Source organism: Myxine glutinosa, chromosome 1, assembly GCF_964187855.1.
Source record: "Myxine glutinosa chromosome 1, kmMyxGlut1.1, whole genome shotgun sequence".
Taxonomy (NCBI): Eukaryota; Metazoa; Chordata; class Myxini; order Myxiniformes; family Myxinidae; genus Myxine; species Myxine glutinosa.
The window spans coordinates 280702698-280774786 of NC_136261.1; the positions used below are offsets into that span (position 1 = coordinate 280702698).

Sequence of the window (72089 nt, forward strand, 5' to 3'; positions counted from 1 at the left end):
TCTCACCCTCTCTCTGTTCTTTTCACCCTCTCTTTTGCTCAAGGTAATCTGCCAGCATCTTGGAAATCAGCAAACATTACCGCTTTACACAAAAAAGGTGCAAAAACAGATCCTTGCAACTACAGACCAATCAGCCTGCTCCCAATTATCAGCAAAGTCATGGAATCCATCATTGCTTCGGATATCAAATCCTTCCTCTTCTCCAATGGCTTGATCTCCGATCATCAATTTGGATTCAGACCAGGTCATTCTACTTTGGACATGTTGCTTCTGCTGTCTCAACAATGGATGGAGGTCCTAAATGCCAAACAGGAAATCAGAGCTGTCTCCATTGACATATCACGTGCCTTTGATAGTCTGGCACCCAGCGCTGCTTACCAAACTCTCCTCCTATTGGTATCCATGGAAATCTCCACGGTTGGCTTGCGGACTTCCTCTCTGGTCGTAGTCAACGTGTGGCCCTGAATGGATTTCTCTCATCACCCCCTTCCTGTTCTGGCTGGAGTTCCCCAAGGTAGTGTTCTGGGCCCCGTGCTTTTTCTGGTCTTCATCAATGATCTCTCCGACTCTCCAGAAAATCCTATCTCTTTGCTGATGACTCCACTCTCTGCCCCTCCATTCCTCATCCCTCAGATCGGCAGTCTGCAGCCTCCTCACTCTCTGCAGACCTGGACAAAATCACAGACTGGTCAAACATGTGGAACATGTCTTTCAATCCTGACAAATCTCACACTCTTACTATGTCTCTCCGAAAAGACCGACTGGAAAACCCTCCCATCTACTTTCTCAACAATCCTCTCCAAGAAGTCCTGTTGCTCAACCTTTTGGGTCTCACTATCTGCCATGATCTTTCTTGGGAAAACCACATTTCCAAGCTGGTCTCCAAAGCCAGTCACCGACTGGGCATCCTCCATCATGCGGTCTTTTCTTGGCACACCTGAGCTCCTCACCACATACAAGGCTTTCATCCGCAGCTCAATGGAATACTGTTCCCCCCTCTGGGCCGGTACTCCTGCCTCGCACCTAGCTCGACTTCACACTGTTGAAACCAAAGCTTTCAGAATCATTGGAATCTCCTGTGATGAAGCTAACTCCGAGGGCCTTTCACTCACTCACCGCAGGCAGGTTGGTGGTCTTTCTGTCTTCTACCGACTCCTCTCTGGCCTTGCTCCCCCAGCTCTCTCTGTGCTGTCCCCCAAATATTCCTACCGGTCGCACAAGATCTGCCAGCAACCCTCTTATGGTTAAACTGCCAAAATCTAGGTTCTCTGCTCACCTTCACGCTTTTATTCCCCTTTTTCCCCGCCTCTGGAACAAACTCCCCCACTCCCTTCAATCGCACTCTCCCCTCCAGGTCTTTAAAACAGCTGTTCACCACCATCTCTTATCTTCCCCCATCCAAAACCTTGATCTTTTCTACCCCTGTTAATTCACCCGATACACTTTTTCGAAATTCCAACTTCTTTCCTGGAAGTCCTTGCAGTGTCCATATGTTTTATACCTCTCCCACCTCCCCCCAAGCCCTCTCTCTCGATGTCCCTGTTCTCAAATGTTGTGTTTGTGTCCTTCGCCCTCTCTCCCCATCTTGTCTACCACTCCCCTTATTTTGTGTTTTATGTGTTGGTTTGTGTCGGTTTGACTTTTTGTGTGATTAATGTTAGCTCTTTCACGAGCCTCGATATTGTATCCAAAAAAAACCAAAAAACTTTGGTAAACAGTTGTTTCCAACCTGCCAGTTTAGTCTCGTTTCCTATTGACTTGGCTAGGATGCAGTAGTGACAGCAAGGACGTTCTTCCGCAACCAATTGGCTCCACAACATTAGCATTAGCCGGTCCGTACTTGGCAGTTTGCTCGACTGCCCCTGATTAAGATAAGGTGAGTACGAACCATGGGCGCGATCGCCAGTTAGGTTGGCCACGTCACCCCCAGGTAAGCTGTATCAGCCATCAACTAGAGGTCCCTGGGAGAGTCGGCAGGCATAAACCAACATGAAGACCAGAGAACTGTCTATGAAAGAAAAGCAAGCAATTTGTAGATGAAAGAACAGAATAATTCAATTAGAACCACAGCAAAGAAAATTTGGGCATATGAAAAACACCAATTTGGAATGTCCTAACAAAGAAACCACAAGTGTACTAAGCAATAGACATCGGCCAGGTCGGCGAAGGAAAACGAGCGTTACGCCTCGGTCCCCCATCGGTGAAGTGATGTGAGTTGACAAAGTGGAAGATGCAAGGCGGCCATCTTGGATTTTGACGTGGCGACCCAATTTTCAATAGCGTTCTTCCTTATGCCTAGATACACCCACAAACCAGATTAGAGGTTGGTACTTCGCTTATTTTTCAAGATATTCCGCTCACAAGGTTCAGGCATACATGGTGACGGCCATCTTGGATTTTGACGTGGCGACCCAATTTTCAATAGCCTTCTTCCTTATGCCTAGATACACCCACAAACCAGATTAGAAGTTGCTACTTCGCTTATTTTTCAAGATATTCCGCTCACAAGGTTCAGACATACATGGCGTCAGACATACATACATGGCGGTGGCCATCTTGGATTTTGACGTGGGTTGCACCCACACACCAAATTAGAATTCGGTCCTTCGCTTACGCACGCACGTTCGCACGCATGGACGGACGCACGCACACACACACGGACGGAGGGGAAAACCATAGTCCCCCTTTCGCTCCGCCGTGCGACGGGGGACAACAACTGCAGTTGATGACAGAAAAATCAGAGCGGTGAATAAAAACCCAAAAACAACTGTCAGTGACAGGACCAACAACCTGTAGAGTGCATTGGTGAAAGTATCGCAATCTACCATTCACAGAAGACTTCAACAACAAAATTACAAAAGCTACACCACATGATGCAAACCTCTCATCAGCACCAAAAATAGAAAGGCCAGATTAGAATTTTCCAATAAGTACAAAGGTGAGCCAGTGAGTTCTGGAACAAAGTTTTATGGACAGATGAGACCAAGATAAACCTTTACGAAAGTGATGGAAAGGTAGTGTTATGGCTTGGGCTTGCATAGCTGCTTCTGAAACGGGCTCACTCATCTTTATTGATGATGTAACTAATGATAGCAGCAGCAGAATGAATTTGGAAGTGTACAGAAACATTTTATCTTCCTATGCACAAGAAAATGCCTCCAAATCCATTCAACGGCGCTTTACCATGCAGCAAGACAACAACCCAAAACATGCTCCCAACACAACCAAGGGGTTAATCAGGGGAAAAGGTAGAAGGTTTTAGACTGGCCAAGTCAATCTCCTCATTTAAATCCAATGGAGCATGCATTTAACTTGCTGAAGAGGAGACAAAAGTCAGAAAACCCCCAAACCAAACACCAACTGAAAATGGCTACAGTAAAGGCTTCACAAAGCATTTATTGCAAAGGTATTGACCGCGGATGAATGTCTGCTGATTTGCCCTGCAAATGTCTGCTGCTCTTCTTCTGCTCCAATCGGCTCATCTGATCATGTGCTTGTTAAAGTGGACATCTCTCTGACCATTCTCAGAGAGCCTCCTCAGCGTCGACGAGTCTGGCATTTCACTCAGGCCAATTGGCACTGTCTTCAAACAGCCATGAATCATCTGGACTGGTCTCCCATCTCTACTGCCTCTGACATCATCTCATCCTGGGAATTCTTCCAAAGTAAATTGCTCTCTCTCATGCACAGATTTATCCCATCTCGCCTTCAGTTGTCATACCCTTCCTCCCGTCCATGGTACACGGGATCTTGTGGTGAGGCAGTTGCCCAGAAGCAACTTGCCTTCGCCTCCTGGAAAGCAAATCCAACGGAAGGAAATCTCATTTCCTTTCACAAAGCCCGAAACAATGTGTCTTGTGAGACAAGACACATGAAAGCCCGCTTGGAGTTTGCAAGAAGCACCTAAAGGACTCTCAGAATGTGAGAAACAAGATTCTGTGGACTTTCATGTGTCTTTCACTGAGGAGAGGCTTCCGTCTGGCCACTCTGCCATAAAGCCCAGATCGGTGGAGTGTTGCAGTGATGGTTGTCCTTCTGGAAGTTTCTCCCATCTCCACACAGGATCTCTGGAGCTCAGCCAGAGTGACCATCGGGTTCTTGATCACCTCTATTACCAAGGCCCTTCTCCCCCGATTGCTCAGTTTGGCCGGGTGGCCAGCTCCAGGAAGAGTCCTAGTTGTTCCGAACTTCTTCCATTTAAGAATTATGGAGGTCACTGTGCTCTTGGGAACCTTCAATGCAGCAGAATTATTTTTGTCAGCTTCCCCAAATCTGTGCCTCGACACAATCCTGTCTCTGAGCTCTGCAGACAGTTCCTTCGACCTCATGGCTTGGTTTTTGCTCTGATATGCATTGTCAGCTGTGAGACCTTGTATGGACAGGTGTGTACCTTTCCAAATCATGTCCAATCAATTGAATTTACCACAGGTGGACTCCAATCAAGGTGTAGAAACATCTCAAAGATGATCAAGAGAAATGGGAGGCACCTGAGCTAAATTTCAAGTGTCATAGCAAAGGGTCTTAATACTGTTATGTCGGAGGGTAAAGGAATATCTTGAGCCAGGTAGATCTGTATAGGTAACATGCTTCGACTGTCGTGATAGGGAATCTACCTGTAATAAGTTCTATGGTTAGTCCGGTTTGTCGGTATAAGCTGTATTGATGTACCCGCTACGAGGGAGCAGGGCGTGCTAAATAGTGCAGGGATATGGATAAGAGTGCTTTGTTCGTCGTCCCCTGTCGTCAAACCTGTGTCCCTCGTGGCAACGCACACATATAAACACTTAGATAGGTCCTTAGTGCACACATTAATTAGTTCCCTTCCCTTGCAATGACCTTGGAAGAAAACGGGCAGGAAGCCAGGCCGGGGCACCGCCGATGGGGCCGCAGCCAGTCACACCACCAGCTGGCCTAGCAACCAGCCTCATGGCAGGCTTGGAACCACGCCCAGGAGGACTGTTGATTGGTCCATAGGAGGAACAGAGAACTGCCCCGTGATTGGAAGGAAGGGAAGGACTGGTGGTTGGCCACGAGGGTGGCGTAACATGGTGGCGGGAAGGACTTGGCCAATGATAAAGCACCAGCACAGCAGAGCATTCGAGAGACGAGGCTCTGATTGGGGGCGAGCAGGACTTGACTCACACGGGAGGTGACAAAAGGACGCGCTGGATGACATTTTGTCTCTTGGCGCTGCACGACATCTTGGCTCTCTAAGCTCTTCGCTCTCTCTCGCCTCTTCGCGCTGGACCCATCGCCCTTCGTGTGAAGATCGACCCTTTGTGCTTGTGCTCTCTGCGCTGGGATTGGAGATCGCGTTCTTCGTGGTGCGTGGTGCTTGGAGCGGTCCTTCTCGGTGCGTTCGGAGCTTGGAGTGGTGCTGGGGCCTCGTGTGCGATCGACTCGGAGCTTGGAGCGGTGCGGGCCGCGCGGGGCCTGGCGAAGCGTGCGAGCAAGGCTGACGGAGGGTTCCTTCGCGCCGGAGCTCGGAGCCGTGTTGGACAGCGGACACTGCACTACTGACAGATAAGGCCGCACTCCACAGAACATTACACGACGAGACATTTCTTTTCGTAATTCAGTCCTTTGTTCGTTTCTGAAGTGAGGTGTGCGGGATCCCGATTTAGGACCGTTATTTATCTTCCGACGCGTTCTCTTGTTCTCGGGTTCCAAAATAAACGTGTTTCTTTTTGTGCATTGAACTCGGGTTTCGTTTGAGTTGCTTTCCTCCAGGGTCGGAGTTGCCGTCGGGGCTAAAGGTAATCGCTTCCGCTTCTTCCCTTCTTTCTCCCGTGCTTTTATAGCAAAATCCGTATTTGGTCGTTGCCTCCATTAAAGCCGTTCGGTCTTCCGCGGTCCCTGGTGTTAACCTTGAGGGATTCGCGCGACAATACTTATGTAAATGTGATATTTCAGTTTTTTCTTTTTCATAAATTTGCAAAACTTTCTAAAATCCTGTTTTCTCTTTGTCATTTTGGGGGTATTGAGTGTGGATTGATGAGGGAAAAAATGAATTTAAACGATTTCAGCATAAGGCTGCAACATAACATAATGTGAAAAAAGTGAAGGGGTCTGAATACTTTCTGAATGCACTGTATATAATAAAAATTTCCCCAATACAACAATGTAAAATGAAAAATTCAATGATCAGAATCTCGAATTGTTTTTTGTTTTTTTCCTTCTTTTCAAATTTTCATTCACACTAGCAATTCAAAAGCAAATAAACTATTTTGAAATGTCCTGCATTGTTATATGGAGAGATATAATTGTGCATGAAAATTGTTGGGCAAAGTAACAGGTTGTTATGGACCCAGTATGTATGTGTTGGTTTAAAATAATGGTATTTTTATCAACATAAAAAGGCAAAACATTCAGAAATATTTAATGTTGCAATAATCAGATATTCTGGTGAAATTCTTCGCACTTTTATTGATATTTTGCACTGATCCCCAGTGAAAAAAAAACAAGCAGTTCAGAAGTTGGTGGGAGTAAATTGAGAAGATAAGAGGCAAAAATAGTGAGATGAAAGAAGAATTTAGAGAAAGAAGGGTAAACATGAGAAGAATAGTGAGACTCGCAAATGGAAGATGTGATCTGGAATTGGTATTGCATGCTGAATGAACTACAAAAAAGTATGCTGTATATTTTATGTGGAAAGAGAACAGACAGAGAAAGTGGAAATAAGTTTGGATGTGCATGTTAGTATCACAGACCTTTACTCAAAAGTTCGGTGTGTAATCTTCCAGTGATATTACAAAAGCTCAAATTCCAACCAGGCAAAGATGTTTCAGTTGTAATGTTTCTTTAGAACAAAGTATAATAAGATTGCTGTTGGAAAATTCAAAACAGCACAGACTTGCGATACATCCAACATTACAAAATCAAGTTAAAACTTCCATCTGGAATTAAAAATACTCAAATCAATCGTAGCAATGCCCAGTTATGTTTCACAAATTACAACTGTTAGGGCAAAATGTACGACAGTTTTAGTCCATTTTTGATGCAGTAACTGTCGACCCCCACTGATTTCAAAGGGAAGCTTTGGGCATTCTGCTTGGTCCAATGATTCAATTGCATGAACAAGATGTTGGTTAAAACTAGGTGGTTATTTAAACTAGATGCAGTCTTTCATTGGATTTTAATTTAGAGTCATAATGTCTTTGTGGAGACACTACAAAGACAGTAGAATGTAGATAGAGATAGAGATAGAGATATACCAACATTAAACTGAGACACTGGTGAATGAAATGAAGTTAAAGTTCCTAACATCAGGATCAATAACACTCAGTGAAAATAATCTGGGTCATGTGTTTGTATTTTCAGTGACAGCCATTAAGTCCATAAATTGGGCAAATTATGGTTGCCAGTGGTTTTTGAAACACCTAATCCATCCCAAAAATCCACATCACGTTTTTGGTATATCTGGATGTGCCGATTTGTTTATCGTCGTGTGGTAGAAAATATCTTCATTTTAGTGAGTGTAGAGTGATGCATGTGGTTGACAAAGAGAAACAAAAGCAGAGGAATCACTCTGAATCTCGATGTATCTCAGATGCATCTGCACGGCAGATGGGACATGTGCGGTTTGTCTGGAAGAACAAAAGACAAACAGAACAACAAATAAAGCTACGTATACCAATTATATTCCTTGTATCTCATCACTGCCTCAATCTGTTTATGCAAGTTTAGAGACCAAGCATTTCTATCTCGATCACTCATATCCTGCATCTTTCCTTTAAAATTATTTCACAAATTATTTAATATCAACACCTGCTTACACTCACTTGTGGATGAAAGATCCCATTATACCTCTCACAAAAGCAAGCTTTTAGGCTCGTGCCCTGCCCATATAATCCAATCATAAATGAAAAATGGATATTAAGTGTAAAGGAATCTAAATTGTTAAGTAAAAATGCAAATTCAGATATTGATACAAAATTCTACATCAAGTAAAAATATCATCATATGTGAATACAAAATAAATATAATCAGATGTATATGCAGCAGAGCTGTCTGTGTGTGTGTGTGTGTGTGTGTGTGTGTGTGTGTGTGTGTGTGTGTGTGTGTGTGTGTGTGTGTGTGTGTGTGTGTGTGTGTGTGTGTGTGAGCATATATATATGTGTGTGGATACCAACAGATTTTTTAATTTCAACAATTTTCTGGAAGAAATGGTGCATTATTTGAAAAACGTGTAAGGGTGCCAATATTTTTGGCATGACTATATATATCTGTGCAGTGTCTGTGTTGTGTTGTGTCACTGAACTACTCCCTCAAACGTTTGTGAAATCGTACCAAACTTATGGTATGCCCCTATCTCTCCCGTGTGTATGTCCTCAGTGTATTCTTCTTGAAAATTTTAGAAAAAAAAATTATTTTTGAAAATTGTTTTTTCCAACTTCAGTTGTTTATAAAATGTAATATCACGTATATTACAAATACATTTGTGCAAAATAATTGTTTGTATTTATATGATTGGTGTAAACCATGACAAAACCAACTCAGGTACAGTCATCTATCTATATATCTACATATCTGGCCAGTCTGTGTTGTCACTGAACTACTCCCTCAAACTTTTGTTTCCGTGGTTGTGACGTGTTTTTAAGAACGTGGCTGTGAGGTGTTTTGAATTACGTGGTGGTGAGGTGTTTTGAATTACATGGTGGTGAGGTGTTTTGAATTACGTGGTGGTGAGGTGTTTTGAATTACGTGGTGGTGAGGTGTTTTGAATTGCATGGTGGTGAGGTGTTTTGAATTACGTGGTGGTGAGGTGTTTTGAATTACGTGGTGGTGAGGTGTTTTGAATTGCATGGTGGTGAGGTGTTTTGAATTACTTGGTGGTGAGGTGTTTGGAATTACGTGGTGGTGTGGTGTAATCATCCCAAACTTGCAGTCTGCACCTACCCCTCCCGTATGTATGTGCTGAGAGGTTCTTTATGAATTAAAAAAAAAAAATTCAACTTAAATCGATTATAAAAATGTAATATCACAAACACTACAAATAAATTTGTGCAAATTAATTGTTTGTATTATGATTGGTGTAAATCATGACAACACAGCAACTCAGGTACAGTTATTATCCTCAGCTAAAACAAGCCCGTTCCTCTGCAACGACACTTGGTGAGGCGAGCGTAGTAAACCGAGCCGAGCTAGCATATTGTATAAATACTGGCTTTGTGGTGAGTTTGGAAGCAACGTTGGGGGTAGATACTACTCGCAGTGAGTTGGAGAGAATGGTGGTTGGAAGAGAGACAGGAGGGATGGGAAAGAAAAGAATGCCTTTCACATTCACGTCTGCTAATGCCTTTATCTTGCATGCAATTTATGTAAAGCTCCACGAGTATTCTTAGATCAATCTAAACAAAAACAATGATTAATGTAAAGTCTGTTCACTCTGTCATCCTATCAAAACATTCGACCTTCGTGAGCTCTGTCGGTTGACAAAGTTTCCTTTTATCCAACAGATTTTCCAATAAAGGTTTGTTGTATCTGCACCTAATTTTTAAACCTCATCTGACAACATGGCAAACTGGCAAAATATTTCAGCATTTCAGCCATGAAACACAAGCCTGGTGTTGGCTTAGCGGTCAGGGTGCCGACTTGGGATCCTAGGATCCTGGGTTTGAATCCCGGTCGATCGCTGAATTAACGCCAGGGGGGTTGACTCAGCCTGTCATCCTTCGGAGGTTGGCAAATTGAGTACCAGCTTGCTGGGATGAATGATCCCAGTGTGTACCCCGGTTTAGAATGGGTACACTGTATCCCTGCACATCGTAAGAAGCGACTAAGGGTTGGCGTCAGGAAGGGCATCCAGCCATAAAAGCAGTCTCAAACAGGGAACCATGATTGTCATGGGGCCCGCAAGGCTAACCCCCGCTCTAGCGGGGAAAATGGCCTTAAAACGATCATTCATATTCATTCATTCATTCATTCACATCCAAAATGTCAGCTTTACTTTTCTTTGCTTTCAATGGCCTTTTGCCTCAGTCATCTCTTAGATGATAAAACCAATTGTTCGAACTGTTCATAGGCACAGACTGACAATGGCCTTGACAAAGTCTCGTATTCCTCCGATAGATCATATATCTACGGTATCTATCTTTATCATTATCTTTTTAAGTTATGGATCCTTCATTTGTCCGCTTTGCAATTGTTCATCATTTTATTATCATGTAGCTCTTCAACTTTAACATCTGTTCATATTTATGGCCCGCTCTCGATTTTTTTTCCCCTTCTCACCCTCAGCCACTTGTCCACACATTTAGCGTGGAATTCGTGAGAACAGGGAAGAAGCCGGAGAAGTTGTCTAGCTTCAAAGTCAAACATACACACCACACAGCTGCAAGACATGAATGATGCAATAACGATTAATTAATAACAATATAGCAAAGATTGAATCGCATGCTATTGATAAAGCTAAAAGAGCGCAGCAGTGGTGCAGAGAAAGTTAGAGGAAAATGGCTTAGGGGAATGAAGAGATGTTCAAGATAGATCATATAAAAATGGCTCTTTGATGAAAAAGAGAAGGCTGCACTAAAAATGGAAAGGAATAAAGAAAGCTAGGGGGAGGCATGATGATGGTGAGGTGGAGATATACATATCTATGGCAGGAAGAAAAGAGGGCAGGAGGATGAAGACAACCATTAAAGTAAAGTTAGGAAGAGTCCATTGATGTGAAATCACATGCATAGGGAAAAAAAACAAATATATGGACAGAAAGGGTGTAAAGAGAGTTGGAACATACAGGCTTTGTTCAGACTGCTGGTTCTCTGGATTGTAACGGTACGATGGCAGCTGATCCACATCCTGTTTGCTGAGTCCACGAGGTTTTGCTTCCCCGAGTCGTTCTGCCAAGGTCAACAACGCCTGAGTAAAAGGTGAAGGTAAGTGGTAGTGGAGAGAGGGAGAAGCACATAGTGAGAAAAAGACAGGAAACATTGGGGGTGGTGATGGTTAGTGAAGATATAATGTGCTGGTAGCTAAGACTTTAACGACTCTGCGCAGAACATTCTCAGCAGATTGCTCCAGGCCAGACAATAGGTGTCAAAAAAAAAAAAAAAACCACCTTTAGAGGCCATTTTCCCCCGCAAAGCGGGGGTTGGCCTTTTTCGGGCACCGTGGTTGTTGTTGTTTTTGTTGGTCCCCTTTTTGAAGCAATGTTTTACGGCCGGATGCCCTTCCTGCCGCCAACCCTTTTTGTCGCCTTTTACGACAAACAGGGAATTACCAGTGAACTGGTACTCAATGAGCCGACCTCGGAAGGATGACTGGCTAAGTCAACCCCCCTGGTGTTAATTCAGCGATCGACCGGGATTCGAACCCAGGATCCTGGGATCCTAAGCTGGCACCCTAGCCGCTAGCCCAACACCATTCTCAGCAGATTGCTCCAGGCCAGACAATAGGTGTCAGCTGTATGATATTCTATGCTTGATTGTTTGGGTGCTCATGACTAGGTGCTTAGTGTGATGAATGTGTCTGGTGCTCTTCGGTGGGTGCCCGATTCTTGAGACTGGCTGCCTGATGCTCATGACTGGCTGCCTGGTTCTCGAGACTGTGTGCCTGGTGCTTGTGACTGGGTGCAACCTCATAATTCTCCACCTCGCCGTCATCCACATCCAGGTCAAGACCAAACGGTGGTGCCATCGTTGGAGACATGGGAAGGACCGATCTGAAAGACAACAATAGACAAATATATATTAACTATCAGCAATCTCAGTTCTCTTTCAGACACAAATATGTACTTTTGTACCATTTACATCCACTCCATTCTTAGGCCACACACCAGTTAAGCAAGACAGAGGACTTACCAAGACAAAATAATGTACATAACATGCTTATGAGAATTTAAGAAAAGCAATACTCATGTAGTTTTTTTAATATTTAAAAGTAATAAATAGAAAGCTTAAATTGAGGGTTCAAACCTCGAAGAGATCCATGGTCATTATCATTACATCAGCACCAAATAATATACAAGAAAAGCTTCATTGTTTAACTTTATAAGACAAATTGTGAAACAAAAAGTGGAAATTTGTCAATTAGAGGAAGCCTGGCCTGTTTGCATGGAACTGGAACCTTAGTTCATGCAAAACATTGCAACAATTATTTCATGCAATGACAATCATTGATGAGCAGAAATCATATTATAATTCGAGAAGTGTTTGTTTGTTTCACTTCTATGCACTCCAGAACCGCTGGATGGAAGGAGTTGAAAAGTGGTGGTTGTAGTCGGGAAGAGGTGAAAAATAATCTCAACACTTTGCAAAGAAGGAAGAGGTGAGATAAGTGAAAATTAAGAAGCTACTGTAAAAGGATGCTGAGAACTGATTAGGCTAAAAGAGGAGTCGAGCCAGCACCCTGGCGAAATTCCAGCTCTAACCTACAGGGGGCACTGCATTAGCGGCCCACAGCTGTGCCCCCAGGAAATGATTCCACCCGCAGCCATGTGTTGCATACGAAAGAAGAGGAAGATGAGGGTGTGCATATTTTAAAAGCCATTGAGTTCCACATATGAGGAGCATACAGTGTATGAAGAGTGCTTGACGGGCAAAAGTCTTCGGCCTAATCACCAGGTGGGAATGGGTCAAATCTGTTCCCCTCTTCCACCCTTCATTTTCCGGCAAAAGTCTTCTGCCTAATCACCAGGTTTGAATGGGTAAAATCTGTCCCCTCTTCCACCCTTAATTTTCCCACCTGAATTTGGCTGAGCTTTGCCAAAGGGCAGTTTGGTTTTAAATCATGGTGCCTTAATTTGCAGATTCCAAATTTTCCATGATTCCCAGTTTCCTGCATACCAGTTTATATGCCAATTAAACTATGCGCAGTGGAGCCCCCGTACTCCCCAATGTCCATATAAGAGGATCTCATTAACAAAGGAATTTAATAAACAAAAATGGGGTGGTGGAGTGGGGGGGAAGAAGTAGGGAAAAGAACACAATCGCACACGCGGCGAACCAAACTGTGTGACCATTGAATAAAAGTAAATTAAATTGATATGTGGGAGAAGTACATGCCCAGACCAGGAATCAAATCCAGGTCCTCTGGAAAACCATACCAGTGCTCTGCCATCTGAGCTATCTGGGCAACCCTGACTGAGCATGCAATTTTCCCACACATATGATTGACACTATCTTTTCCGTCAATGGAGACGAGAGATCTCGCGAGATCTTGGAGACGGCGGCAGGGATTTTCGAAGCTCCACACGGTCTCCACGTTTTTCGAAGTTAAGTCTGTTCACAATTGTATTTTGTCGAAACTGTATTTATCTTTCGGTGTGTGAAGTTATTGTGTGCAACTTTGGTTGTTTCTCGGTGTTTATCTTTCATAAATTGATCGTCTGTTTGCCGTGTCGCGAGCAAGGCCTTGTACAGTGTGCACTGTACAACCTTGAGGCTTTGTTTTTCTCTCAGTGGTCCGTCGTTTGTGATCCAATAACTTTCGTTCTCTGTATTCCCAGTCTTTTCACCCATAGCCTACTTCCTTGTGTAAATCTCAACTAAAAAACAAACAAACAAAAAAAAAACATTTTCCTTCTCTGTTCTCATTCGTTTATTCATTCTTATTCGTTCGTTCGTTCTTCGACCACGTGTTTCTCCCCCATTTCCCCAGATAGTTTTCACTCATTAACCTTCAATGTTTACACTTTCCCCTCAAGTTATGTATTCCGTCATATTTTATAACACCTTTTTCTTCTTCTTCTTTAAAAGGCTGCTTTCGACTTGCTCACCAAATCAATTCATCCCAAAAAAAATATCCATCTCCTATAGTGCCTTTTTTCTACATTCCCTAAACTCTCCTGCACTCCATCCTCCATCCAGCGTCCTTAAACGTATTTTTAACTCGAAGGTCACAAGAAACTCATTTTGCAATAAATGTTCGTTTCCCATAAATCGTACACTTTCAAAAATCCAATCTCACCCCTCCCCTCCAAATCTTCCCCATAACCCCTCCCCTCCAAATCTTCCCCATCACCCCTCCCCTCCAAATCTTCCCCATCACCCATCCCTTTCAAATCTCCCCCCTTGCCCCCTCCCTCCTAAACTACCCCCTCACCCCTCCCCGCCAAGACGCCCCCTCGCCCCTCCCCTCCAAATCTCCCCCATATCCCATCCCTTTCAAATCCCTCCCCTTGTCCCTTCCCTCCCAAACTCCCCCCTCACCCCTCCCCTTCAAATCTCCCCACCCTCATTGCTTCTCAATTTCCCCCCTCTCACTCCCCCTCCTCAAAGCGTCCTCCCCGCTTCTTCCCCCTTCAAACTCTCACCTCCATCTCCCCCAACCTTCTGCCTCGCTCTTCCCCCTCCTCAAATAACACCTCATTGTGGCTCACCCAATCACCATCAAACCTTTTGTCCGCCCCATCCTTCCCTTTCTCCGAGCTATTCTGAAATCTCTGACACACCTTCAACAGCTCTCCCTACCTCTTCCACCTCTTCCACATCTTACCCTACCCCTCCTCCCCCCTGTTCTGTATCTGATGCTCCCCCTTCCTCTTCATTAACGGTATGGACGTCAAACATCCGGGGCCTTCGTTCAAACTTAACTGATCTCTCCATACAGGTTGCTTCTGTCAAACCAGACGTGATCTGCTTAACAGAAACTTTCCTCCTTTATGATGTCTCTGATTCCATAGTATCTCTCCCGGGCTACTCCCTCCTCCGGTATGATAGACCTGAGCCTCGTCCTGGAGGCGGGGTTGCTATCTTTATCAAAAACTCTCTTCCTCACTCGCCCTGCACTGCACTCTCTCCACCTCACCCCCAGGAATACCTCTGGCTACGGCTTCCCCTTCGCTCCCACCTCTTGTTCATATGTGTGTTGTACCGTCCACCAAACAGTGATGACTCCATCTACATCTCGCTGTCTGATGATATGGACCAACTTCTATCTACTCATCCCAACTCTCTCTTCCTCATATGTGGTGATTTCAACTGTCATCATGCCAGTTGGCTGGGTGTGGGTACCTCTCTCACCAGCCATGGCTCCTCAGCAAAGGACTTCTGCGACTCACTGGGACTGACGCAATCTGTCAATTTCCCGACCCGGATCTCAGTCAACGGAACATCTTCTCTTCTGGACTTGGTTATGACTAACTTCCCTGAAAATGTCTGCTGCTCTTCTTCTGCTCCGATCGGATCATCTGATCATGTCCTTGTTAAAGTGGACATCTCTCTGACCATCCTCAGGGAGCCTGCTCAGCGTCGACGAGTCTGGCATTTCACTCAGGCCAACTGGCACGGTCTTCAAGCAGCCATCAATCATCTGGACTGGTCTCCCATCTCTACCACCTCTGACATCAACTCATCCTGGGAATTCTTCCAAAGTAAATTGCTCTCTCTCATGCACAGATTTATCCCATCTCGTCTTCAGTTGTCATACCCTTCCTCCCGTCCATGGTACACGGAATCTTGTGGTGAGGCTGTTGCCCAGAAACAACTTGCCTTCGTCTCCTGGAAAGCAAATCCAACGGAAGGAAATCTCATTTCCTTTCACAAAGCCCGAAACAAGTGTGTGTCCACCCTCAGGAGAGCCAGGAAACAATATCTCCGCTCTCAAGACCGAACTCTCTTATCTGTCTCCCTCTTCCAAATCCTGGTGGCGTCTGGTCAAATCCGTTTCTGGTGTTTGTTCCCCCTCCATCCCCTCCCTTACCTCAAACGGCTACACAGCTGACTCCGCACGTGAAAAAGCTGAATGCCTCAACTCTGTGTTTGCCTCTAAATCTTGTGTCCCAAACCCATCCCTCTCTGTACCCACCATACCCAGTCGTACCCTGCTGCTCCTGGACTCCGTGTCCTTTCCTCCTGACAAGGTGGAAAAGTTTCTGTCAACCCTCGACTCTGATTCTGCAACTGGACCCGACGGCATCAGCCCACGGGTCCTAAAATCCTGCTCTGCTGCTCTATCTCACCCTCTCTCTGTTCTCTTCACCCTCTCTTTTGCTCAAGGTCAACTGCCATCTGCTTGGAAATCAGCCAACATCACCGCTTTGCACAAAAAAGGTGCAAAAACAGATCCTAGCAACTACAGACCAATCAGCCTTCTCCCAATTATCAGCAAAGTCATGGAATCCATCATTGCTTCTGATATGAAATCTTTCCTCTTCTCCAATGGCTTGATCTCTGATCATCAATTTGGTTTCAGACCAGGTCACTCTACTCTGGACATGCTGCTTCTGCTGTCTCAACAATGGATGGAGGTCCTCAATGCCAAACAGGAAATTAGAGCTGTCTCCCTCGACATATCACGTGCCTTCGACACGGTCTGGCACCCCGCTCTGCTCACCAAACTCTCCTCCTTTGGTATCCATGGAAATCTCCACGCATGGCTGGCGGACTTCCTCTCTAGTCGTCGTCAACGTGTGGCCCTGAATGGGTTTCTCTCATCTCCTCTTCCTGTTCAGGCTGGAGTTCCCCAAGGCAGTGTTCTGGGCCCCGTGCTTTTTCTGGTCTTCATCAATGATCTCTCTGACTCTCTCGAAAATCCTCTCTATCTCTTTGCTGATGACTCCACTCTCTGCCGCTCCATTCCTCTTCCCTCAGATCGGCAGTCTGCTGCCTCCTCACTCTCTGAAGACCTGGACAAAATCACAGACTGGTCAAACAAGTGGAACATGTCTTTCAATCCTGACAAATCTCACACTCTTACTATGTCTCTCCGAAAAGATCGACTGGACAACCCTCCCATCTACTTTCTCAACAATCCTCTCCAAGAAGTTCTGTCGCTCAAGATTTTGGGTCTCACTATCTGCCATGATCTTTCTTGGGAAAACCACATTTCCAAGCTGGCCTCCAAAGCCAGTCGCCGACTGGGCATCCTCCGTCGTGCGAAGTCCTTCCTCGGCACACCTGAGCTCCTCACCACATACAAGGCTTTCATCCGCAGCTCAATGGAATACTGTTCTCCCCTATGGGCCGGTGCTCCTGCCTCACACCTAGCTCGGCTTCACGCTGTTGAAACCAAAGCTTTCAGAATTATTGGAATCTCCCGCGATGAAGCTATCTCTGAGGGCCTTTCACTCACTCACCGCAGGCAGGTAGGTGGTCTTTCTGTCTTCTACCGACTCCTCTCCGGCCTTGCACCCCCAGCTCTCTCTGTGCTCTGTCCCCCAAATATTCCTACAGGTCGCACAAGATCTGCCAGCAACCCTCTGATGGTTAAACTGCCGAAATCTCGGCTCTCCGCTCACCTTCACTCTTTCATTCCTCTTTTCTCCCGCCTCTGGAACAAACTCCCTCACTCCCTTCAATCCCACTCCTCCCTCCAGGTCTTTAAAACAGCTGTTCACCACCATCTCTTATCTTCCCCCATCCAAAACCTTGATCTTTTCTACCCCCGCTAATTCACCCCAGATCCACCTTGTTTGAAATTCCAACTTCTTTCCTGGAAGTCCTGGCAGTGTCCATATGTTTTATACCTCTCCCACTGCCCCCTTCCCACGCCCCCCCCCCCCCCCCCCCAAAGCCCTCGCCCTCTCTCAGATCTCTCGATGTCTCCATGTCTCTCGGTCCCTGCTCTCAAATGTTGTGTTTGTGTCCTTCCCCCTCTCTCCCCATCTTGTCTACCGCTCCCTATGTTATATGTTTTATGTGTCGGTTTGTCTTTCTGTGTAATTAATGTTCGCTCTTTCACGAGCCTCGATCTTGTATACAAAAAAAAAAATAAAAAAAAAATAAATAAATAAAAAATAAAAAAAATGCTTCTGGGGCACTCGCTGCCAACCATAGGAGCATCAACGGCCTGAACTTGAGTGGGTCTTCCACCAATGGGGGAACAAATCCATGTCCACTATTGTAAACACCACTGGGGGCGTAGTGAAGCAATTCGATTCATGAACAGGATTAAATAATTAAATTGATATAAGTGTGAAAATTACATGCCCAGACCAGAAATCAAGCCTGGACTATGCCCAGACCAAGAATCAAATTTGCCCATCACTGACAGTGAAGGTCATGGGTGGTGAAGTTGATGGCTGTGGTCAAGTTTCATCGAAATTGTGTGTGTAGTTTCTGAACCCCATAGAACCCCTTACGGCCCGATTTTTTTTTTTAATGCCCTGAACCCAAGGTTGTTGTTTTGTATGCAGCCTGTGGCTGCTGGTTACATCATTTCTGGAAGCATGGCTGTGCTGCTGATGCAGTGCCCCTGTTACTAGTAAGCTGGGAATCATTTTGCCGACTTCAGAAGGTTGACAGGCTGAGTCAAACCACCTGGTGTTATTTAATTGTCAAACTCAAGTCCCTAAGATCTCAAGCCAGCCCCCTTAACTATTAGCCAACACCAGGCATCACCCATGGAGACACTGTGCCAAACATGCTAGGCACAATCATTATCTTACAACTACTATGCAGAGGAGCTAGCGGCTAGCTAGCTGGTGTTGGGCTAGCGGCTAGGGTGCCAGCTTAGGATCCTAGGATCCTGGGTTCGAATCCCGGTCGATCGCTGAATTAACGCCAGGGGGGTTGACTCAGCCTGTCATCCTTCCGAGGTCGGCTAATTGAGTACCAGTTTTTTTTTTGTTTTTTGTTTTTTGTATACGAGATCGAGGCTCGTGAAAGAGCGAACATTAATCACACAGAAAGACAAACAGACACATAAAACAAATAACATCGGGAGCGGTAGACAAGATGGGGAGAGAGGGGGCAGGACACAAACACAACATTTGAGAGCAGGGACCGAGAGACATGGAGACATCGAGAGATCTGTGGGAGGGAGAGGGCTTTGGGGGGGAGGCATGTGAAGGGGGGGGGGGGGGGAGAGGTATAAACATATGGACACTGCCAGGACTTCCAGGAAAGAAGTTGGAATTTCAAACAAGGTGGATCTGGGGTGAATTAGTGGGGGTAGAAAAGATCAAGGTTTTGGATGGGGGAAGATAAGAGATGGTGGTGAACAGCTGTTTTAAAGACCTGGAGGGAGGAGTGGGATTGAAGGGAGTGTGGGAGTTTGTTCCAGAGGCGGGAGAAAAGAGGAATGAAAGAGTGAAGGTGAGCAGAAAGCCGAGATTTCGGCAGTTTAACCATCAGAGGGTTGCTGGCAGATCTTGTGCGACCTGTAGGAATATTTGGGGGACAGAGCACAGAGAGAGCTGGGGGAGCAAGGCCGGAGAGGAGTCGGTAGAAGACAGAAAGACCACCTACCTGCCTGCGGTGAGTGAGTGAAAGGCCCTCAGAGGTAGCTTCATCGCGGGAGATTCCAATGATTTTGAAAGCTTTGGATTCAACAGCGTGAAGCCGGGCCAGGTGTGAGGCAGGAGCACCAGCCCATAGGGGAGAACAGTATTCCATTGAGCTGCGGATGAAAGCCTTGTATGTGGTGAGGAGCTCAGGTGTGCCGAGGAAGGACTTCGCACGACGGAGGATGCCCAGTCGGCGACTGGCTTTGGAGGCCAGCTTGGAAATGTGGTTTTCCCAAGAAAGATCATGGCAGATAGTGAGACCCAAAAGCTTGAGCGACAGAACTTCTTGGAGAGGATTGTTGAGAAAGTAGATGGGAGGGTTGTCCAGTCGATCTTTTCGGAGAGACATAGTAAGAGAGTGAGATTTGTCAGGATTGAAAGACATGTTCCACTTGTTTGACCAGACTGTGATTTTGTCCAGGTCTTCAGAGAGTGAGGAGGCTGCAGACTGCCGATCTGAGGGAAGAGGAATGGAGCGGCAGAGAGTGGAGTCATCAGCATAGAGATAGAGAGGATTTTCCAGAGAGTCGGAGAGATCATTGATAAAGACCAGAAAAAGCACAGGGCCCAGCACACTGCCTTGGGGAACTCCCGCCTGAACAGGAAGGGGAGATGAGAGAAATCCATTTAGGGCCACACGTTGACTACGACCAGAGCGGAAGTCCGCAAGCCATGCATGGAGATTTCCATGGATACCATAGGAGGAGAGTTTGGTGAGCAGAGCTGGGTGCCAGACCGTATCAAAGGTACGTGATATGTCAAGGGAGACAGCTCTGATTTCCTGTTTGGCATAGAGGACCTCCATCCATTGTTGAGACAGCAGAAGCAGCATGTCCAGAGTAGAGTGACCTGGTCTGAAACCAAATTGATGATCAGAGATCAAGCCATTGGAGAAGAGGAAAGATTTCATATCCGAAGCAATGATGGATTCCATGACTTTGCTGATAATTGGGAGCAGGCTGATTGGTCTGTAGTTGCAAGGATCTGTTTTAGCACCTTTTTTGTGTAAAGCGGTAGTGTTAGCTGATTTCCAGGATGCTGGGAGATGACCTTGAGCAAACGATAGGGTGAAAAGAACAGAGCGAGGGTGAGATAGAGCGGCAGAGCAGGATTTTAGGACCCGTGGGCTGATGCCGTCTGGTCCAGTTGCAGAATCAGAGTCGAGGTTTGACAAAAACTCCTCCCCCTTGTCAGGAGAGAAGGACACAGAGTTCAGGAGCAGTTTGGTTTGACTGGGAAAGGTGGGAACAGAGAGAGATGGGTTTGGGACTAAGGATTTTGAGGCAAACACAGAGTTGAGGCATTCGGCTTTGTCACGTGCGATGTCAACTGTGTGGCCATTTGAGGTAAGGGAGGGGATGGAGGGGGAGTTCACTGGTAATTCCCTGTTTGTCGTAAAAGGCGACAAAAAGGGTTGGCGGCAGGAAGGGCATCCGGCCGTAAAACATTGCTTCAAAAAGGGGACCAACAAAAACAACAACAACGTTGCCCGAAAAAGGCCAACCCCGTTTTTGCGGGGAAAAATGGCCTCTAAAGGTGTTTTTTTGTTTGTTTGTTTTTTACTATGCAGAGGAGGCATAAGCACTTAAAATCACCCAACTGCTTGTTTCTGCCCTGTATGTCTCCCTGAGTACAACCACCAGTATCAACTCATTATGCCCAGATATTCAGCAGTGTATAGAGGTAGAACAAACACAACCAGACAATTCTCAAATCATAGGTAATAAATAATAGGTAATAAAATTCAACACAAAATCACAGAACTACATATTATCTATTTTTAGCTCACCTGGAATGAAGTTCAGGGAAGCTTATGCGATGACACGTCATCCGTCCGTCTGTCCGTCCTTCCATCCGTCAGTCAGTCCGTCCTTCTGTCAGTCCATCCATAAACGCTTGCAACTGCTTCTCCAAAACCGCTGTTTAATATATAAATACTTTAATATATAAATAGAATACACCATTTAATAATGAAGATTAGTGTAGTATTAATACGTCATTGTGGTACGATTTATTATCTTCAAGGATAAAAGTCCTTCTTGGCCATGGGAGATAACATCGTGGGTTCTGAAATAATACACCGCATTAATAATGAACTAGTACAGTATATTATTGGCCTATAGGTACATAACGCGTTTGCTTTCGATATGATTTTAACAATCACTTTGCTTGTGTTTCACATTAAATGAAAAACTCTAAGGTAGAGCATGGCGATTGTAATATATGATATATTTTAACCTCCAGTAACTTTGCAGTCACTTCGAAGGGATTAGCGTTATGATTAGATTTACAATATTATTAACGTTACGTTATTATTATTATGAAAATGATATCAAGAAACCTGGGCTAATTCCTTACTACGTGGGTATCAGTACCGTACACCGCTCATCAATGATTCATGAACCATACACCGCTTCAATCCATTAACTTTGCATTCACGACATTGGAATTAAAGGGTTATGGATATATTTACCACATAATATATAGATTATTGTTATTATTAATATATAGATTATATAACGTTATTATTATTGTTAACGTTATTACCACGAAAACGATACTACTATATTAAGAAACCTGGGCTAATTTGTCCGAAGCGGCCTGAATGAAGGCATGAAGTCTAAGGCCTATACGTACTGTGTCATTTGGAAGACCCACAGCACTGATACTTTCGATATTTGATGGTCATTTTAAAAATCGGTATGTTTGTGTTTCACACTGAAGGAAAAACGTAAAGGTAGAGCATGCAGATTGTGACATGTGACAGGTTTGACCGCTTCGACGACGTGTTCGGGCTGAACGGCATATAAATTAAAATGGCGGTCGGTGAAGTCAGCCGTCGTACGCCGTAATGACATCATAGACATAATGATGTAGCGAGACAGACGGACAGAAAACTGCCACTACTTTAATATATAGATGTAGTTCTGTGATTTTGTATTGATACTCGTATGTCCTAAATTCAATATTTAAAAGTTTATGGCACATTTTAGCAATTTTGGTGGCCATATTGAAGAAAATGGCCACCATGTTGAATTTCGAGTTGGCTAATTGAATGGATTTAAAGAGTATCTCTGTAAGAGCATCACTGCCAAGTTTCATGCTTATATCACAATGTGAAAATTGATTTTTTTTTTTTGGTTTTAGCCGCTGAGCTAAGTTGTTTACATGAATCTCAAAAATAAATCACATTTTCAGAAAACGCCTGTGAATTGACTCAATCCATGAATTTTCCCACCCGGATCTCTCCCAATGGCAAATCTTCCTTTCTGGATTTGGCAACTTCCCTGACAATGTATGTTGCTCGGCTTCTGCCCCAATTGGCTCATCTGATCATGTGCTTGTGAAGGTCAACATCTCTCTGGCCATTCTCAGAGAACAGCCTCAGTGAGTCTGGCAAGTTCACTCAGGCAAACTAGCACAGACTACAAGCAGCCATCACACTCCACGACTGGTCTCCGATGTCTACAGCCCCTGATATTGATTCAGCCTGGGAATTCTTCCACAGAAACCTGCTCGCTCTTATGCACAGATTCATCCCATCTCGTCTTAAGTTATCTTATCCATCCTCCCGCTCTTGGTACTCTGAATCCTGTGATGAGGCAGTTACTTTAAAACAACCTGCATTCTCCTGATGGAAGGAAAATCAAACCTAAGATCATTCCACAATCCATTCATAAGATCAAAGTGTGTGTGTGTCTACTCTCAGAAGAGCCAGAAAACATCTGTCCAATCTCAAGAATAAGCTTTCACACTTGTCTCCCTCCACTAAAACCTGGTGGCACCTTGACTGCTACTGGATTCTGTGTTTTTTTGCACCTGAGAAGGCGGAAAAGTTTCTGGCAACCCTCGACTCTGATTCTGCAACTAGACCGGACGGCATCAGCTCACGTGGTCTGAAAACCTACTGTGCTGCTCTTGCACTTCCTCTCTCTGCCTTTTTCACCCTGTCATTTACCACAGGTTATCTTCCATCTGCTTGAAAATCAGCAAACATCACAGCATTGCATAAAAAGGTGCAAAAAAGGATCCTCTCAACTCGACCAATTAGCTTACTTCAAATCATCAGCAAGGTCATGGAATCCATCATCACAGTTGACATAAAATCATTATTTTTCTCCAACAGCCTCATCTCAGATCATCAATTCGGATTCAGACCTGGTCACTTTACTTTGGACATGCTACTTCTGCTCTCCCAACAATGGATCAATGGATGGAGGCCCTCAATATCAGACATGAGATCAGGGCGGTCTCTCTTGACATATCTCGAGCTTTTGCTACAGTCTGGCATCCTGCCTTGCTCTTCAAACTGTCTGCCGATAGAAATCAAGGCCAACTCCACTCTTGGATTAGTCTCCCCTCTGGGCTGGCTCCCTGATGCTGTGGAATCTAAGACTTTCAAGATCATTGGAATCTCTTGTGATGAAGCTGAGTCTATGAGCCTATCACTTTGCCATCGTTGACAGGTCGGTGTTTTCTCTATCTTCTTCCATCTCATTCCTGGTCTTGCACCCTCTGTCCTCTCCGTATTCTGTCCCCACCGCCTTCCCCCCTAGGTATCTGCAGGACACTCACGGTCCACCAGCAACCCCTTCCGAGTGAAACTACCTAAATCCAGAACCACTACTCACCTCTACTCATTTATTCCTCTTTTTCCCATCTGTGGAACCACCTTTCACACTCTGTTCAATCTCATTCTTCCCTCCAGGTTTTCAAGACAGCTGTTCTACCACCATCTCAAGTCATCTCCCATCCAAAACCATGATCTTTCTACACCCGCTAAACAACCGCCACCCATCCCAAAACTTTGCTTACGTATCCAAATATCCATCTTGTTCATCTCGCTTTCTCCCATACCACTCATCATTACCTGCATCCCCTGGATGTCCATCTCTGTCGGGTCCTCCCTCTGCCCTGCTGTTGGCATTTCCCATTTCTCCTGCTGTTCCCTTTGTTATGTTGTGTCCTGATATGTTCTGTGTCCTAGCTTTTTCCACAAGCCGAGACCTTGTATAAAATAAAAATGCAGAAATGTATCATGCCTGCATAAATCTCATCTGACATGACAAAAATAATCACAGTAACATCAATACTCTACATTAAGCTTTCAAATGAGTGCCCTATATGGCCATCTTCACCTACTGCCACCTCTCCCTTACAGGAAGTAGGGCAGGAAACTTGTATGGTATGCTGGATGATGAAAAGGCTGCTGTGATCTCGCTCTCCGACCCCCACCCCTCCTCTTCGTCCAACATAATGTGGATATGGCTGCAGACATGGGGTGGGGGAAGGGGAAGAACATGCATGTTAATTCACACCTGCGATTTGTCATCCCAGCCAAACAAATGACATTGCCTTTAAACAGTTGTTTTCTTGTGCTGGAGAAAGGTGCGAGCAAGATTCAAAAGGTTTTCTACCTCCTTGGAGAACGAATCTTCAGGATTTGACATTAATTGACATTACCAGACCATACAACCTGGTCTGGTAATGTCAAATATATAAAGGAACAAGCAACCAAAGGCAGATGCCTAGGTTTTGTTTGCAAAATAAAATGCCTCAACGATTAAAGGTAAAAAGAGTTGAAGCATGGAAAGGGGGAAGACAGACCATTCCAAAAGTAAGTTCTTGGTTGAGAGACTCTGCTGGGAGGTAGGAGACATGGGGGTGGTTTGGTGGTGGCAGGCTGAGCCAGCACCATTGCCACTAGCCCCGTAAGCCAAGCCCGTGACGACATGCTCCGTAAGAAGCTCAACTTCACTTTCGATCCGTTGCAATGGCTGGAATATAGAGGAATGCGGTCAATTCAAAAAAAGAAAAACTCACCAAGTCATGAAGTTGGCAATTACCAATACTCTTTCCTGCTCTTTGTTTCTTTGAAAAGCAAAAATGTTCTAATTTTATCATCTGCCCCTTCCACTGTCGTATCTGTTTTTACCACTTTTTCCCTTAAATCCCCCTCCACCCGCTGCCCCCCAACATCTTTCCCTCTCACCGCTCGCATTGTTTGCTGTTGAAGAGAAAGGAACCGTGCTGGCGACGTAAGATGAGGATGAGGGTGGTGGTGGGGATGTGGGTGGGAATGAGGATGAGGGTGAGGATGGATCACGTGAGGAGGGGGTGGATGCAGCACAAACGGCTCTCCTGGCAGTACAGGGTGGAACCCAGGGTACGAAACTTGAACGTGATGGACGGAACAACTGGGCAGGAGCTGGATAGAAGCATTTTAAAAAGAGAGCAGGAGGTGGGCAGAGGCAGAAGAGGGGCAGGAATAAGAGTGAGATTGAGAGTGTCAAAAATAAAAGCAACAACAAGGTTAAGTAATGTGGAAACAGTGGATGGAAAAAGATTGTAAAGGGAAAAAGGACGAAATAATAGGAACGATGTTAAGAAGAAACACAAAAACAGAAATAACACGCATAAAAATTGTGCGGATAAAGGGAAGGGGGGTGCGAACAGAAGTAAAACATTAGATATTTTCAACACTTCAACCTCCAACAGAAATTCTTAGGTAACGTTTCCTTTCAGTCCAAAACTTAATATTCCATCATCCATTAACCACCAACAGCTTTCTTTCATTGTTGTTCTGTTACATGTGTTCCTCAATTAAGGAATTTATCTTTGTGCATTCAGGCAAAAGTGAGGGCAACCACTTCAGTGTACAGAGTAAGAGAAAGCTAGACTTCCGGGCACATTTGAAAAGTAGGCTCAAGTGAACAATACTGAGACTGTGGATGCAGCTTTTAGATTGCATCAGCCGCATGGTGGACATTAATGAGATGTTCATCTCAAGGCCTGTTGGGAAATAGCCTGTGACCTGAGGGGGAAGAAGTTTTGATTCCAATGCAAAGGAAGCAACAAGAGAATTGAAACAACTGAATGCACAGTTCAAATTTACCGATGAACATTAATGTGCACATTGAAAGGCAAAAAAATGTGGAGTTTATTGCTTTTTTTATGGCCTTTACTGACAAGTAAATGTTCGTACTACATCAGACACTCATCTATATTATAAAAGGAGCCGTCTCTGTCTGTCTGTTTGTCTATCTGTTTGTCATGTTATAACTTGAGAACGGATTAACGGATTTCAATAAATCCAACTTCGGTGGATTCAGGTAACTCCCGAGAATGTTGGTGATCCAAAATAAGATTTTTAAAAAAAACTTTTTTATGGGTACATGGACACACGTATCAAAACTGGAAATGCCAACATGTGACGTTGGTTATCCCTGCATGGAGAGCAGGATCTCCCAGGAATCCTTCTTTGTTAACTTTAGATCGGATTTCAATGAAACCATTCTCAGGAAGTAAACATAACCACTTATCCCCCTCCCTACAAAGATGTTTTATCCACCACGTTGATTCTAAATCTCCACGAATCTCCATGAATCCAAATCATACAAATCATATGCACTTACATTATTTTTCCCCATTAACAAAATACAAATACATTTCCCCAACACAAGTGTATTTTTCTCCATTAACAAATCTGTTTTTTTTTGCAATTACACAAAGATTGGTATTCCCGTGAGCGAAGCGACTGGTCTTATATTCTAGTAATCACATACAAGACCAAAAACCCACTTTCCCTTCACATTATTTAACATTTCCATTTCATTATGTAAGAATGTCTTAAAATTGCATTAGTTCACCTCTTGTAAAGTTTACTCACTGCTACAGGACAAAAATAATGAAAGCAACACCATAATTACTTAATATGTGACTTTCAAAATGACGTATTCCACCCCAGAATGCTCAGTGTGCATGCGCAGAAACCCTAAAGGTGGGTTTTCACGGGACACGCGAACGGTTCGCGTGTCCCGTGAAAACCCACCTTAAGTAATGGCGGTGTCCGGGGCATTATAAAGTCTGTTGTGTGTGAAATATGATTGTCACCTAAAATAGCTCACAAAGCTTCTAAACTAAGCTGAAAACACTTGGAAAAGTACCTGAGAGAAAGGACTGTACCTCAGCTTTGATAACCTTCTCAGCTCACCGAACGGGAAACTACTCGTAGTTCCGGCTATATGGGTCGGTGCAAGGCCCGAGTGGGCGGGCATGTGCTACACAAACCCCAGATGGATCGCTACCAGTGAATGGACTGTATATATGGACTAGGTACTTCTGAACACCGATAGGAAGGAATGTGAATGTACAGGGTAAGTTTAAAATGATACTGTTGCGGCCCCGGGTTTCGGGACTACTAACAGGGGGGTAGCCTCGGTTCCCCTCAAACTTACCATGCCTGAGGATACCGTGCACAAATAACTTCGTGCTGCAGCAGGTTGCTAATCAATCGCGAGTGTTAATCAGTTAAACACGTGCTTCAGTGTCCGCCGTCTAATACGATTTAATGTCACGTGGCCTTCTGGCCGGGAGTCTTATCGGGAATCTTATCTTAATTCGATCTTTAATGAGGGCGGATGAGTTTTACCGCTTGATGCATGCCGGACTGAATGGGCCAATTAGTCGGGGATAGATAATCTCCCTTGCTAAACCAAGTTCAAACAGCACTAGATCAATGGAGGAAAAGACGGGCACGGACAGATTGAAAGGTAACGTCAACAAGAGATTTATTAGAATTATTTACAAAGCATAAGTGGGAACATGCAAAAAAAAAATGGGGGGAGGGATATCAAGGGCTTTACTGTTCAAGGTGGGAGGGGAAGATGCACGCAAAGGGAACAATGGGGGAATACAAGTCAAAACGTACAATGAAGAGTGCAGCAATATTTACAAGTAGGAAAGAAAATGGAGGAGAGCAAAACTTTAAACTATGCCTTATCTACTGACTATTACGCAATACAGGGTGCCCATTAGACCTTCACTGAAACGTAAAACAAGATTAGAAAGACAGACTGCGAGGATCACGGCCTCTCACTTACCAGGCGAAAGCAGTCGTGCTTCTGCGAACCAACACTAAAGGGAGGGGTAAAGGTGGGAGGAATTTATGCGGTGTCTAATGGTACAGGTTGGAGATGATATGAGGCATGGTGCATGTAAGCATGTCAAGGTGCAGGAGAGAAAATGTGAAAATTAGTTTATCAGTCAGTGGCCGCCCCAGAGAAGTTGGGCTGTGGGCTGTTGTTCTGAAAAGACCAGTTGGTGGCATACTGCCTTTTCGTTGAGCTCTTTTGAGTTGTCAGAACACTCTTTATACTACAAAAGCTGAGAAAAGATGTGTAAGATAATAGCCTACTGTGTGAGAACTAAAAGATATATGCAGCGTGGCTTCTGTCATATGGTCTCCTTCCATCCAAGTGCCTTGACCCGCAGCTCGCCCCGCCAACACAGGCACCACAAATCAAGCGTCCTTTCACCAGGGATGAACCTGAACACCGAAGCCAAAACCAACATCCAACCAAAGCCAAGAACCAACAACGGACTCTCTAAGATCCTGCCCTGTGAGTCTTTTATACATGGATAGCATGGGTGGGGCATAAAGCCAGATAAAAACGGGCTCTTTGTGGAAATACAGCTGTTCGTTGGCACACTGTCGCTTTGGCCACGCCCATGCCAGCTTCTGCAATGGCTTTTCTCAGTCACTCGGGAAACTGTGGCATGGGTAAGACATAGCCACACCCAACATTGAGCTTCCCTCGCAGCACTCCACAGGTGTGGGGCTAACTCTGAGAGCCTGCAACGGCTTGTGGGAATGGACAGAGTGATCCACCATCCACAGGACTCTGTCTATTCTGTCTGACAATGCCAAACCTCTGTTTATGTAGAGCTCCTGCCACCGCGTGTATTTCTCGCGCTCTAAGGCCAGCGGTGCCCGTAATGGGCATCATGGTGATGGAGGTTTGTGAAGGAGTTCGGACTGTGCCGAAGGAGGTAACGATGAAGTACGTGGGTAGTTGAAGTGAGGTTTGTTGTGAGTGGGTCGTGAGGCTTTCCGTGTCGGAGAGCATTGAACAACATGTATAACGACTTAATGCAATGAAATTTCATGTGTGCGTAGGAAAAAAAAGTGCAACAAAAAAAATGTATTCAGAACTGTCATTGGATGTACAGTACTTACATATTGTGTATAATGGAAAGATCTGGGGGAAATAGAGTGGGTGACGGTTTGGTTTTAGCGCGTGATTTGAAATGGGTTTTGGCGCAATGAGGAATACACTCGTGGCTCATGCTGCGCACATGAAGCAGTCTTCTAGATTAAAACACGGACTCACATACGGCATGAGAAGCGCTGCTCACATAAAACAATTACCCCCAAGGAAAAACAGGTGAAAAAGCCTCTCTACCCTTCACCAACACATTGTATGACACTAACCCATTACACAAGGGGAAGGAGCTATTCTAATCTTACACGACAGAAATAACTACACTAAGGGACCTGTATGGTGGTTGCCATTGCCTCCGAGCGGTTTACTAAAACTGCAACATTATATATTATTATACATGTTTGGGGGAGGGGGAGGTATTGGGAGATGCAGGAGCTGAAAGGGCTATTATAATATAGATTGTTTTGTTTGGTTCCGGGGCCACAAGATAAATTGTACATTTTGCATCTGTTGCTAAAAGTTGAAGCGTCCTTCCAACCGTGTGTGTGTATTATTTATCCACTGTGGCCGCTAGCTTGTACTAATAGGAAATTATAGGAAATCAACACCTCTTTAGTCTCATTCACGGATATTTCTCATATTTCCTCTCTTTGTGAGTCCGATTTGCATTCAGAGACAAAAATTATGGTTAACCACTTTGAAATAGCCACTCTCTTGTCTAAATGCTGATAATTGTGTTTTTAAAAAACGATTTGAATCACAGATTGCATGCTAGCAATGGCAGGTTAAAAGTGACCGTGGTGCAAAACCAAGTCAGTATAAACACAGCGCATGCGCAAAAGGCCCCGTTTAACATTCATGTCATTTTGAAAGTTCAGTATTAGTATTATCCAAATGTTTAGGTCTTTCTCAAATTGATTTAACTCTCACATTCTGCCGATATTCTCAATCAATTCTATTCTCTCTCTATCTCACTCAAACTTCTTACTCTTGCCTATGCAAGCCTGCACACCTCTTACTCTTGCTCTCACCGAGGGAAAATGTTGGCTGCTGAAGACAAGTGAGCATGGTGGTAGAGGAGAACCACAAGGAGTAGGAAGTGCGTGAGGGAGAGCACATGGAAGGGTTGGTGGTGCTGCAGAGCTTGTTGGAAAGGGAACTCGAACCTTTGAAGGGATGGTTAAAAGAAAATACATAAAACAAAGAGAAAGCAGAAAGACAGACCATAAGGAAGTAGAGAAGAACAAAGCAAATGAAGCACATCACTAAGGAAGTAAAATAAATAAGTAACCACGAGAACAAATGATTCAGGAAGAACATGAACTTAAACTCGATATAAAGTTATTATTCGGAGACAGCAGTTTCACCACCAAGGAATTTGTAAGCAAGACAACTGAAAAAAGTTCAATAATATCCATGGTGCAGCTTTAAATCCTGTAACATAGGCAAAGTAGCCATCTACCCGTACAACATACAAAACGGCAGGAGGATAAACAAAGAAAAACAATAAGGAAAAGCATAAAGGGGATTAAATAAGACCGGGGAGGGAAAGAAGGGAGGCAGATGGGCAGAAAAGTGGGAGGGGTCAACGTTTACCATGCTTGCATATGAAAGACAGTCCCTAATCCTAATGTAATAACCAATCGATTACATTGACAAAATAAAATAGCACATCTGACATAGTATTGCAAATGGGAGAAGTTGCACCATGTGCATTTACTTTTTTTTCTCTACAAGAGTGAGGCTCATGGACGAGCAAGGAGGTATCGGCAGTGGGTTAGTGGGGCAACAGTTTGGCACAACCAGCAAGGGAATGCATAAACAGGCTAGGGGGAGAGCGGCAGGGAGTGCGAGGGAAGGGGTGGGGGGGGGGGGGGGTGGGGAGGGGGCCTTTGAAACCAGCATATAAGAGAGTTGGGCTAGGAAGGATTAATGTGGGTAATAAGTAATCATAATAATCATGGCTCAGGATGGGGTGAGGGAGGAGGAGGGGGGGGGGGGGGAGGGGGCGAGGAAGTTGACATGAGATGGCAGTGCCCTTAACAATATAATATTGTACGAAAGTAAAGAATCATTATCATCAAAGGAAAAAAAACAACCATTAGATCAATACCCACTTGCTCATGAAGGTCCATGAGTAAAGGGGGAGCTTGCCCAGTGCGGGGTGGTGGAGGAGGTGGTTGAGGTGCTCCCCCAGGAGGATATGAAACCCGAGATGTTGGAGGAGGAATGCAGGGGCTGAAGTTAAGGCTCGTTTCATCTGGGTGGTATCCTGGACCACCCATAACTCTACCCCCAGGTCCCCTTGGACCCCGGCCTTCATCCCTTCCAGGAGGAAGGTACCGAAGAGGGCGATCTCTCCGTAACCTTGGCCTTCTAACAGGAGGACTAAAAAAAAGGAAGAAGACCAATCTTGAGGACATGTTTCAAACTTGAAAAAAAACTTCCCTCGGCCGACCCCGCAAGAAGATGGTAATAATTGAGGCTGCTAAATAAGTAGGTTCTGGCTATATGGGTGAATCTACTACTACTACTACGACTACAACTGCTACTTTTTTAACATCCCCAAATATTCCAACCTTCAGGTGGGGTCAACTGGGGAAGGTTTTTGACCCAAGTGTTTCACAAAGCAGCTGGCCAAGCCTGTCGACTTTTAACTGAAGGTTACCAAAATTTGTAATTTGACCAAGGTGCCAGCGATAACTCTCCTACTCTCAGCGAGACACCAAGGTCTTTCACATCCATCAACTAATGCGATCAGATGTATGCCCAGTTTTAACGCCCAACCAAGGAACGAAGCACTTTGTGATGCAACACCATGCCTGAAAAGCACCAATCCAATAGTTTATACTTGTAGTCAGGTCAGGAATCAAACTTCGACTATATGGCTCAAAGGCAAGTGTTCTGCCCTGATCTGTTAAACTATAGATCATACATGTGGTGACATTTTGAGGAGCTAGGGTCTAGCATGTGAAAAGTCATTTCAGTTTTGTACACTTTCACATCGTCATCACGTAACTTGAAAGTGTCCCATCACAATACGAAAAGCTAGTGTAAGATGTACCAGTAGATACAAAACGAGCCCGTACATTTCATGACACTATGTTGCCAATACACCGTTTTACTTGCAGTAAAAACCAAATGTATATTTAAAAACACAATTATTAGATAACCATTCCCTATGGCCTATGCAGTGGGAGAGGGGTTTTGTAAGTGTGTGTGTGTGTGTGTGTGTGTGTGTGTGTGTGTGTGTGTGTGTGTGTGTGTGTTTGTATTGGGTGGACGTATTAGCTTCACACATTCCTGAAGTAAAAAGGGGAAAAAAGCCACTGTAATGGTGCTGTGTGTCAGTCAAGTAGTGAGTGAGTCTGCATTGGTTTAGAGATCAACTATAGTCTATATACCACAGCAAGGCTCTGCATTGTTAATTGCTCTGTATTATTATACTTTTTTTGTTCTACCCCTTTAACCTGTTGTTGGTCCACCAGATTCCACTTTGCTTACCAATTCTTCCATGAATCTTGACCTATGTAGTGATTATTTTCTCGACTTTACATTGTAAGCAACAACCTACCAGTAAGGTAAAATGCAACTTGAAGTGGGTTTTGTTTCTATATAGGTAAAGGGAACAACAGGACAAAGGGGAAACGCCAGCAGCAGGACATTGGGAGAAAGTCGACGGAGAAGGAAAACCAAAGGATGCAGGTAACGATGAGTGGTAGGGAAGGAAGTAAGGAATGGACAAGATGGATTCGTAAGCAAAGTTTTTGGAGGGGTGGGGGTGGTTTAACGGGTGTAGAAAAGATCATGGTTTTGGATGGGGGATGACTGGAGATGGTGGTGAACAGCTGTCTTGAAGACCTGGAGGGAAGAATGAGATTGAAGAGCGTGTGGAAGGTGGTTCCGCAGGCAGGAAAAAGAGGAATAAATGAGTGGAGGTGAGCAGTGGTTCTGGGGAATCAGCAAAGGATGAATCCACATCTGAAATTAGACCGACAGGCATCACCTATTTGTTTTACAGTTAGAACCCAATTGGCCTCTAAAGCCAGCCACTAACTGAGAATCCTCCATTGTGCCAAGTCTTTCATTGGCATCTCAAAATTTCGAACAACTTATAATGCCTTCATCTGCAACTCGATGGATTACTGTTCGCCCCCTTTGGGCCCTGCCTGATCACATTTTGCACTTACTGATGCCATGTAAACCAAGGCCCTCAAAATCATTGGAATCTGTTACTGTTACTCCCGCATTGCAGACAGATCAGTGTCTTCGACTGCCTTCTTCCTGGTCTTGCATCCCTTGCCCTTTCCATGCTCTGTCACCTCCAGGTTTTTCCAGGACACATGTGGTCTGCCAATAAACAACGTCTGGTGAAACTCCCAAAATCCAGGTTCACTGCTCACCTCCACTCATTTGTTTCTGTATTCTCTCACCTGGAGAACGAACTTCCTCAGTCTGTTCAATCCCGTTCTTCCCCCCAACTACCAGGGCTACAAGATGGTTGTTCACCACTTCCTCAGGTCATCTCCCATACATACTGAAGACATTTACAACCCTCAGTAACCCTCCCCTAGCACAAGCTTCCTTTCAGTTGTGTATTTTCTCCTCTCCAACCAACCAGCCAACACCAGGCCATTGTGTTTCGTTCCACTGTTTCATCGTCCTCCCTCCCCCTACCTCTTCATCAAGCCCCCTACTTGCTGATTTTCAGCTCGATGCCATGGGGACTATGTGTGGTCTGTGAGATTCTTGGGGAAATGGGAGGACTTCTGTTCTGAATGAATGAATGAATGATCGTTTTAAGGCCATTTTCCCCGCTAGAGCGGGGGTTAGCCTTGCGGGCCCCATGACAATCATGGTTCCCTGTTTGAGGCAATGTTTTTATGGCCGGATGCCCTTCCTGACGCCAACCCTTAGTTGCCTCTTACGATGCGTAGGGATACAGTGTACCTATTCTAAACCGGGGTACACACCGGGATCATTCATCCCAGCAAGCTGGTACTCAATTTGCCGACCTCGGAAGGATGACAGGCTGAGTCAACCCCCCTGGTGTTAATTTAGCGATCGACCGGGATTCGAACCCAGGATCCTAGGATCCAAAGCCGGCACCCTAACCGCTAAGCCAACACCAGGCTCTGTTCTCTTGCGTCATATTAATCTTTTGATCTCAAATACTTGGATACGTAAGCAAAGTTTTGGGAGGGGTGGGGATGGTTTAACGGGTGTAAAATCAAGTTTATTGAGCTTGTTCACCCAAGTGTCCTTCCCCCCCTCCTCTTGTTTTCATTTTCCCCCATAACACAATCTTTCTCGCTTTCTTCCTTGTTCTGTTATCCTCTGTGTTCCAGTTCTTCCATGGGCCTTGACTTTATATAAAAAAGAAAATAAAAAGATGCATGCATATTGGCAAAAATGTATGTTAATATGAGAGTAAACAGGAAAGAATAGTTTGGTAACAAGCCAAAGCCGAAAAGTAAAGAAGAAGACAGGTCTTTCATTATAAAACCACCTTTAGAGGCCATTTGCGGGGGTTGGCCTTTTTCGGGAACCGTGGTTGTTGTTGTTTTTTGGTCCCCTTTCTGAAGCAATGTTTTACGGCTGGATGCCCTTCCTGACGCCAACCCTTTTTGCCGCCTTTAACGACAAACAGGGAATTACCAGTGAACTGGTACTCAATTAGCCGACCTCGGAAGGATGACAGGCTGAGTCAACCCCCCTGGCGTTAATTCAGCGATCGACCGGGATTCAAACCCAGGATCCATGACAGGCTGAGTCAACCCCCCTGGCGTTAATTCAGCGATCGACCGGGATTCAAACCCAGGATCCTGGGATCCTAAGCCGGCACCCTAGCCGCTAGCCCAACACCAGGGTTAAACGCTTTCATTCAGGGACGCTTTCATTCAGGGAGTGTGTATATATATATATATATATATATATATATATATATATATATATATATATATATATATATATATATATATATATATATATATATATATATATATATATATATATGTATGTATATATATGTATATATATATATATATATATATATATATATATATATATATATATATATATATATATATAAATATATATATATATATATATATAGATATATTGTAACGAATTTGAGAAGTGTAATGGATTTGAGAAGTGTAACGAATTTGAGAAGTGTAACAATTTTGAGAAAGTGTAACGAATGTGAAAAGTATGGTTTTGTTGTGTGTAACTGACCTTCGTAATGTAAAGAATGGTCGCAGCTCGTCCTCTTAGTTAATTTCATAAACCTACACACAGGACACCATATATCCTTTTAAATAGTTAGTCCCTTATTCTCTGTCGGCTAAGGATGTGTTTCCCACTAGTTTGACTCTTCATTGCACCGAATTAAATAAGAGTAGGCCCTCCGACGCCCCATGGCAGCTTCCAAGTGCCAGGTTTGCCACTTTGTTGCAATTGACACTTTAGGCACTTTGCTGCATTTTCATCTGCCGTCCACTTTGCAGCATTTGACTCCATTACGCACGAGGTAACGACGAAGAAGAAAGGCGGGTCTCCACCTCGTCATAGAGGGGAGGAGTAAGTCGGCCCCGCTCATCCAACCCAGAACGAGGGGTTTGGCATGAGAGGGCGGAGCGAGAACGCTTGGGGGAGGTTCGCCAAGGGTGAAGGGCGGGGCCTATATAACCCGCCGCGGGACGCTCCCCAAAAAAGATGAGCTTTTACGGAGATGGGTCCAGGAGATGTGCTGGAGACGAGCAGGTGTGACCGAGCCGCCGTGAGGCGTGCCGCGCAGCAGGAAAAGCGGACCGGGGCAATGCAAGGAGCGCACGAGGCAGCAGTACGGAGAAAGGAACTTCGCCCGCGCACTTTGGGACCAAAGCTCGGCTTCTTGACGGCGGTGCCTTCTGGCCCGACCGTGCCCAGTACCCGCTGAACCTTCCTTGCCTCTAAAAGCCACCCATCTCCAAGCCATTCCTTCCTGCCTGCATTTCCCCATGTAAGTGTGATCGTCCGTCTGTCTTTCACGTTGTCCTGGGGTTTATTAATTAAGCTTGTATAGGTAAGCTAATGATTTCACTGTGTGTCTGCTCCTTCCATTTTCTGTATATAACCAACTGCTCTCTTTGCCTTGGCTTGTGTAAATAATTAATAAAACCTGTTATTCCTCCATACGTCTTCTTCTTCTTCCTCTTTACATTCGGTCACTTCAGAGGTTTCCAAATTGAATAGCTGTGGCGCGATACGGCCAACGTTTGAGTGAATCGGGTGAATCGGGGAAACTGTTAGGTCGCGGTGCCTCCGCTCGGCAAACATTACATCCTTAACCGCGGACCGTAACAATATATATATATATCTATATATATATCTATGTATATATCTATATATATATCTATATATATATCTATATATATATATATATCTATATATATATATATATATATATATATATCTATATATATATATATATATATCTATATATATATATATATCTATATATATATCTATATATATATATATCTATATATATATATCTATATATATATCTATATATCTATATATCTATATATATATCTATATATCTATATATATATATCTATCTATATATATATATATCTCTATATATCTATATATATCTATATATATATCTCTATATATCTATATATATATATATATATATATATATATATATATATATATATATATATATATATATATATATATATATATATATATATATATATATATATATATATATATTTGTATATTTTACATAGTCAAGGACTTTGCACAACAGAGAAAAGTCGGTGGCGGCGTCTGCCTTTGGAGGCCAACTTTAAAATGTGGCTTACCCAAGACTTTGAGTGAATTAACTTCTTCAAGAGGGTTGTTGAGAAAGTAAATGGGAGGGTTTGCAGTACGGTCCTTTTGGAGAGAGAAAGTGGGATTTCTTATGGTTAAAAGACATATTCCAAGTGTTTGACTAGGTTGTGATTTTGTGAAGGTCTGAAGAGAGGGAGAGGCTGCAGACTGCCTGTCAGAAGGATGAGGGATGTCCGACAAAAGGCAGAGCGTGGAGTCATCAGCAAAGACATAAAGAGGATTTTCCAGAGAGTCAGGGAGATCATTGATGAAGATTATGAATAGGATGGGGCCTAGAACACTGAAATGGGCACTCCAGCCTTGACAGGGAGAGAAGAAGAAAGGATTAAATGCATGGAATGGTCTCCCCAGAAAGGCAGTAGTAGCAGGACCAGTGGACAGGTTTAAATTGGAATTAGATATACTAGGGCATGCCCGTACGTGGGTGCCCGTTCCTTGCCAAAAAAAAAAAAAAACGCTACCCGTACGCTCTACCCCGCCCGTACGCCCGTACACAAAAAAAACAACGCTCTTCGCTTCCGCCCTTCGCTCTGACTGAATTGGGAGAAATAATGCGCATAAGAAATCGAGAAATTATTATTTTCTCCGGAAGAAATCGAATTACGAACCGTAATGGCGCACGCGCTCGGCTCGGCTCGCTCTCACAACCGCAACAACGCGTTCTGTGACTGGCTGCCGGAAGTGCAGTCTTCACTGTCCGGAAGGTCGCAAATCGCAGTTACGATGAATCGCAAATTAGTTTTAATTAGTTTTAAAACATAGTTTAACGGCAACATAGTTTTCCAACGTGAAATAAATGAATACGCTCTCAAATGTGCCGTCCGAGGCAGAGTCTGTTCGCCACGTTCGGCACACGTGATAGCTCGCTGCTCTCTGATTGGTTGAATCGTTTTTTGGACATAGCTCGGTAACTACTTCTCCGATTAATATGAAACCTTGAAAAGGCACATCCTCGGGTCCCCAGCAATATACCTGGCAAGTTTAAAGTATATCGGACCCGTGGTTGTCGAGAAACAGCGGTCACAGACATACAGACATACAAACATACAAACATACAAACATACACACAGAGATTACTGGAATTATAGATAGATTATACTATTATAGGTACCTAGAAGCATGAGGGATGGAGGGTTATATGGATTTGTATGTAGCCAAGGCAGGAATGGTATATAGGCAAGGTTTGAATATATTGTTACATTTGTGGGGGTAGGTAATGAAATACCTTAGTGAAGTCAGGATTGTGTAAATTAGCATGGACGAAAGAAGTAGCCCACCTCGATGTAACTAAGTAGGGAATCAGTATAGAATAAGATCCTATATGTGTCTCCATATGAGTGGTGGAGCTATGCTAATTAGGTCGGGCATAAGGTCCCGGTGTGTACCCCGGTGATCCCGGTGAATGATCCCGGTGTGTACCCCGGTTTAGAATAGGTACACCGTGTCCCTGCGCATCGTAAGAGGCGACCAAGGGTTGGCGTCTGGAAGGGCATCCGGCCATAAAAACATTGCCTCAAACAGGGAACCATGATTGTCATGGGGCCCGCAAGGCTAACCCCCGCTCTAGCGGGGAAAATGGCCTTAAAACGATCATTCATTCATTTCATATACAGACTTGGCATTTAATATGGAATATTTTTTTTTCTTGACGGGTTTACTTTCTTAACTCAGTATATCAATCTGGTGAGTTTCTTTTACACTTTGGTGATTTATTTGTTAAAAGAACCATGTCACTGATTGTCTGTCGCAGCAAGAAGTCAACAACAGGATTATATCACAGGGGGCGTGGCAAAATGTACGGACAGGTGCATTTGACTATTGGCTTCACAGTCGGGTATACAAGGGTTGTTGCGTTCTGTATTAGTGGAAAACAACTGCTGCACGTCTCCAAAAGTCATTGCCGCTTCCTCTGGAGATGGTCCGTCAACTCGACAATGCTGTTTGTCATGGAGTGGTGGCTTTACGACATTACAGCATGAAAACCGTGCTATTGCTCGGCAGTATGGCATCACTCAAGGTCAGGTGTCAAAGATCCTGAAACAAAATGCTCAGAGGGGTGTCCCTACTCCAATACCGAGGCCAGGACGTCCCCGCAGAACCACAAGGAGGGATGATCGCCAGCTGCACCGGTTAGCCTGCAATGGCCGTACCAAGTCAGCTAATCGGCTTAGGGCTGAGTGGCAGCAACTGACAAATGTGCCTGTATCCAGAAGGCTAGTCAACCAACGACTGGTTCAAGCAGGCTATCGTGCCAGGTGTCCCCTGAGAAAGCCACGCCTGACCAGACAACACAGCCAGCGCCGATTGCAGTGGGCCAGAGAGCACCGTCAATGGCAGCCAGGACACTGGAATCACGTGACCTTCAGTGACGAGTCTAGATTTCTGGTCTATCGTCAAGATGGCCGCATCCGAGTGCACAGACAAGTGCATGAAGCCCACAACAAAGATTGTATCGTGCCAAGAGTCCAAGCTGGAGGTGGTGGGGTGACCGTTTGGGCTGCTTTTCATGCAGGGGGCAAAACTGACCTGGTTGTTCTGAATGGAAACCTGAACCAGTTCAAGTACAGGGTCATTCTGGAAGAAACATTGCTTCCATTTGCTCGTGCAGCCTTTCGAGGAAACTTTGTCTTCCCAGATGACAATGCACGGCCTCATCGTGCTCACATGATCCAACACTTTCTTGCTGACCGTGGTGTAGAGCATATGGAGTGGCCTGCCATGTCACCGGATATGAATCCCACAGAGAACTTGTGGGCAGAATTAACGCGTCAAATCGACAACTTGGACCAGCAGCCTACCTCTGTGCATGAATTGCAGCAGGCTATTGTCACTGCATGGCAAGCGATTCCTGTCCAAACCTTGGCAAATCTCGTGAACAGCATGCCTCGACGTGTACGTGCCCTCCTGAATGCTCGTGGGGGTTACACGGAGTACTGAACTGTAATTTTACTGTCCGTAATGCCAGTCATAATTTAGCTTTTGTTTTTGTTGAAAAAAAATTTGGCTAATGTGCAAAATAAAGAGATACTTCTGGAAAACGTACAGAAGTTTAACACAGTATTGTCCGTGAATTGACTTCGATATCAGTTTACATCACTTTCAAGGATCAATTTATTTGCTTCGAAATGTCAAATGTGGTTTTTGTTTCTTTTGAAGGTCACATTAACAAAATCTAGAATAATTTCAACATAATTCCAATGAACTTTTGGTTCTAAGTCATCTTGAAAAGTAAGTTCACCCCCACAAAAAAAATATTCCATATTAAATGCCAAGTCTGTATAAGGATAATCCCCAGTGTGTAATTGCCCCTGTGATTTTTCCCTTCTGTTTCATTTCATCAAAACTCGGCCAGCCAAGCAATCGGCCCCATTGTTACAACAACGGCATTCGCACCGTCATGCTGAAAGTATAACCGGACATTACGATCGGGCAAGTAAATTCCGCCCCACGACCGCCGACGTCATCCAAACATTCCCGAAGGGAGATTAGACTCCGACTTGATGACTCATAATGGAGAAACCACGCCCTGAGCTTCGTGAGTGGTTAAGAAGCCATGGAGTGATGAACGGAGCTTGGTGATTGGACAGAGTGTGACGTCAGCGGTGGAATATTCCAGAGTTAAGAGAGTAAAGAAAGAAGCCGTCTCACCATCTTGGTCTCTCTTGTCCTGAAATTGGTTGTGGGCGATCGCATCTATCTTTCTCTTTTTGTCTTGGTCACACTGGCAAACGGCTGCGTCTCGGGCCGTGTCCGTTCGTGAAGCTTTGGATAGTGGAGGGAGGAGGAAGAGGAAGACGTCTCGCCCTTACTAATAATTATCGTGCCTCGGTCACGCGAGCAAACGGTCGGTTTTTTTGGCCTCGTGTGCACCTGCGGAGACGTTCCGGAGCTTTGGTGGAACTTTTGCGATCGTGAGGAGGAGAAATAAGGCAGCGGTTTGCTGAGTGAGCTCTTGGCGCGTCGGTCAGAAGGCGACAAGAGCGGGAGACCGGCCACACAAAATCCCTTCACGTTCGTGGCTATTTTTGATTTATTGATTAATCAAATAATAGATTAATTATTTAATTATTCAATTAATGACTTCATTAATTACTTTTTTTAAAGTTACAGATTCGGATGAAATGGTGGTTTAGGTATTCTATTCGCCAATTGATAAATTATTTCATTATTTTATGATTATTATTTATTTATTTTCATTATTAATCACTTTTTTCTTTTCTTTCTCATCTGGGCAATATCTCAGGCACCTTTTGAGCTAAGAGGCTAATATTTGGACATGACAGTGACCAATTGATGTGGCTATAAGGGATATTTTTGATTTATTGATAAAGCAATTAATTATTTATTGATTAATCAATTAATTATTTTTTTTGATTAATGCCTTATCTATCTATAATTCCAGTAATCTCTGTCTGTCTGTACGTTTGTTTGTCTGTGACCGCTGTTTCTCGACAACCACGGGTCCGATATACTTTTAACTTGCCAGGTATATTGCTGGGGACCCGAGGATGTGCCTTTTCAAGGTTTCATATTAATCGGACAATTACTTACCGAGCTATGTCCAAAAAACGATTCAACCAATCAGAGAGCAGCGAACGATCGCGTGTGCCGGCGCTGCGAATGGACCAAACCATTCCATGTAAATAGAGGGGGGGGGGGGGTTCTGTGGTCGTTGCGAATGGACGAAACCATTTCATGTAAATAGAGGGGGGGGATTGTCACTGTACTCGCAAGCCGTTCGCCGTTCGCTTTGGCGTTGCGAATGGACCAAACCATTTCATGTAAATAGAGGGGGGGGATATAATTTTAGATAGATATATAGTACGGGCATATATATAGTACGGGCATGCCCTAGTCTATCTATAATTCCAGTAATCTCTGTGTGTATGTTTGTATGTTTGTATGTTTGTATGTATGTATGTATGTATGTTTGTCTGTGACCGCTGTTTCTCGACAACTACCGGTCCGATATACTTTAAACTTGCCAGGTATATTGCTGGGGACCCGAGGATGTGCCTTTTCAAGGTTTCATATTAATCGGACAAGTAGTTACCGAGCTATGGCGATTTAGCCGTTCGCCGTTCGCTTTGGCGTTGCGAATGGACCAAACCATTTCATGTAAATAGAGGGGGGGGGTTCTGTGGTCGTTGCGAATGGACCAAACCATTTCATGTAAATAGAGGGGGGGGATTGTCACTGTACTCGCAAGCCGTTCGCCGTTCGCTTTGGCGTTGCGAATGGACCAAAACATTTCATGGACCAAACCATTTCATGTAAATAGAGGGGGGGGGGGGGGATTGTCACCGTACTCGCACCCACGTACCCACGTACGGGCATTGCACCCACGTACGGGCATGCCCTAGTTTAATTAAATTTCAATAAGTTACAGCTTCAGATGAAGCACGAGTGGTTTAGTTATGCTATTAGCTAATTGAGTAAGAAAATATTTTATGATAATCTTTTATTGATTTTAATTATGCAATTAATCAATCAAATACTGTGCACCTCTCCCTCCAAATACAGTTTCTATGAGCTACACGGCGGTATTGCCAGGCGCCGGAGGATATTTAATTATTTGGCATGGGGGCGGTGTACTTTGAATGTATCTGTACTTGTTTGTTTGTTTGTTTGTTTGTTTGTTTGTCTGGGCAATATCTCAGCCATCCTTTGAGCTAGGAAGCCGAAATTTCGGCACAATGGTGAGCAGTTATTTGTCAAAAACGATATTTTTTGTTTTTTGATTAATCAATTAATTGATGAGTTATTTAATTATTAGCGATTAATTAAGTACTTATACATTTCCTTTCTCTTCTGGCCATTATCTCAGGCACCTTTTGAGTTAGGAAGCTGATATTTGGACATGCCAATGACAAGTGATTTGGCTGCAAAGGCTATTTTTAATTTATTGATTAATCAATTACTTAATTAATCGATTAATTATTTAATTATTCGATTAATGACTAAAAAATTATTTTTTTAAAGTTACAGATTCTGATTAAATGGTGGTGGTTTATGTGTTATATTAGCGAATTGATTAATTATTATTATTTTCTATGATTATTATTTATTTATTTTCATTATTAATTATTTATTTATTTTATTGTTCATCTGGGCAATATCTCGGGCACTTTTTGAGCTAGGAAGCTGATATTTGGACATGACAATGGCCAAGTGATTTGGCTGTAAAGGGTATTTTTGATTTATTGATTAATTAATTAATCGCTTAATTATTTAATTATTCGATGAATGACTTAATTTTTTTTTTTAAGTTACAATTTCAGATGAAATGGTGGTGGTTTATGTATTATATTAGCCAATTGATTAACTATTTAATTTTTTTATGATTAATATTTATTTATTTTCATTATTAATCATTTATTTATTTTCTTTCTCATCTGGGCAATATCTCAGGCACCTTTTGAGCTGGGAAGCTAATATTTGACATGAATGATGACAGTGACCAGGTGATGTGGCTATAAAGTATATTTTTGATTTATTGATTAATCATTTAATCGATTAATTATTTAATGATTAATCAATTAATTATTTAATTTTTTTATTAATGACTTATTTAATTACATTTCTAAAAGATACATCTTCGGATGAAGCACTAGTGGTTTAGTTATGCTATTAGCCAATTGATTAAGAAAATATTTTATGATAACCTTTTATTGATTTTAATTATGAAATTAATCAATCAATTATTGTACACCTCTCCCTCCCAACGCACTCTCTATGAGCTGCACTGCGGTATTGCCGGGCGCCAGAGGCGCCCCGGCAATGCCGCGCTGTAGGATATTTAATTATTTGGCATGGGGTGGTGTACTTTGAATGTATCTTTACTTGTTTGCATTTATCTTCATTAAATCGTTTATTGTTGCATTTTATCCTTTTGGTCTTGTCTCGTTTCTTTGTGGGTTGAGGAATACAACCCGGTGTCGGCCGTCCATCTCAGGTAAGGCTTCGATCCCTTCACCACGCGCGCCAGAAATAATCCCGCCAAGTTCGGGCATACGCCTCGGAGTTAAAGCTCGTTTCGGCTATTCGTTATCAGAGATCTTAATCTGATTGTTTACAATATGATTGTTTTGTTTGATTGTTTTGTTGTACAATATGATTGTTTACATGTGTAGTGAATGTGTGGTCTGTGAGAGGGTCTCCACAATATGTGAATAAACCTCCACTTCATCCCCCATCCAGCAATCGCCCTCCTCTCTAAAAACAAAACAAATAAAAAGAAGCACGCAGGTGATATCCCTGTCCCTGCCTCATGTTCTCCTCCCCGATTCTTCTCTTTCCACCCACACCACACCCCAGTAAAATCAATCAATAAACTCATACATTAAATGAATGGGATGTGGATAAAGGTCACACACACACCACACACCACACACCACACACCACACACACACACACACACACACACACACACACACACACACACACACACACACACACACACACACACACACACACACACTGCTTACCTAAAATTGGGGAACTGGAGGGGACGGAATTTGCAAAGCCCTAGTGTTCTACAATGGTTAAACATACGTAGAAAGTATACAGTATGTATAGAAATATGAAGAAATAAAAGTTGACTTTCTGTACTCTTGCCTCATATTCACCATTTGATCTCAAATCCAAATTTCTTGAACACATAGCAATAATAACAAATTTGACTTCACTGTTCCAACACTTATGGAGGGCACTGTATATACGTATGTCCTAGCTGATGAAAAAAAAAAACATCTTGGACTTCTGATTCCCCCTCCTATGCTTTAGTACTTGGAAATTTCACCTGGAAACATGGCATCCTACAAGTGATTTACTGACAGCATGTTTCGCTCTTGGAGGGAGTGGGTGTTACTTCTACTAGTGATACAAATCCATCACAATTAATCATCTGGGGCTGACAGTGTGGCCTAGAGGTACACACACTGGCCTTTAAGCTGTCTAGCCTGGGTTCAAATCCCAAACCAGCTATAAACTGTCATCCTGGTGTTTCACAGGCAGGACGATTCATCAGTGTGTGTGCTGGCCCTCGGATGGCCGCCAAACAGCCACCCCATCTGCCAGCATTCGTTGGTGGCCGTTAAAGATCCCACGGTGTTCTATTGCGAAGAGTAGGCGAGCCATCACCAGTACAATGAACAAATTACAAATTACTGCCGTAACCCTATGCTGCAAATTAATGAATGAATGAATATTATGCTGCAAATTAATGAAGAAGATTAATAATCTCATCGTATTATTATCGATATATTCAACTTTGCTAAACATTTTTACCATCACTGTTAACATGTTTAACTTTGCTAAAAAAAATTACATTACTTTGAATTTTAAAAGTTACAATTTTCCTCACAATGTCCCAATTATCACTGATCGATGAATGGCAAAGACCTCATCGGGACACATTTGAGCTGCTTTCATTTTAAAGTCCACGCTCCACAATGAAGTATGTCTCCAATCTGCATTACCCTCACTTTTTTTTGGTTCCCACTCCCCTCCCCACTTACAGAAGCAAGGCTCCATTCAGTGTGTTTGGTTGTGAGAACAATATAATATAGTGAGGAGACTGGCTTCCGGCATCTCTCTCCATGAAATGGGGTGCATAAAGGCAATATAACAGAGTTATTTCACTGTATTTAGGTTGAAAAATATAACAATAACCACCTGTGACTCAAAGGGACATTATTCCTTTTAGAGCACACATGGTTGTTGTTGTTGTTGTTGGGTCCAGGAAATACGTCACATATTCCATGCATCCTCCAATGTTGAATGCACATACAAAGTTTCATTTAAAAATGTTTGAAAATGTGCCGGCAGTTTCACTTTTTGGAATATGTCCTTTCGACTCCTTTTGAGTACGCTCCCCTCCATTCCTTCCCCCTCTTTAAAGGGCACCACAGCCGACACTACTCGTGAGAAGGCCTAATGCCTTCTGTGTTTGTTTTGTGTTTGCTTAATAATCTTGTCTCCAACCCCTCACTCTCTGCACCCAACCAACTCCGTCGTACCCAACTGCTTCTGGAGTCTGTCTTTTGCACCTGAGAAGGCGGAGAAGTTTCGAGCAACCCTCAACTCTGATTCTGCAACTGGACCAGACGGCATCAGCTCACATGTCCTAAAAACGTGCTCTGCTGCTCTTGCACATTCTCTTTCCTGCTCTTTTCACCCTATAATTTGCACTTGGTTATCTTCCATCTGCTTGTAAATCAGCCAACATCACTGCATTACATAAAAGGGTGCAAAAAACTGATCCCCTTACCAAACGACCTATACGGTTACTTGCAATTATCAGCAAGGTTATATAATCCATGATCACAGTTTCATTGTTCAGGGCCTAGTCCAATTGTTCTCTCTCAGACTCTCTGGAACATCATCTATCTCATCAGATAGATCAAATAGATCATCAGATAGATCATCAGATAGAACAGACTCATCAACAATCTCTCAGACTCTCTGGAAAATCCTCTTTATCTCTTTGCTGTGACTGCACCCTCTGTTGTGACATCCCTTATCCCTCAGATAGGCAGGCAGCAGACTTTCTCTCTTTGTCTCTCTCTCTCTCTCTCTGTCTGTGTGTGTGTCTCTCTGTGTGTGTGTCTCTCTCTGTCTCGTTCTGTCTCTCTGTGAAAGGACCATCTGGCAAACCCTCCTATCTACTTTCTTAACAATCCTCTTAAGGAAGTTCACCATTCAAACTCCTAGGCCTCACTATCACCCATGATCTTTCTTGGGCAAACAACATTTCAAAATTAGCCTCCAAAGCCAGTCGCCAACTGGGCATCCTCCATCATACAAAGTCCTTCCTTAGCACACCTGAACCCCTATTCAAACAAGGCCTTTATCCGCAGCTTGATGGAGTATTGCTCTCCCCTCTGGGCTGGAAGCCCAGCCTCACATGTTGCTCAGCTTGATGCCGTCAAAACCAAGGCCTTCATGATCATTGGAATTTGGAATATCCCACGATGAAGCGAAGACTATAGACCTATCATTTTTCCCATCACAGATAAGTCAGTAGTGGGCTCGCCTTTTCTTGCCTCCTTTCTGGTCTTGCACCTTCTGCTCTTTTCATCCTTTGTTCCCTTCACCTCCTACCAACCGAGAATGAAGGTGTGGAGGTTGAAAGAGGTGACAGTGAGGGAGGCATTAAGAGAGAGGCTGAGTATGGCAGAGGATGATGTGGTTGAGCTCGATAGTGGTTGGATGTCAATGAAAGATAGTCTGTTTGGAGCCGTTGGTGAGGTATGTGGATTGACAAAAGGACCACCGAGGCACTTGGAAACATGGTGGTGGGATGATGACGTTGGAAAGAGGATTGACGAGACGAGGAATAAGTTCAAGGAGTGGCAGAAGGCGAAGGATACGGGGGCAGAAAAGGCAGAGCATGAAAGTTATAAGGCAGCCAGGAAGGCTGCAAAGAAAGAGGTAGCAAAGGCGCAGGAGGCATGCAGGAAAATGTTCGGAGAACGCTTGGATTCAGAAGAGGGTCAGAGAGCGGTATTCAGGATTGCAAAGCAGATAGCGAAAGAGAGGTGTGATGTGATGGGGGTGAGTTGCTTGAAGGATGAAGTGGGACAAATCGTTTTGGACCCAGATGGAATTAAAGGAAGATGGAAGAGATATATGGAAATGCTGTTGAATGCAGAGAATGAATGGGATGGCAAAATAGAGAGCAACCCACTTTTAGGACCGGCAGAGAAGATAACTGAGAAGGAAGTTGAGGAAGCGATAAAAGCAATGAAGAGTAGAAAAGCGGGAGGGCCGACGGGAGTTGTGGGAGATATGTTGAAGGCAGCAGGAAGTTGGGGTGTGAAGAGAATGACAGAGATCTGTAATCTGGTGATGAAAGAAGGCCACATTCCAGTGGATTGCGAACCGAGTACCCTCGTCCCTCTATACAAGGGGAAAGGTGACCCTCTGGACTGTGGCTCGTATCGAGCAATTAAGTTATTGGAGCATGGAATGCAGGTATTGGAAAGGGTGTTGGAGAGGAGGATAAGGAAGAAAGTGAAGATCAACGACATGCAGTTTGGATTCATGCCAGGAAGAGGAACAACAGACACGCTTTTTATTGTAAGGCAGTTGCAGGAGAAGTACATGGAGAAGAGGAAGAAGTTGTTTCTTGGATTTGTTGATCTGGAGAAAGCATTCGATAGGGTTCCACGCGAAGTAGTGACATGGGCATTGACAAAGTTAAGAGTGGAGGAATGGTTGATCAGAGAAGTGATGGCAATGTACGAGAGAGCACGCACAGCTGTAAGGACGAATGATGGGAACAATGGTGAGTTTGAGGTGAAGGTGGAAGTGCATCAGGGGTCGGTACTAAGTCCACTACTATTTGTAGCTGTGATGGAGGTGCTGGCTCAGAACGTAAAGGAGGGTTTACCGTGGGAGTTGTTGTATGCAGATGATCTGGTGTTGATTGCAGAAAGTATGGCTGGACTGACAGAGAAGATGAACAAGAGGAAGGAATGTATTGAGACAAAAGGTCTGAAGGTGAATATAGGAAAGACGAAGGCGATGGCAAGTGGTAAAGCACGTGGTGAGGTGGAGAGAACTGGGAAGTGACCGTGTGCTGTGTGCAGGAAGGTTGTCGGAGTGAACTCCATTCAATGTACAATGTGTGATGAGTGGGTTCATCAAAATGTAGTGGTTTGAGAGGGTCATTAACCAGTGTGGCAGCTACATTCAAGTCTAAGGTGTGCACAGAGGGATCTGCAGATGGAGGAAATGTTGAGTTGGATCTTGGAGACGGCGTGAAGCTGGAAGGTGTGAAAACATTTTGCTACCTCGGAGACATGCTGAATGGAGAAGGTGGATCAGATTCGGCAACGGTTGCTGGAGTGAGATGTGCATGGAAGAAGTTTCGGGAACTGAATGGCGTGCTGATGAGGAGGGGAGTGTCGTTGAAGCTGAAGGGAAAGGTGTATGCTGCATGTGTGAGAAGTGTTATGATTTATGGGAGCAAGACATTGAACGTAGAGCAGCAACAAAGGAAAGGGTGGAAATGCGAATGGTTCGGTGGATGTGCGGAGTATCGTTAAGAGAGAGGAAGAGAAATGATGAATTGCAAAAGATGATGGGAATAGAGCCTGTGATTGATGCTGTGAAGAGAAACAGGTTGAGATGGTTTGGTGATGTGTTGAGGAAGGATGAAAGTGACTGGTTGGGAAGAGTGATGGAAATGAATGTAGAAGGAAGTAGAGGACGGGAAGACCGAGAAATAATTGGCTAAAGATGGTCGAAGAAGAAATGCGGGCAAGGGGAGATGTAGAAAATCGGGCAAAATGGAGAAGATTGTCATGGGGCCCGCAAGGCTAACCCCCGCTTCTAGTAGGGAAAATGGCCTTAAAATACCTGTTGTTGTATTAGATAAACACACTTCGGCGATAGGCGATTCACTTAAACGGGTGATCCTCGCACGATTAGCGATTCTACACACGTATAATTCTTAAACGAGTTTCGTAAATTCGCCCAATCAGTTTCTTCGCCAAAGCGGATGTTCGTTGGTTGCCTCGATTGAATTCAATCGAGTGCAAAACACCTCCAGATTTTTTTTAAATACTTTTTTATTTTGTTAAAATAAACGCTTGGGAAGTTGCTTGTGGCAGACTAGTTGACAACTGCCGGAGATACTAATGAAAACCCAGCATATAAAGCCATGAACAAGATTTTCATATCACGACACATACCTTCGTCGTAAGCGAGGTGGGGTTCCACAGCGAGAGGGGTGGAAATGGCGAGGGGGTCGAACGCCAAGTCCTCTCCTGTGAGGCCCCCCCTCCCAAGGCTGCATGTCCAAATCTGAGGGGTGATGGAAGTTCAGGCAGAGGAAGTGGCAGTGGAGGAAGGAGGGACATATGAAGTCTTTAAGAAATGAATGCAGACAATGGACAAATTGGTGAAGGAGAATAAAACAAGAAGGAATGAAAAAGGGTTGTAAGAGAAGCAAGACATTAGTTGGTACAGTAAGGAAATGACAAGTGCAAATACCATAGTTGTGCATGATGCTCATTTTTAGGAGTCTCAGAGGCCAAGGCTACAAGTGTAGCAGTCGCTGAGATAACTCGACAGTAACGCAGAGATTACGGTCAAGACAAGTTTTTTTTTTGTCCACATGGATAGAAACTTATGGAGGAGTTTGTACAATGAATCACATGAAAGATAAGGGCAGTAAAACACAATGGACAAATTAACAGAATTCAATGGAATGTGTGAGCAGTACCAAGAACGATTCTCCATCTTTGTATCATTTCAAAATAATAGCTTCTCTGTTCAGATGGTACAGACAGGTCAGCATAAAGTCCGAACAACTTTGTGGACTCAGTCTAAATCAAAATAAAAACAGATATGAAATTCAGAACACAAGTCTGCTTCCTCCTTCATTATCTGTCTTTGGTGGGATTAATGGATTGAAATCAGGTAGACAATTGATGTTGGCTGAATTAACATTGAATCATCACTTACTGATCAAGTGACCTGATTAATTGGATTCTGACATTCAGCCAAGGTGATCTTGGTCTTGGATACAATGTCATATTGCATTCAGCTTTCATAAGCAGAAAAACTCACTTCAGCTGTTGAACCTGTCAAACATGGAAGCCAAGAGGAGTGAATAGTAAAACCAAATAAAATCATTTCTATCTCACACAGGTATACAGCAACCAAACCATCCAACGGAAAACATCGTCTTCTTTCTTCTTCCCATCTGTGGGATTTCTTCTTCCCACCTGTGGGATTCTTTCTTCCAATCTGTGGGATTCTTTCCTCCCATCTGTGGGATTCCTTCTTCCAGTCTGTGGGATTTCTTCTTCCAGTCTGTGGGATTCCTTCTTCCAGTCTGTGGGATTCCTTCTTCCAGTCTGTGGGATTCCTTCTTCCAGTCTGTGGGATTCCTTCTTCCAGTCTGTGGGATTCCTTCTTCCAGTCTGTGGGATTCCTTCTTCCAGTCTGTGGGATTCCTTCTTCCAGTCTGTGAGATTTCTTCTTCCAGTCTGTGGGATTTCTTCTTCCAGTCTGTGGGATTTCTTCTTCCAGTCTGTGGGATTTCTTCTTCCAGTCTGTGGGATTTCTTCTTCCAGTCTGTGGGATTTCTTCTTCCAGTCTGTGGGATTTCTTCTTCCAGTCTGTGGGATTTCTTCTTCCAGTCTGTGGGATTTCTTCTTCCAGTCTGTGGGATTTCTTCTTCCAGTCTGTGGGATTTCTTCTTCCAGTCTGTGGGATTTCTTCTTCCAGTCTGTGGGATTTCTTCTTCCAGTCTGTGGGATTTCTTCTTCCAGTCTGTGGGATTTCTTCTTCCAGTCTGTGGGATTTCTTCTTCCAGTCTGTGGGATTTCTTCTTCCAGTCTGTGGGATTTCTTCTTCCAGTCTGTGGGATTTCTTCTTCCAGTCTGTGGGATTTCTTCTTCCAGTCTGTGGGATTTCTTCTTCCAGTCTGTGGGATTTCTTCTTCCAGTCTGTGGGATTTCTTCTTCCAGTCTGTGGGATTTCTTCTTCCAGTCTGTGGGATTTCTTCCTCCAGTCTGTGGGATTTCTTCCTCCAGTCTGTGGGATTTCTTCCTCCAGTCTGTGGGATTTCTTCCTCCAGTCTGTGGGATTTCTTCCTCCAGTCTGTGGGATTTCTTCCTCCAGTCTGTGGGATTTCTTCCTCCAGTCTGTGGGATTTCTTCCTCCAGTCTGTGGGATTTCTTCCTCCAGTCTGTGGGATTTCTTCTTCCAGTCTGTGGGATTTCTTCTTCCAGTCTGTGGGATTTCTTCTTCCAGTCTGTGGGATTTCTTCTTCCAGTCTGTGGGATTTCTTCTTCCAGTCTGTGGGATTTCTTCTTCCAGTCTGTGGGATTTCTTCTTCCAGTCTGTGGGATTTCTTCTTCCAGTCTGTGGGATTTCTTCTTCCAGTCTGTGGGATTTCTTCTTCCCGTCTGTGGGATTTCTTCTTCCAGTCTGTGGGATTTCTTCCTCCAGTCTGTGGGATTTCTTCTTCCAGTCTGTGGGATTTCTTCTTCCAGTCTGTGGGATTTCTTCTTCCAGTCTGTGGGATTTCTTCCTCCAGTCTGTGGGATTTCTTCCTCCAGTCTGTGGGATTTCTTCTTCCAGTCTGTGGGATTTCTTCTTCCAGTCTGTGGGATTTCTTCTTCCCGTCTGTGGGATTTCTTCTTCCAGTCTGTGGGATTTCTTCTTCCAGTCTGTGGGATTTCTTCTTCCAGTCTGTGGGATTTCTTCTTCCAGTCTGTGGGATTTCTTCTTCCAGTCTGTGGGATTTCTTCTTCCAGTCTGTGGGATTTCTTCTTCCAGTCTGTGGGATTTCTTCTTCCAGTCTGTGGGATTTCTTCTTCCAGTCTGTGGGATTTCTTCCTCCAGTCTGTGGGATTTCTTCCTCCAGTCTGTGGGATTTCTTCCTCCAGTCTGTGGGATTTCTTCCTCCAGTCTGTGGGATTTCTTCCTCCAGTCTGTGGGATTTCTTCCTCCAGTCTGTGGGATTTCTTCCTCCAGTCTGTGGGATTTCTTCCTCCAGTCTGTGGGATTTCTTCCTCCAGTCTGTGGGATTTCTTCCTCCAGTCTGTGGGATTTCTTCTTCCAGTCTGTGGGATTTCTTCTTCCAGTCTGTGGGATTTCTTCTTCCAGTCTGTGGGATTTCTTCTTCCAGTCTGTGGGATTCCTTCTTCCCGTCTGTGGGATTCCTTCTTCCCGTCTGTGGGATTCCTTCTTCCAGTCTGTGGGACTCCTTCTTCCAGTCTGTGGGACTCCTTCTTCCAGTCTGTGGGACTCCTTCTTCCAGTCTGTGGGATTCCTTCTTCCCGTCTGTGGGATTCCTTCTTCCCGTCTGTGGGATTTCTTTTTCCAGTCTGTGGGATTTCTTCTTCCAGTCTGTGGGATTTACCTCAGGATATATTAAGACTTGGCACTGACAAAATGAGTACCGTAGTGTCAGAGAATCAGGATCAGTAAAGGAGTTCGAATGGTTACCCAGTGCTCTCTATTTTGATCCCCAGGGGCTTCGGTCCCCACGCATTCGCATTGTTCGTGTGTCGAAGTGCGACAACGACACATAATAATGAATATGTCCTTACCGCATATTACATAATATGTTGACAGACTTGAACGAGGTGACTGTGACCCTAACCGGAAGAACAACAGCGTTTCTCATCCAAGCTGGCGATACACCATGCATGTCTGTTACTGTTTACAGCCCCCGTCCGTGTAGAATGCCGTCTATCTCCCACAGTACGCTGTCTCCGTGATCGGAGTCGTATGTCTCTCTACGGTTTGTCATAAGATGGACAATTACCAGAGCGACGCTTAAATAAGGGCAATTCCGAGACAGCGACACAGACAGAGGTACAGAAGCTGTCGCTATCATTATCAATCCAAAGACAAAGAGTGTGAGAGAAACGAGTGTAAAGAAAAAGGACGGACACCCGGAACGAAGCGAAAAAGAGACAAAAAGAAAACGAAGACGAGCATGAGGAGGGAGAGAGGAGGGGAAAGAACAAAACAAAAACAAACAATCACTCCGAGATGGTCGATTGGCAGCGACGGAAGCACAAGCAATTCGACAAACATGAGTACGAGGCCATGGCGCCAGTTACGCAAAAGCCACCACCACTAGGCCTTTTCTAGCCTCGCCGTTTTGTCTTTCCCCCTTACAATGTCCTCGTCCCGATTACCTCTCCGGCCCGTGTCTGCGTTTGTCCGCCGCTCCGAATCAACGAATGGGCCTCCGGAACAGACAAAGAGCCCCCACCTCTCTGTCTCTCTCACTCGTGTCGATAGCTCCTCCTCCTTCCCCTATTCTTCTTCTTCACTCGATTTCATCTGCTGAACTCTCCTCTTGACACTTCTCTCTCCCTCCTATGCTGGGATGATGAGATATTACTCTCTGTGTTCTTTTTTCTCTTCTTATCCCTCGTAGCGTCACAGAGCGTTGATTCTCCCCGAATAAGTTTCTTGACAAGGGTGGTTTGCCATTGCCGTCATGGCATTAGTTAGGGCAGGGATTTGTAATTTGTTCACGGTGCCGGCGATAGCTCGCCGACTCTTCATGAAGGACGACATGAGATCTTTAACATCCACCAATTAATTCCAGCAGACGTGACGCCAGTTTAACGTCCATCCGAGGGACGTGAGACACACTAATGCATCGCCCTGCCTGTGAAACACCAGGATGGCAGTTTATAGCTGGGTCGGGATTCGAACCCAGTCTAGGCAACTTAGAGGCGAGGGTAATCTGCCTGCCCCATTTGCTCTGGACTACGTATGATATATCCAGATATTGTGCTTGACTGCCAACATCTCCAGGGTAACTTAAGGCTGACACCAAAATACACAACTTACAAAGAGGTGGTGATGCACAAAATCTCCCTAATTTTATTTTTTTAACCTGCTTTAAAACTATATATATACACCACCTGGTAACACCTCAATTTTTCCAGTTTTTATTGAAATTTACGCAGTTTAATATCTCAATGTACTCTGAAATGAAGCACAGAACAAATAAATAATTGGAGATAAAAAAAGAAATCATAGAATCATTTTATTTAACCAAATTTAATTTAAATTTTTGACTCGGCAAAGTAGCCACCTTTTGCAGATATAACCGCTGAACACACTCGTTGTATTCTTTCTGCAATGGAAATCAAATATTGTTCGGGAAGTTCTTCCCAACACTGTTGCAGAAGTTCCCACAAATGTGTTGCACTTGTAGGTTGCTTTGCTTTCACCTTTCTGTCCAGTTCATCCCAAACCAGCTCGATGGGGTTTAAGTCTGGAGACTGTGCTGGCCATTCCATGATTTGAAGCCTACCGTCTTGTTCTTTTCCTCGAACGTAGTTTTGACATAGCCTGGAGGTGTGTTTAGGGTCATTATCTTGCTGTAGGATGAACCCCTGACCAACTAGGCGTATACCAGAGGGTATTGCATGGTGCTGCATAATGCTGTGCTAGCCCCTTTGGTTCAGCGTGCCAGTCACTCTGTGCAAGTCGCCGACTCTGGATCCAGTAAAAGAGCCCCAGACCATCACGCTTCCCCCCTTCATGTTTGACAGTTGGTGTCAAACTCAACGGCATACAAAAACCCTGCGTGATGAACGAAAGATTTCAAATTTTGATTCATCAGTCCATAAGACCTTCTTCCAGTCTTCAGTAGTCCACTGGTGGTGCTTCATGGCCCAGGCAAGCCTCTTTTTCTTATTTTGCCATCTTAGCAATGGCTTTCTTACTGCCACTCGACCGGTCAAACCTGCAGCTCGAAGTCTTCTCTTCACAGTTGAAACTGAGACTTGCTTACTTCGACCAGTGTTAAGCTGTGCTTGAAGCTGTTGTCCTGTGAGCCGCCTATCACGCAAGCTGTTGACTCTCAGAAACTTGTCTTCTGATTCTGTTGTGGCTTTGGGTCTGCCAGACCTCTTCCTGTCAGAGTTTCCTCCAGTTTCCAATATACCACTTCCTGCAGTGCAATATTGTCCAAATAATGCTTCAGAGGGTATAATAACCGTTTGTTCCAATGCTGCTTTTATACAGACCGGAGGTTTGTAATCAGGAAATCAGCAGAGGTTGGGACACCTGTAGGAATTGTTTGCATCAACTTTCAAGGCTTAATTTAATTACATTGCTGCAGAACAGCTGTAAGTTGTTAACCCATTACTTGTTCACTGAAGAAGGCCTTTTTTTTTTTTACAATATAACTGAGCAATTTACATTATTTTCCCGTTTTTGCTAACCTAAACTTTTTTTATTTTAACCTCGAGCAATTTACTGCTTACCTTTGTACCATTTCAGGTTATTCACTGGACTTGAATTGCTTAAATTTACATAAAAACTGGAAAAATTTAGATGTTCTAAAACTTTTGACCGGTAGTGTATATATATATATTGTACACATAAATAGTGTTGTGTCCCCGGGGTTAAGACCCAAGAGGACAAATGACCAAAATGAGCTTTACTCCAAGGCATATACCCAACTTGATGGTATTATCTTTTCACGTGCCCGGGAAGGTTCGAGGCCTTATCTGATCGGAAACACACGCAGGGGTTATCCGATCCCCACAGACACAGAAACAAGACAGCAAAATGCACAATGCAAGAAAAGTAAAATTCGACAAATAATGATATAATGAAAATAAATGCAAGTAACAATGAAAGGTGAGGTAAACTAAAATTCCTAAATGAGGGACCCTCCACTCAGACTCGCATACAAACAAGTGGAAAACGAAAGTAAAATAAAATAAAAAATGCTTTGGTAATCGACCGGCACTCAGCTTTGCGTCCCCAAATGGCTGGTGAGGCTTGCCGGTCACTCATCGCCTCAAAACCACCATGCGGGAAATGCACAAAATGGCAAGGAGTGCGCTCTTCGACGTCCAGAGGAAACACGACGCGGACCCAGTCCACCGCCGACGTCGATCCTGTGCCTTGTAGTTCCGAACCGTTGTTTCTCACCAGCCCTTTCCCAAGAGCACACACGAACCAAAGACCACACGCGGAGTTAAAGTTCCAAGTTAGAATTCCAAGCTGGAACAATGAGGAAATGCGACTGCCTCCAACCAGCGCCAGGACAGAGAGAGATAGCGAAAGGACCGTCCCTCCCACGCGACCCAGATGAAGAGAGCAAGATAAAAATGTGACCGCCTTCAACAAATGTCAGGACCAGGAGAGAGAGAGAGAGAGAGAGAGAGAGAGAGAGAGGAGAGAGAGAGAGAGAGAGAGAGAGAGAGAGAGAGCAAGATGGCGCGACCGAGGCTTTTCCCCTTCACTCTCCCGCATGTTATATGATGACGTCACCCTCTCTGTCCAATCATCGAGCGCTACTCAATCACGAAGGCCGAAGCGTGGCCTCCCCATTACGATTTGTCGGGGGCGGAGTCTAATCTCTGTTCGGGAATGTTCGGATGACGTTGCTCGCTGTGAGGCGGGGCTTGTGTGGTAATGTCGGGTTTGTCGGACCTGGCGGCGTTGTGAGCGAATGAGTCCATTTACAATGCGATTGTTGTAGTTATTGTGGCAGTCCTTTTGATGCAATAACAACGAAGGGAAAAATCACAGGGCAATTACACACTGGGGTTTATCCTTAAGCCCTACCTAATTAGCATAGCTCCACCCCTCGTATGGAGACACATATACGATCTTTACCGGGACAGTCGAGGTGGGTTCTTCTTCTTCGCGACACTCGGGGCATACTAAAACTTACACATTCCTAACTTTCCTATGAAATTCATTATCTACCCCCACACACGAAACAATATACACACGTCTGTCATCACATCATCATTTCATCATATATTCTCATAACTGACGACAATTATATCCTTTTTCTTCCACCACTACTGTTCATACACAAAAATGCAGCCACCACTAATGTATATCTGCCACCACTAATGTAACTGGGACTGGGTTGGTATGGTGCGCCAGGTGTTGCTTTCAAACTACCTCAATCATTAATCCGCCTTATCCTTCATACTACATCCACTCTGACCACTCTCACCTTTATTCTTCCTCGAAACTAACTATAACCAGCACTACTACCTTTCCTTATCTCGACCAACCATCACCCCCAGACCTTCTCCTCAAATCACTCACACATCACTAATCAATACGACCACATACTTTCCTTTAGAACTTCACTTCAAGACCAAGTATTGTCTCTAAATCCCAATGTAATCGCTCCTCAACTTTGTTGAACCAATTTTCTCTGTTACTCCACAAAGTGAAACATAAATAATGTACAAGGTAATACAAGGAAGTTCCACGCGGGAGGAGGCCATCAAACCCATGCATTTATATCAATATCTATGCATCATTTATCCCCAGTGCTTCTCGATACCTGTCGAATTCCAAGTTAAACCTAGCTATATATTTTCTGCTGCCACTTCCTTTCTATGGAGAAATAATTGTGTTCGTGTGTGTGTGTGTAGGGGGGGGGGATGTGTGTGTGTGTGTGGGGGGGGGGGAGGGATGTGTGTGTGTATGTGTTGGGGGGGGGGGGTGGTGTGTGCGTGTGTGTGTGTGTGTTGGGGGGTGGGGGGGGGGGAGATGTGTGCGTGTGTTTGTGTGTGGGGGGGGGGGTGGGGGTGGGGGGGTCTGGGGATGTGTGTTTGTGTGTGTATGCATGTGGGGATGTGTTTGTGTGTGTGTGTGGATGTGCGTGTGTGTGTGGGGGGGGGGGGAGTAGGGGGGATGTGTATGTGTGTGTGTGGGGGGATGTGTGTGGGGACTTTACACAAATGGGGACTTTATGGGGACAAATGGTGTGGGGACTTTACAAAAATGTTCCTCATGGGGGGATGTTTCAATGTTACTTAAGACGTTTTGACAAGTCACATGGTTTGGCCGCAATAAATAATGGAAGGAAAATCCTAAAAAGCTTGTAGCTCTTGAACCACTGCATTGATGGACTTGACTTTTTAATGCAATGTAGCTCTCATCAAGCGGAACAAGTGTGCAAAATTTCAAGATGATTGGATGTACGGTCTCGAAACTACAGTACAAGTCTTTATTGTTGAAAGAAGAAGAAACGCGGTAATTTTAACCTCAAATAAAATTCTAATTGAAGATTTGTCAATAGCTGAGGTATATTAACAAAGGAATAAAACAGATTTGGTCAAATTCTGACTTTTTTTAAAACTCGATCGCATTTGACACAGAGGTGTGAAATGCTGAAGAAGAAGAAACCTCGTTTGGCTTCTCAGATAAAATAAATAATTCTGGCTCTGCAATTTCACGTCTATTTTCCTTTAAAAATCGCTTTTTCTGCAATCATTGCACGGATTGAAATGAAATTTTCACCACAGGTGCGCCACAGGATGTGTTTGTGTGTTTGTGTGTGTGTGTGTGTGTGTGTGGATGTGTGTGTGTGTGTGTGTGTGTATGTGTGGATATGCATGTGTGTGGATGTCTGTGTGTGTGTGTGGGGGGTGGGGGGGGTGGATATTTGTGTGTGTGTGTGTGTGGGGGGGGGGGGTTGGTGTGTGTGTGTGTGTGTGTGTGTGTGTTGGGGGTGAGGGGGTGGGGGATGTGTGTGTGTGTGTGTGTGTGTGTGTGTGTGTTGGGGGTGGAGGGGGTGGGGGATGTGTGCATGTGCTTGTGTGGGGGTGTGTGTGTGGGGTGTGTGTGTGTGGGGGAGGGGGTGTGTGGGGGGGGGCGGGTCTGGGGATGTGTGTATGTGTGTGTGTGTGTTTGTGTGTGTATGCATGTGGGGATGTGTTTGTGTGTGTGTGTGTGTGTGTGTGTGTGGATGTGTGGATGTGCGTGTGTGTGGATGTGTGTGTGGGTGTGGGGGGGATTGGGGGGGGGGGTGGGGTGTGCGTGTGGAGGAGGAGGGGTTGGATGTGTGTGTGTGTGTGTGTGTGTGTGTGTGTGTGTGTGTATGTGTGGAGAGGGGTGTGTGTGTGTGTGGAGGGGTGTGCGTGTGGGGGGGAGGGGGGATGTGTGTGTGAAGGGTGTGTGTGTGTGTGTGTGTGTGTATGTGTGTGGGGGTGTGTGTGTGGGGATGTGTGTGTGGGGGGATGTGTGTGGGGGGGTGTGTGTGTGGATGTGTGTGTGTGGAGGGGTGTGTGTGTGGGGGGAGAGGTGTGGGGGTGTTTGTGTGTGGGTGTGTGTGTGTGGGTGGGGGTAGGGGTGATGTGTGTATGTGTGTGTGTGTGTGTGTGTGTGTGTGTGTGTGTGTGTGTGTGTATTGGGGTTGTATCCAAGGGGGTTGTGTCAAAGCATGTCCAATGAAAGTGGGGTTGTATCAAAAGTGGGGTTGTATCAAAAGTGGGGTTGTATCAAAAGTGGGGTTGTATCAAAAGTGGGGTTGTATCAAAAGTGGTAGCGAGTAAACCGGTCATCACTGCCAGCAGTTTTAAAGTGGCAGTTCTAGTTATATATATTTTTTATACTTGGGCTAAGGCTCGTAATAGAGCTGACACACACACACACACACACACACACATTGACGAGACAAACACTTAACACAGCCATTGACTTTTGGAGAAGTGCTGTCACTACCGTCACTTCCCAGGATACTCTTGTGGGTACCAGCGACATCATAACAATGGCGCCGCTTTTCTCACCATACTCAGCGGGGCATTTTCCTAAAGAGGAATTTCCTCCTCCCCATGGATGCTCAACCAATGGGGATTGTCCGCGCTCTACCTTTTCAAGCAAGGAAGCATCACGTACCATTTTTTAAGTCTTTGGTATGATTTGAACCGGTCCAAACCGGATCGGAGTTTTTGAGGAGATACCCTCTCCTTACTGGATGGCCGTTGGTTCCCTACGATAGCTCAGCTGCCCTTTGTCAGGTGTTGTTTTTGGTCTTGTCAGGGTGTAACAGTCACCTTCCCCACTATCAAAGCCGTGAGGGGTGTCAGTTTATTCGCTGACAACCCGACCATGCGGCAGGTAGCACTGGGTTACATGTTACCAGTGGCAGTCCTAAAAGACTGACCTGACGAGGATTGACCAAAGACTGACTCTCTAATGATTGTTCAATATAATTAGATGACCCTATTGATATTGATACGAATGAGATATTTGCTCAAAGTTCCATTTATGTTATGTGGTGTTGCCCCTTTAATATGCGACTGAGGCCAAGGCTTACACAAGATCACACTCCCCTTTCCCTCTTTCCAGGGGTGGCAGCAGCGGCGGCGGCGGTGGTGGCGGTGGCGGTGGTGGCGGTGGATGTTGTTGTTGTTTAGCCCCTGGCAGTTGTCTCGAACAAGCCCGTAGCACGGCGACAGCCGATCAATCTCCCAGGAGCGATCCACAGATCACACACATCCAGGGTGGTGTACTCCTGCCTTCACGAAATCAAGGGAGAGAGAGACACAGAGACAGAGACAGAGAGAGAGAGAGAGAGAGAGAGAGAGAGAGAGAGAGAGAGAGAGAGAGAGAGAGAGAGCAGAAGAGACAGAGACAAGAAGGAAAGGGCTGGTCCATGGGGACTGATCGGCACTCTAACCGTGACCACACTGCCCTGACGAATCCGGGCAGCACAGAACAATGGGGAAGATTTGGCCCCCGACTTGCGTTGGGGGTACAACCACTACGAAGAGGTGTCCCCGATAGATGCTCTTTCCAGGGGTTATTGTCTTCAGTAGTTTGTCATGAAGCTTCTTTCTTGCTGCGTATCCTTTTGACCTCTAATGCACCTCTTCCTTTTACTCTCGCTTGTGTAACTATACATCTGTCTTCTTGTATGCTATACCCAAAAGCTTAATTGGCTTTATCCTTTTCTATATCACAAAATCTGGATTCGATGTCTAGGTTTTAAACTATGTGCTCTGCAGATAATTGTGTTACATACAGTATATATACAGTGCATTCAGAAAGTATTCAGACCCCTTCACTTTTTTCACATTTTGTTATGTTGCAGCCTCATGCTGAAATCGTTTAAATTCATTTTTCCCCTCATCAATCTACACTCAATATCCCATAATGACAAAGAGAAAACAGGATTTTAGAAAGTTTTGCAAATTTATTAAAAAGAAAAAACTGAAATATCACATTGACAGAAGTATTCAGACCCTTAACTCAGTACTTAGTTGAAGCACCTTTGGCAGCGATTACAGCCTCGAGTTTTCTTGGGTATGACGCGACAAGCTTTGCACACCTGGATTTAGGGATTTTCTGCCATTCTTCTCTGCAGATCCTCTCAAGCTCTGTCAGGTTGGATGGGAACCGTCGGTGGACAGCCATTTTCAGGTCTCTCCAGAGATGTTCGATTGCGTTCAAGTCAGGGCTCTGGCTGGGCCACTCAAGGACCTTCACAGAGTTGTCCCAAAGCCACTCCTGCGTTGTCTTGGCTGTGTGCTGAGGATCATTGTCCTGTTGGAAGGTGAATCTTCGGCCCAGTCTGAGGTCCTGAGCGCTCTGTTTCAGGTTGTCATTAAGGATATCTCTGTACTTTGCTCCGTTCATTGTTTCCTCAACCCTGACCAGTCCCCCAGTCCCTGCTGCTGAAAAACACCCCCACAGCATGATGCTGCCACCACCATGCTTCATCGTTGGGATGGTATTGGGCAGGTGATGAGCAGTGCCTGGTTTCCTCCAGACATGACGCTCAGAATTGAGGCCAAACAGTTCAATCTTGGTTTCATCAGACCACAGAATCTTGTTTCTCACAGTCTGAGAGTCCTTTAGGTGCTTTTTTGCAAACTCCAAGCAGGCTTTCATGTGTCTTTCACTGAGGAGAGGCTTCCGTCTGGCCACTCTGCCATAAAGCCCAGATCGGTGGAGTGTTGCAGTGATGGTTGTCCTTCTGGAAGTTTCTCCCATCTCCACACAAGATCTCTGGAGCTCAGCCAGAGTGACCATCGAGTTCTTGGTCACCTCTCTTACCAAGGCCCTTCTCCCCCGATTGCTCAGTTTGGCCGGGCCTGGTTGCTTTAGGAAGAGTCCTGGTTGTTCTAAACTTCTTCCATTTATTAATTACTAGGACGTGCCCGTACGTGGGTGCCCGTACGTGCGTGCAAAAAAGCATGCGTGCAAACAACAACAACAACAAAAAAAAACTTTGAAACCACGTGGCAGTAACGACCACAGAACCCCCCCCTCTATTTACATGAAATGGTTTGGTCCATTCGCAACGACCACAGAACCCCCCCCCCTCTATTTACATGAAATGGTTTGGTCCAAAGCGAACGGCTTGCGGAGTTTGGTAAAGAAATCGCCATACCTCGGTAACTACTTCTCCGATTAATATGAAACCTTGAAAAGGCACATCCTCGGGTCCCCAGCAATATACCTGGCAAGTTTCAAGTATATCGGACCGGTAGTTGTCGAGAAACAGCGGTCACAGACAAACACACACACACACACACACACACACACACACACACACACACACACACACACACACACAGACACACACACACACAGAGATTACTGGAATTATAGATAGATGGAGGCCACTGTGCTCTTGGGAACCTTCAATGCAGCAGAATTTTTTTTGTAGGCTTCCCCAGATCTGTGCCTCGACACAATCCTGTCTCTGAGCTCTGAAGGCAGTTCCTTCGACCTCATGGCTTGGTTTTTGCTCTGATATGCATTGTCAGCTGTGAGACCTTATGTAGACAGGTGTGTGCCTTTCCAAATCATGTCCAATCAATTGAATTTACCACAGGTGGACTCCAATCAAGGTGTAGAAACATCTCAAAGATGATCAAGAGAAATGGGAGGCACCTGAGCTAAATTTGAAGTGTCATAGCAAAGGGTATGAATACTTATGTCAATGTGATATTTCAGTTTTTCTTTTTAATAAATTTGAAACTTTCTAAAATCCTGTTTTCTCTTTGTCATTATGGGGTATTGAGTGCAGATTGATGAGGGAAACAATGAATTTAAACGATTTCAGCATGAGGCTGCAACATAACAAAATGTGAAAAAAGTGAAGGGGTCTGAATACTTTCTGAATGCACTGTAGTTACAAAAATGACTTTGTGGTTAATTATGCGATGGTTATATCTTAATGAGTATCAGCACAAGTGTTTGTAAACCCCAATTAGCATCGACCAGAATTGTGTGTATGTATAAGTTAGATACCCTCCCTATCACCCTTTATCCTCCTGTCCTCTCTTTCTCCCATTTGTGTTTAATCTTCAAATCATCCCCATTGTACTTTATACCTAAATCACACTCACTAATGGCTATTCCACATGTGCGACTGCAGAGCCTGCGATTCACGTGTGCTTCCTCGCACAACTGGAACACTGGGAGCACATGCGCAAGACCCGCATAGCAAGGTGGCGGAGGGCTGGCAATATAACTGGCCGGGACTCGCACAGCCCAGAGCACTCAGGGAGAGCAAGCACACAAACATCGGCACAGCCAAGGGCAAGACCAGATCAGAAGCACCAGAGATTGTGCCTGCATCCTTTCTCTCAATATCTTAGAAGGATGTGAATTCAACAAATTACTGTAATTATTTAGTAAAATATACCGGGAGATCGTATAGGTATTTCTGACAGACGTTTGGTATTGGCACTGACTCGGGAACCTGGAACATCAGGTTAAAAATTCACCAGGACACTGAAGGTATTGACAAGATCAGCACAGGCATTGACCCGATCCTCTAATGCACTCTTCAGTTTATCAATGTTCATGATGAAGGTATTAACTTTGAAGACCTCTATGTTGCTGAATGTGTGGGAAGTTGCATCGTTGTACATCTTGTGCCTTTTGCAACGTGTGGCTGATTTGTACTCTTGGGAGTCTTGGTTAGTAGATCTGGCAGTCCCCCGAGCCTCATACTTCATACTTGTTGAAGAAAAGCTTCAAGTCTCCTCAGTAGATTTACAAAAGTCAAAGTAGAACAACACGCTTAGACGTCACGACGTCGACCGATATGCCTCTGCCCACATTATTACATCATTATACATACGTGTACCAAATTTGATTTAAATCCATTCAGCTCTTCTCAAGTATCACATTTTTACCTGACATGACCTCTGACCTCATCAAAATCACAAAATCACCTCACTTCTCATCTTTGATACCAAAATATAATCAGTTAATTTTTGCATCTATATATATAAAGTAGAGTTGGCCTCTATCTATGATCTCTAAGATCTCGAGAACCCGTGGACGGATTTGCGAGCGGAAAGTACTGTTCGACTCGGGATGGTCCCAGGAATGTCACGGAGACATAAACATTTTAAAAATTTCGGGTTTTAAAATTAGCGTATTATTAGCACTAGCAGAAGAGAGAGGGATTCGAAGGGAGGGAGCGCAGTGCTCCATCCAGCGCTTCTGTTAGCGTAATTAGCGTATTTCGGAACGTTAATTTTTCAACTTCATTATTCGGAATCAGTACGTCCCAGAGAACCTTCGTAACGTTAATTTTTCAACTTCATCCGATTGACATGGGACCAACGGCATGTGACAAAGAGTGAAACATACAGGCTACATTTATTTGACGACAATGAGTTCCGACTTCCGACCTCGGTGGGATGACAGGCTGAGTCAACCCCCCTGGTGTGAAGGGGGAGGAGGAGGGGAGGGGGAAGAGAAGGGGAGGGGAACGAGGGGGAAGGGGATGGGAGGGGGAGGGGGAAGGGGGAGGGGGAGGGGGAAGGGGGAGGGGGGGGGAGGGGAAAGGGGGGGGAGGGGGAGGGGAGGGGCCCTTCTTCCCCTGGGCACCCCCGCACCCTTCCCTCCTCCCCCTTCCCCCTCCCCCCCCTCCCCCCCTTCCCCCTCCCCCCCCATTCCCCTCCCCTCCTCTTCCCCCTCCCCTCCTCCTCCCCCGCTTCCCCCTCCCCCCTCCCCCCCGTTCCCCTCCCCTCCTCTTCCCCCTCCCCTCCTCCTCCCACTCCCGTGCAAAGCCGGGTACCTCTGCTAGTCATTATATATACTTGTATGAAGTTTGTTCAAAATCCAATCACTGGTTCACAAGTTGGTGCGGCAACATAATTATTTGTACTTAACATGACCTCTGACCTTTGGCCTTTGACCACATGACCCCAAAATCTAATCAGTTCATCTTTTCATCATTATACATACCTGTACTCAGTTTGACTTGGATCCCTTCAGCCTTTCTTAAGTTATCGTGGTAACAAAATAATTGTAACTTAACAAGACCTCTGATCTTTGACCTATTAACCCTAAAATCAAATCAGTTAATTTTTGCATCATAATGTATTATCAAACCAAGTTTGGTGAAAATCCCATGACTGGTTCACAAGTTAGCTCGGTAACAGAATTTTTACTTGACGGGATGCCTGACATTTGACCTTTGACCTCTGGACCACAAAATCTGATCAGTTCATCTTTACACCATTATACATACCTGTACCAAGTTTGAATTAGATTCCTTTAGCCGTTCTCAAGTTATAAACCTATTACAGACTTTGACCTCTTGACCCCAAACTTAAATAAGTTCATATTTGCATCATAATACATACTTCTACCAACTTTGGTCAGACTCCGATCACTGGTTCACAAGTCATTTCACAACAGGATTTTTACCGAACATGACCTCTGACCTTTGCCTTTTGACCCCGTGACCCCAAAATCTAATCAGTTCATCATTACCTCATTTTACATACTTGCACCAAGTTTGACTAAGATCCCTTCAGTCGTTTCCAAGTTATCGCGATAACGAAAACCTATCACGGACGGATGGACAGACGGACGGACAACCCGAAAACATAATGCCCCCAGCGACATCGTCGGCGGAGGCATAAAAAAGGTTCATTTGAGCATTTTGCAAGCTTAGACTGCATCTTTTGAACAGCTGAAGTACAACGTTCCGTTCCAGATCTCACACAAAATATCAGTCTCCAAAGTTTGCATCAGATCACTTAGGCTCTTTGCATTTCTTCTGGTTTCCGGTTTTTGACATTCAAAAGTCCGAAGAGCTGGTGTACCTTTAAGCACCGCACCTTATCTTCGCCTTCTTAGTTTGGCTTCCTTTAGTTTTTTTTTCCATCCTCTTTACATCAACATACTGGTCGATCAATCATCAGGATACAATATCTGAAAAAATAAAAAATAAAATTTTTTTTATGGGCTGAAAAAAATATGAGGGCCTAAGGCCTAATTAGCCTATCTATGGGTTAATATGACCCTGCTGGGAGCCTATGTTGAAATTGCATAAGGGCCGAGCGGTGGCGACACACCGGATTCTAGCCAGATATACTCTCATTTCCTGAATAAGTGTTGCTTTGACCTGGTTGCGAAAGGGGCACACAGTGTTTGTTACCTAGCCTATGAGTTGTGGGGGAGTAACCACCACGTTGGCATGAGAAGCAGGGTGGCACTCGAAACCACAGGCCACGGGGAACATAAGGGGGAAAGGGAACATATATGGTTTTGCCCCCAACTTTTGTCACTTACCCCTCAGTTTTAATGCAGTACTGCCTATTTTCTCTGCCTCCTTTTCTAATGTTCCCCATTACGTCCCAGTGTCCACTGTCTCCCCCATCACACTCGGTGACCCCTCCTCCCCCTCCTTCGCAATGCCCACAAGGTTTTTTGATAGCTGAAGAGGAGGCATAAATTCAGTCCCACGTGAACTTTGACCTCATCTGGAGATATTAAGGAATATGAATCACAAAGTGAGAATAAACAAGGTAAGTATATCACGGAGAGAACAAAGGGCTCACACGGGCATTGACGTCACTTCCACCCTTCTTTGTTTGCACTTGCTGGAGTTTCTGTCCCTTAATTGAGTGGTCTCCTCCCCACCGTGAAATATCTTCTGCTAACCATGACTCAGTTAGCGTAAATATGTTTATTTAAAATTGCAACAAGGAAGCAACTTTTTACGTTTTATCAGTGTCCAAAATCAAGTTACAATATTACGATTAAGTGCTTCGAAGGTTTGAATATGGTCACGTGACAAAGATTGATTACTTGGGGCAACTTCCTGAGATGTGTTCAGTTATCAATCAGCTAGCTAGCACTCGCCAAGTCAGCCTTTCCTTGTCAACGGTTTTGAATGGAGTGCTTGCTTGAGTTCATAAGCCATTTGGCGAGCGCTCTACAAATAAACTTGGTAGCCAAACACAACCCTGTTATGTATACACTGCCTTCAGAAAGTATTCACACCCCTTGACGTTTTCACATTTTGTTGCGTTACAGCCTGAATTTAAAATGGATTAAATTGAGATTTTTTTGTCACTGGTTTACACATAATACCCCATAATGTCAAAGTGGAATCTTTTTTTTCTTTTTTTTTTAATTTACGAAATAATTAAAAATGAAATAAATAAATATGTAATTTATGGTCAATACTTCATAGAAGCACCTTTGGCCATGATTACAGCTTCGAGTCTTCTTGGGTATGTCGGTATCAGCTTTGCACATCTGGATTTGGGGAGTTTCTCCCATTCATCCTTGCAGATTTGCTCAAGCTCTGTCGAGTTGGATGGAGAGCGTCGGTGAACAGCAATCTTCAGGTCTTTCCACAGATTCTCAATGGGCTTTAACTCTGGGCTTTGGCTGGGCTATTCAAGAACTTTCACGTTCTTGTTATGAAGCCATTCCAGTGTTGCTTTGGCTGTATACTTTGGGTCATTGGTCTGGTTGCATAAAGCATCCTTAAGGAAAGATTGAGGATTTAATTAAGTTTCCCCTTAAGGACACCCGTAATTTGAGGATGGTTGCATGTACAAATATTCCTTAAGTTTTTCCTTAAAACCTTAAAACCACTTTCTGCACCCGTTAAACCACCCTCACCCCTCCCAAAATTTTGCTTATGTTCCCATCCAGCACATCCCTTGCATTCTACCCTACCCCTCATAGTTACCTGCATCCTTGTTTGTCCGTCTCCGTCTACCTTCTCCCTCCACCCTGCCAATAATAATAATAATAACAAGATCGGTAAATGCATGTCCGAGAAATGGTTGAGGATGTGGTCAATATCGGGTTTTTTTACAACTAAAATGGCCGCCAAATCTACCAGTCGGCCATCTTTGATCAATCGTAAATAAAGTGAAGCACACGTATATGCTAGTCTACTTGCCAAGCCTATAGAGCCCTCTTGTGAACCCGGAAATGTTGAGTACCCCAACGTTTTAAGTTAGAAATGTACAGTATGGGTCCCCAGCACTTACAAACTGCCGGATGCTAACTTGCATATGTTGGGCAATTAGCAAAATTAGCATTAATAGCATTAACCCTATCAAACATAGGCCTGGGACACTGAAATTTCTGTTTCGCTCTATTGCTCCGTTTGAATGCTTCGTGTGAGCAAACTATTTGAAGGATCTGTATGAAATTTGGACATAATACACTTAGACAGATATGCTTTCCGTGAGTGTTCTTATAAAAATTTCCTGCGATCAAAATTTCATGTGAAAAAAGGGATGTAAAAGCCGTGGATGCTACCCTATTTCTTTGCTGCCGGTCATCACCACTACGCAAGATGAATCAAATGGCATCTGCGCGACATGCAGTACTTTCCTGCTACTGCCAAGGATGACCTTTACGCTGGAAGCCATGTGTGCCGCCACTCTGATGGTGCAGCTGCAGTGAGTGGAGACATGTTTGGGGAGCAGACATGCATCAAGCAAGGGAAGGGAGTAGGAGGCATGAAGGGCATCTCCACCAAACCTGAGCAGGTCGCCGTGTGGATCCAATCTTTCGGCATCTGCTCCTATCTCTCCAAGTCATTGGATGAGATTTACGACGATGCTGAAGCACCGGATAAGACAATGAAGCCCAATAGACACAAAGAAGAGGGTAAAGGACGGCGGGAATTGGACGCGGAGGACCGGGCTAAAATCCTGAGAGTGCTACAGGAAAACTCCCATCCACTCACCATAGAGACCGCGACCCTCCACCATATAAATGGCCAGGTGGCAGATGAAAAGGTGAATGTGCAAGATGCATTGAAGATCGGACAGGACATGAGTACACTGTTCTCTTCATCACTTCCTGAGAGATTTCATGCGCCCATCTCAAATAAGGTGGTGACAATGACATTCACCAAAAAAAGAGTGAAGGTCAATGCGAAGATCATATGTGACCTTGAGGCGTTGTTTGCTCGGCTGCTGGTGGTGGGGAGCAAGAGAAGAATGGAGCTCTCTGCCCTCTTTGACTACGAGCTCGGCCCGGTCCCTGCATCCATCATCGATGAGTATGGATGCCTCAGGAAGGGTAACAAGTCTGTGATCGTCCAGCGTCTTGGAATCCTTGCCCCCAATCCCCACCCACCACATGTTGTACTCGTTGATGCATCGCAGCTCATCTACCACGTGGTGTGGCCATCATCAGGCACTGTGGCTGACCTCGCAGCCAGCATGGGGCGCCGGCTTAATCGCTACATCACCGAAACATTTGTCATCTTTGACCGGTATGAGCAAGTCTCTGCCAAAGACCACGAGAGGCAGAGAAGAGCTGGGGAGAGCTCAACAGAGTACCGACTCTCACTGACAACCCCTCTACCTAGCCGTGACAAAGTAATGAAGAACAAGACAAACAAACGGAGACTGGGTGAGCTCCTGTGCACACACAGCATAGGAGATCACATCAAGATGGTCAGCAAAGCAGACAGTATTGTCACTCATGACGAGGCTGACGTCTCCCTCATCTCATACATGTTGGATGCAGCCAGTCGCGGAGCTGAAACTGTCCGCATTCTCAGCGACGACACTGATGTTTTCGTACTCATGGTCTATTGGTGCTGGAAGGTGGGTATCACATGTAACCTGCAGATGGAGAGATGGGATGGCACTATTCTCAACATCAATTCGACAGTAGAGAATCTCGGTGAGCAGTGTCGCTCCATCCTGGCTATGCATGCTCTCTCCGGATGTGACACCACCTCCTATCCCGCGGGGAAAGGGAAGGTGTCCGCACTCAAGGCCATGAGAGTAGTACCTGGTGACCTGCTTCACTTCATCGGAGAGGAGGGAGCTACTGATTTACAGATTACAGAGGCAGTGAGTGGTTTCTTCCTGGCTCTGTACAACGAGAGGGAGTCGGCATCTCTGAACGTCGCCAGATATGACATCTACCGAAAGCGCAAAACCCCCCCAGCACTGAAGCCACTGCCTCCTACAGAGCGCAACGCTCTCCTCCATGGACGGCGTGCCCATCTACAGGTGCTGCTTTGGAAAGCAGCAGACTGCCCTGACCCACCAGCTGTGGACATAACAGAGTTTGGATGGAATAAGAAGGAAGGCGAGAAGGGAGAGGAAGTCATCATGCCCATCCTGGATGCAAGCCCCGTTGCTCCTCCTGCCGTGTTGGAAATGATCAGCTGTAGCTGCAAAGCTGGGTTAAAGCCCTGTTTAACAGCAAAGTGCAGCTGCATAGCTGAAGGCCTGGCCTGTACCAGCTACTGCTTCTGCAAAGGCTCTGATAGTACATGTTGCAACACACTCACACACTCACAGCAAGAAGAGCAATATGACAAGAATGTAGAGTCAGGAGAAGAAGATGAAGACGATGAGGATGAGTTTTATGATGAGGATATGCTTTATAACAGTGCAGAGTAGTAGAAGTGCAAGACGCTCTTTCTTGATGGAAGTTTTATGTTGTGTAACTAGTGCACATATTTTTCAGCTCTGATAATTTTGGGTATACTTGTGTTTTAATTTTGAGGATATTATTTACCCATAGTCATATTATTCTAGTTTGGTATGGTACTTGCCTTTGTTACCTCTAATACCTGTGAATAAAAGTGGAGCAATAGAGCGAAACAGAAATTTCAGTGTCCCAGGCCTATGTTTGATAGGGTTAATGCTATTAATGCTAATTTTGCTAATTGCCCAACATATGCAAGTTAGCATCCGGCATTTTCTAAGTGCTGGGGACCCATACTGTACATTTCTAACTTAAAACTTTGGGGTACTCAACATTTCCGGGTTCACATTGCTGGCAAGTAGACTATGCCGTCATGTGCTGTACTTGTGCCAAGTTTGAACAAAATTAGACCATTCATGTTCAATGGCCACCAGTCGGCCATATTGGATTTGATCTTGGGAAAAAATGGCGTTCAGATGTAAGCCATCATTCATTATCTGTGTGCCAAGATTTAACAAGATCGGTAAATGCATTTCCGAGCAATGGTTGAAGACATGTTCAATATCGGGGTTTTTTTTACAACTAAAATGGCCGCCAGTCTACCAGTCAGCCATCTTTGATCAGTTCGCAAAATAAAGTGAGGTGCATGTGTACGCAATCATGTTCTCTGCTTGTGTCAGGTTTGAACAAAATCGGACCATGCATGTTCAAGAAATGGTTGGGGACACGTTTAAGTAACAAAATGGCCGCCAGTCAGACATCTTGGATCTGAACTCGAAAACCAATGACGTGCATATGTAAGCCATAATTTAATATGAAAATACGCATTGCGTAGAGTGAGAGCTTCGTCGACAATGGTCAGTCGATCGAGTACGCAGCCCTCGCAAACATCTGTAGGCCGAGTAACAGGATGTGATGTATATAGTAACAGGTTGTGACATTTAGTAACATAATGTGACGCTTACTAATAGGATGTGACGTAAACAGTAACAGGATGTGATATATATAGTAACAGGATATGATGTATATATAAAATCTTAATCAGTAAGGTATTCTTTTTGTATTTGGCTTTG

At 44.5% G+C, this 72089-nt stretch overlaps 2 protein-coding genes across 2 annotated transcripts in view; one reads left to right on the plus strand and one right to left on the minus strand.

The window, feature by feature from the left end:
- Window positions 1-6406: 6406 nt before the first annotated feature.
- Window positions 6407-50217, minus strand: LOC137438177 (E3 ubiquitin-protein ligase RNF38). The gene is given in 13 exon segments (XM_068133192.2): window positions 6407-7586; window positions 10234-10333; window positions 10739-10860; window positions 11578-11662; window positions 24328-24410; window positions 24413-24436; window positions 24776-24799; window positions 24802-24945; window positions 25161-25376; window positions 30204-30338; window positions 31290-31560; window positions 49761-49872; window positions 50062-50217. Coding segments are annotated over 13 exon segments (1401 nt in total). The 5' UTR covers window positions 50084-50217; the 3' UTR covers window positions 6407-7523.
- A 16829-nt stretch (window positions 50218-67046) lies between these two features.
- IFT43 (intraflagellar transport 43) overlaps window positions 67047-72089 on the plus strand; it is a 120771-nt gene continuing 115728 nt past the window's right edge. Inside the window, exon 1 of the mRNA XM_078766782.1 lies at window positions 67047-67115. Coding sequence (XP_078622908.1) covers window positions 67089-67115 — 27 coding nt within the window. The 5' untranslated portion in view covers window positions 67047-67088. The remainder of the gene's footprint in view (window positions 67116-72089) is intronic.